The following is a 72,089-nucleotide window of genomic DNA, read 5'->3' as shown; positions in this document are numbered from 1 at the left end:
AAGCCCAGTGGCAATGCCTGTATGGGAAGCTGGACCTTGCCGATGACAATTTTCCTATGCTTATAGCAGCGTGCTGTACGCTCCATAATATTTGTGATGGGAAGGGTGAAAGCTTCACTCAGGGCTGGACTGCAGAGTCTCAGTGCCTTGAGGCTGAGTTTGAACAGCCAGAGAGCAGGGCTATTAGAGGGGCACAGTGCAGGGCCATAAGGATCAGGGATGCCTTGAGGCAGCAATTTGAAGCTGAAAGTGACTAATATTTGTTGCTATGCTTGAGATTGCAGTGCTTGTAATGCTAGGAGGTGATTGGTGCACATGATGCAAGAAGGGGCCTTAACATAATTGTATGTTGCTTTGCAGTGCTTCTTTTGCTTTCACTTAATAGAATAAAGATTGCTTTCAAACCACCACAATTCTTTTTATTAAAAGACGACAACTGGAGGAGAGAGTCAAATAAACAAACTCATCAGCAGGGAGGGGAAGAGGGAAGCGAAGGTCTCAAGAGGAGGAGGGGTCCAGGGACAGCTACAGATTTGTTTATGTCCAGGGATCATACCTAACCGTCTCCTTTGGAGTACAGTGCAGCAGGTGCTGTACTTCAGCAGGGTCAAACTGCAGAGGGATGGGTCTTTGACTGCAGTGGGTAGTGGGAGTCTGCAGTGCTGGACTGTGAGGGGGGCAGAGTGGAATGATGCGGGTAGAGTCTGGAGCCAAGAGGTTGATACGAGTGTGTTGGCAGTGTGTGTATGTGGGGGGGCACATGGGAAAGAGTTTTTTGCTTTGTTTGAAGAGCTAGTATCTCCTGGAGCGTGTCCACTTGGCATTCCATAATGTTTAAGAGCCGCTCTGTGACTTCTTTCTGGTGTGCCACACTCTCCTTTTGGTCCCTCTTCTCATTGTCCCGCCACTCCTTCAGTTGCTGTTTCTCGGCAGCAGAGTGCATCATAACCTCACAGAGAAAGTCCTCCTTAGTTCTCCTTGGCCGCTTTCTAATTCTCCGCAGCTGTTCCGCCACCGCTAGCAAAGAGGGAGGCTGGGCTCCCAAGGTCGTCTCTGTGAAGTTTAAATGCAACATTTTATAGGAGCAGTATTGTTTGCAACACAGACAACGCTGATTCAGTGCTTTAAAACACAGCCAGTACTCACACACCTGTCACTAATTGGCTAACCCCAGGCAAGCACACATGAGCCACAAGACCCCCAAAATGGTGAGTAGCTGCAGGGTCAGGGTAAATCATTCTTCCCAGACCCTGCTGTGCACTGGGCACACGGCTTTTGGGGAGAGCCATCACTGTAGGGGGGGGCCTGATAATCATTCCTGTCCCCACACTTTCTACAGGATGTGATCATTATGGAAGATCTCACTGCAGAGGGTGAACAGGGAATCAAGGGAGGGTCTTCTCCAAGCCAGCGGCCTCCTCCCCAGCCCCTATGCAGCTCGCCTGTGTGCAGCAATGGTCTCCCCCTCCATGATAGCAAAGTGGCGTGGGAAAGTTACCATTAATGGGACAAGTAACAAAGCAGCTCTGCTGAGGAACCTGCAGAAGCAGATTGCCCAGTATCTCCGCGAGAGTTTCCTGGAGATCTCTGAGGGAGATTCATGTGAAGTAAGGGAGTCTATCAACAGCCTCTTCTGTCGCTTAGACTAGGCATGTGGTGGGAGACAAGCCTGCTTTCTGCAACCCTCCTGCCCCCAACAACTTGCTTCAGCAATTCCCAAAATCAGATCCACTTATCAGGAGCAGGCCACCCGCAGCTCCCATTGGCCGGGAATGGAGAATCGCAGCCACTGGGAGCTGCGGGCGGCCGTGCCTGTGGACAGTCAATGTAAACAAACTGTCTCGTGGCTTGCCAGCAGATTACCCTGACAGGCCGCTGGTTGCCCACCACTGTTCTAGATGCTGCCAAGGAAAAGAGTCTTTCCAATTTGTTTCTGAAGTGTCAATTGCAGTCTTGTTGTTTGGAGCATTAACTGCAGCTTGTGAGATTTCCTTTTCTTGTTTGGAAATAATTTTGCCTCACTAAAGGATGAGCATGAGCAATCAATTCAATGAAAGTAAGAGAAAACTAATTCTCCTGTCATACAAAAGTGACTTCAAAACTGGACCTAGAAATCTTTGAAGAAGAATTCAGATATTGTTATCCAAGAAGACTTCAAGTTTCTATGAACAATCTTTACATAACAGCAATTTCATGTTAAGAGCTATACTTTTGTATTTCTGAATGTTTGAATGCTTGTATAGGTTTATACTGAATGATCACAAATGTGTAACTTATTTTTCCTGATTTCACAACTATAAAGTTTTTAAAGAGGCTTCTGGCTGAGACTGTTTTTCACTAACTATATGAACTTCTGAAGGCAAGCACAACTGCCTCTCTTGTCATGCAGTCTAACCCATCCGTCCTGCCCCCATGTTGATGTCCTAGCTACAGGGCTTTCAGCAATATCTTTTAAAGGTTGCAATCCAAGAATATGCATTAGGGCAGAAAATATGAATTAGTAATCATCATTCATTTTATTCAGATCTACTGAGAAAGTGTGATTATTTTGACACATTCACAATTTGAGCTACACTGGCCTGTTAACCCTTTTAGACACTTTGTTAAGGTGCAGAAACAGAAGCCGAAAACTAATTATATTCATATACTGCAAAGTAGTTTTTTTCAGTATTTTTGTTTCCCACCAGATTTATTATTCATGTAGCCATAAGCACACAGGGTAGTCATTAATACTTATTCTGCAATACCTACATATCCTGCTTACTCAGAGATGTTCAGAATCAACCTGTCTCACTATGAAGAAATATCTAAAAAGCAGAATGTCCTTTTCAGCTTCCCTTTGTCATAAACACTTGCATTTACAGATCTGAAAGTCCTGGATTCTGGACTCCAATTTTCATGTTACAGAAAGACTGTTTGCCTACCTCCCCATTCTTATGGTAGATTTCATGACAATACTTGCGTAGCTTCTTTAGGTGGTCTCATATGTGATCTCAGAAACAAATCTTCCATCCAGTCATTCTTGCTCTCTTTCACTACTTTCAGAGACTGCCTCAACCTCGTTAAACATATTCCTAAAAGCCAGTGAGATCAAACCATGCTGGTCTGTCTACCTCTTTTTGCCACACTTTATCACATTTTTTTTCATTGGATCTTGCACAACCTGCCACAATTAAGTTCAAAAGCATTCAAAATGACCTTGAGAAGCCTGTCTGGTAACCCACCCAGCAGGTCTATATAGTTGTGCAGAAAATCTAGCTAGTCATCTTCTCCTTTCCCAGAGCAATAAAAGGTGGAAAAGAACACACTGTGTGGCCCAGCAGCAATCAATTGAGCTAATTAAGAAATAGGCTTCCTCTTTCCCTGGCTCCTCTCTTGGTTTTATATGAAGTAACAGAAGGAAGTTGACAGGAAGGTGGCCAGGAAGTAAGAGACAAGGATTGCCACTTTTTATAAGTTACCTGTTCTATGTTGATCCTCTCCAGATTGCTGAACTTCACTCGAAAACAACTGACAAGAGGCCCACTCCCAAAGAATCCATCCACAATTTACACTAGCCACATTGTATGTTGAAACAGGATCTTGTAAACTTAGTTTGCACTATAGATTCCAGTGCAGTATAGACATGTTCAATGAAGCTGATATTTAAATATGAAGACATGACTGAATGCAGCAACTAAAATTCTCGATAATCTGTACCCTTTATTGGAAACAAAAACTATAGAACCTGTATCTTACCTAATTAAAATTAGGGTAAAGTGAGCAATAACAAAAAATCAACCAGAAACTTTTTTTTTCCCCAAGTGTAACAGGAACAGGTTGTAAAACAAAACCAGCACTAGGACAGAACACAGACAACAAGAGCAAAGCTTATGCCAGGTACTATACATTGATTTGACCTTATTTCCTCTCCTTCTACAGCATAGGAGTTAGAGTAGCTTTTTCTTCCAAGTGCAAGGAACATGAAAATTGAGGGTGCCACATACAAACCACTCAAATGTGGGTGCTCTTCATTCAAACAGTGTGAGAAGTGTGGCTGGACACCATGATTCTTCAAACACCATTTTGTAAAGTGGAAACTGCAGGGAACTTTTTCACATCACTTCTAAAAAAGATCTCTTCAGCATAGCAACAAACAAACAAAAAACCCTAAACCCCGAAGACACTCTACTTTGAGCAGTCACCAAACCACAACCTCGCAAATGTTTTCTGCACGATTCCAACTCTATCCTTGGGCCAGCATTAGCTAGTATGATTAGTTAAACTTATCTTTAATGATGACATAAAATGAACCCTGCCACAAGGGCATGCTATTCTTGTATCTTTTGTATACTACTGCATACAGTGGTGGATTAATGATTTTGCCGCTCCTAAGCCCTGAAATAATTGCCGCTCCCAGCAGCTCCCCGCCTCAGCTCACCTCCACTTCGCCTCCGCCTCCTCCCCTGAGTGCGCCTCCGGATCCTGCTTCTCCCTGCTCCCTGCCAGTGCTTGTGCACGAAACAGCTTCGCAAAGGAGAGGGGAAGTGGGGGAATGCAGTGCGCTCAGGAGAGGAGGAGGGGCCAGAGCAGGGATTTGGGGAAGGGGACCAATAGGGGCAGGGAGGAGGCAGGGAATGGGGGAGGGGAAGAGGTGGAGTGGGGCGGGGCCGGGGGCAGAGGGCACAAACCTGCACCAGGGGAAGCAGCCTAAATTTGCTGCCCCTGCACATTTGTTGGCCTAGGCATTAATACACCACTGACTACATACAGTAGAACCTCAGAGCGGTGAACACCTTGGGAATGGAGGTTGTTCATAACTCTGAAATGTTGATAACTCAGAACACAACGTTATGGTTGTTCTTTCTAAAGTTTAGAGCTGAACATTGACTTAATACAGCTTTGAAACTTTACTATGCAGAAGAAAAATGCTGCCTTTAACCATCTTAATTTTAATTAAACAAAACACAGAAACAATTTCCTTACCTTGTCAATTTTTTTAAAAAAACTTTCCCTTTATTTTTTCAATAGTTTTTGTTTAACACAATACTGTACTGTATTTGCCTTTTTGTTTGTTTCTACTGCTGCCTGATTGCATACTTCCGGTTCCAAATAAGGTGTGTGGTTGACCAGTCAGTTCATAAATCTGGTTCGTAAATCATAACTCTGAGGTTCTACTGTGTTCAAGACATTGCCCAATACAGGAAACAGAAACTATGACAGAACAAAAGCACCTCTCAAAGACATCAAACCTAATAAATATGAACTTTGACCATGATATTGTCTGTGGAAGATATTTCAGCAAGAATGAAAAAATGTGGTATACCATTATACTGAACTAGAATGTCTAGCAGCTTCCTGTGAATCTGTGGATGTCCATTTGTAGAAATTGTTGCCTGCCAGCCACCTTAGAAAATGGAATATATGAAACTCCCTTAATCCCACTTGTTATATTCTTACATATAACTGATATAAGCAAGTATAGCAGGTATACAGGCTCAACAGAATAGAGTTAAATAAAGCCAGTAATGAGACTGCCCTAGTCATTCATGCACAGCCCTTTAGCCTCGCTCACCAGTATCAAAACAAGCATTCGTAAGGTAATAACTGAAGAGGTCTATCATCATACATTAGTAGAGCCCTACCAAATTCATAGTATATTTTGGTCAATATCACAGTCATAGGATTTTAAAAATCATAAATTTCATGATTTCAGATATTAAAATCTGAAATTTCACAGTGTTGTAATTGTAGGGGTCCTGACCCAAAAAGGGGTTGGGGGAGGTTGCAAGGTTATTGTAGGGGGGGTTGCGGTACGGCTACTCTTATTTCTATCCTGTTGCTGGCGGCAGCGCTGCCTTCAGAGCTGGGCAGCTGGAAAGCAGCGGCTGCTGGCCGGGAGCCCAGCTCTGAAGGCAGAGCTGCCACCAGCAGCAGCGCAGAAGTAGGGATGACATGGCATGGTATGGCCACTTTCACTTCTGTGCTGCTGCCTTCTGAGCTTGACCCTCGGTGGCATGGTATGGTATTGCCATGCTTACTTTGGCACTGCTGCTGGCGGGGTGCTGCCTTCAGATCTGGGTGCTTGGCAGAGAGTGGCGGCTGTTGGCTGGCTACCCAGCTCTGAAGGCAGTACAGAAGTAAGGGTGGCAATACTGTGACCCCCCAAAATAACCTTGCAACCCCCCTGCAAATCCTTTTTGGGTCAGGACCCCCAATTTGAAAAACTCTGATTGCCCCTGTAGAATCTGTATAGAATAGGGTAAAAGCACAGAAAAGACCATATTTCATGGGAGGAGACCAGATTTCACTGTCCGTGACGTATTTTTTATGGCCGTGAATTTGGTAGGGCTCTGTATATTACTAATATCCACAATTGCCTGGACAATCCACCATGACAATAACAAGAGAGACACATGTAGAATCATGAGAGATAGTAGATGGGATCTGCTCTGGGATGGACAACGCCAGGATTTTTCATTTTTAAAAAAGTGTTTTTTTTAATTACTTAAACAGCCTGCCTGCAAGCTTTCAGTTAGGTGGAGCCTAAGTTGAGACCACTACCAGGAGCTGAGTCTCAATTTCCAATAAAGCAGAAAGTCAGGGGAGGAGACTTTGGCTCTGCAGCCCGAGCATGCATCAACTCTTCTCCCTCTGCATCAAATCTGTTGTCATTTTTGGAGCCTCCACACTTGGAGACCCGCTTACCTCCATCACCTGATGATAGAGTCCCTCTGCTGCAGGACTCGTTGTGGTACAAATCTCCACCAGCATTAAACGAGTTATACCCTACGAAAACCATCCCCCAGTCCCAATTAAGCACACAGCTTGTCCTCAGAGAAGTCCTAGCTTGGCAAGAAGAGAAAGCGGCTAGCCAGAGAGAAGACTGAGAGACACCCACCACAGTTTCATAAGCCTACAGGTAAGTAAAATGGGGTGGGGCTTGACTAGATTAATGCAAGATTTCAGCCCTCGATTATGTTAGATTAAAGACTTTTCAAAGCACCAAGAGCACTTTCAAATAAGATGAATAGTAACTCCTGTCTTTCTCTGCTTCGTTTTAAAAGAGAAACTCATGCTCTACGCTTTTGAGTTGAAGAAAGAGGAAACCACAAGGAAGAAGTGCAAACAGCTGGTGAGAATGGTCACATCTGAGTAACAGGTTAGCATTTTCAGGTGAAAATTAAAAAAACAAATTCCATCTTCAATGGCAGCTCTAATACTGGACTGCACACACATTGCTTCAGTTTCTCTTCCCCCCACACAGCAAAATCAACGAGAGAGTCCCATAAGTCCCGCAGAGCAAGGAATTGATCCTGCAAGTTCCTGAGTACCCTTGATTCCTATTGAAGTCAATGGAAGCTAAGGGTACTTAGCACCTTTCAAGATTGGGCCACAGATACACAAAGTAGTTGAAAATATTAAAGGGAAATTTTGGCAGGCATGCAAACTACTTTAATTATATTAGAGGTTTCTAAGGAAGCCTTGCAAAAGATGGTTATTGCTTTAAAAACAAACTGGTGCTAGCTACTTTAAAAAAAGAGAGAGAGGGGGAGAAAAATCATACCGCCCCTCCCATTTAGTTTAACTAGTAGGAACGCCCAGAAACTCTGAGCAATACATAGAATATAAACACCAGATAAATCTGTATCTGTGACAAATCAGTTCAGCTGCACATAGTTTGACGAATACACACATTTTGCTTTTGTTTTGTTAGGTTTTTTTTTTTTTGCGAAATTGTACTTTTTATTGCTCCGTGTATTTTCTTGTGCTGTGCTGTTCTTCAGAGAAGCATAGACATGGATTTCAGGACAGGTGCTAACAAGACAAGTAAGTTCAAAGATGACATTAAATAATCTCTTCGCTGAATGGCTGAGTATGAAATTATATATACATATAAATTTAAAAAATCAGAATAAAGTTTGTTTAGGTAACCAATTTAAAAAGTGAGTCAGTCTTTGATATGACTTTAGCTATACACAGGGAAATGGAACTATCACTGCATAGCCTTCTCTGGGAAAGAATACAAATATGGATCTGTTTCATACCCCTTAGAGGTCAATGGAAAGACTCCAGCTGACTTCAGTGAGTTTAGAATCATGCCTTTAATTGTCTGATTTATAGCTGTCTGATGTGATACAATGAAATGATGAGGAAGAAGAGAATGTAGAAGAGGGATGACTACATTTCCATGACAGAGTTTGATATATTATTTGTTCATGCCAAAAAGGCGGTGGGAGGGGGAAGCTGGTAACTAGCAGTGTTTTTGTGTCTGAAGAAAGGATAGTAAAAATTAGAGGTGTTTTTTGTAAAGCTATTACATGCTTGATATGTTGAGGCAAAACCAAACAATTTCTACCCCTCTTTCCCAAAGTAGTGTTCAGTTCATTAGGATGTTAAACTTTACTGCTTATAGAAGAGAACAAATAAGCATTAAGTCTCTACTTATACTCTGCATCTTTGCTTTCTCTCCTGACATTCATTCTCTTTAGTTGTCTAGTGGTTAATCATATTTAAAAGAAAAAATCAGGAGTGTTTCAGAAGATAATGCCGTACAGCAGCCCATTCCACACTAACGATCACATTCAAAATATGTACTGAGAAAATATCCCGTAAACTCGGAGGCATAGTTTCTGTGGCTGATTCTGGTGGCATTTGCACCAGTGCAAATTGGGAGTAGCTTCTGTGAACTCAATGTAGTTGCACTGGTATAAAATGGGTATAAGAAGAAAGCTATCTTCTCAAAATACATCTAGAGTATATAGAGCTTAATCCTCTATTACCAAAACAAAAAGATAGTCCTTGCCCCAATATTGGTGTAAATGATGGAGAGATAACACAGAAAAGCAAATGGGTCAGACTTTTGAACTGCTTTGCTTTGACTTGTATCAAAAGGACAGTCCTAGTTTAAGCGAATGGAATCCCATTAATATTTTCTTATTCATTAGAGAGAACAGTTAAGTTCTGTGGAGGATTCAGTAGCAGAACACAGTGATCTTTTATCATTTTACATTAGCATAAAGAAAAACAAGAGGGTGTTTTATTATTTAATTAAGTTACAATGAAGATTTGATTTTACCTGTGTTGAAACAGTTATTCCGACTGAAAGTACGCATGCTATTTTCTCATTATGTCTAATATTTGCTTTTTAAACACTGCAAATTCTGCAATTATTGGAGTCCTGGTATCACCTAAAATACTGTATGTATAGGAATTATCAAGGGAATACTACAGATATTGAAGTTATATAAATTGCTAATACTTATTTTAGTTAACTAGAACAATTGGTGCATTTCCATCATCAGTAAAATTGGCACGTTGTTAGACACCCACTGGAAAATATGTTATCTTTGTAGTTATTGGTAAGAAAAGGTGGGTGAAGTAATATCTGTCATTGGACCAGATTTTGTTGGTGAGAGAGAGAGCTTACACAGAGCTCTTCTTCAGGTCTTGGAAACTGAGGCTATGTCTACATTAGCACTTTTGTTGGTAAAATATTTATCAGTCAGGGATGTGAAAAAACCACACCCCTGACTGACATAAGCTTCACCAACAGAAGTGCTGGCATGGAAAGTGCTATGTTGGTGGAAGACGCTCTCTCGCTGATATAGCTACCACTGCTTGTTGGGGGTGGTTAGTTGTGCCAACTTCACCTTGAAATGTGCTAATTACTTACGCTAAACTATCTTTTCCAGCTTGTATTGAGCTGTGGCACTCTGAGTAAGTTTTCCAGACCTGAAGAGCTCTGTGTAAGCTGGAAAGCTTGTGTCTCTCACCAACAGAACTTGGTCCAATAAAAGATATTACCTCACCCACCTTGTCTCTCTAATATCCTGGGATCGACGGTGGCTAGAACACTGCATAGTTACTGAGCAGTCAATTGTACAAGTAAAATTATGTCTGCTACTTTTAGTCTTTAGGCTGTGGTTTAAGTGAAAAAATATTTGACAAAATACAGATAGGTTTATATTTTATGAGTCTTCACTCAGGTGAGCCTTATGAGCCTTTCACATCATAAGACATTGGTAGTAACGGAGTAAGGAGTACAGTACTGGGCACAACCTTAATAGAGGCCTCATCCCAGCCTTCAGTTTTGCAGGTGCATTTTGAACACTTAAATTGTTAGCTGTTTACCTGGTAATGTCTAATTTTAGGCACAATAGTGCAGTTAGACATGTGACTGTTGTTTGTGCATGCAAAACAGCACTGCAAAATTAGAAGTTGTTCAAATATCAAGTCTTATAACTGTATTTGATGTAAGTACATTTTTTTGTTTAAATACGAAACATGGAATTAAAATAGTAACGAGAGTCTGCTTCTGAACTGAAAAGGAAAAACAAGAATTAAAAATTCCTTCCAGCATGACTGTAAATTACTGTCTGATGATTGTCCAGTCAGTGACTGTGTGCAGTCCAGCTCATATTAATTTGTTCCCTGTAGTCCCAATGACTAGTATGTATTGCCTTTGAGTGGAGGAAATTCCCATATCCATTTTAGGGACACTGTGTGTATGGGTCTCCACGGACTTCACCTGTTGACCTCTTTTTGCATGTAAACAACAGCATTTCAAAGTTGTATTTCTTGCCTTGGTTTTGCTGTTCTGGTTAAGCAAATGTCTGATTATTATTATTAATGTTGTCGTTTGAAACACATAACCAGAGAACACTGAGAGCAAAGGCGATCCAACATGTGTGAGCAAGAGCTGTGGTGCCCATTATGCCTATACCATACTGCACTAGGGCAATGAGAGAAAAGTGGTGTATTTGCTTCAATTATTTGTATCTTTAAAAAAAAAACCAAACATGGATCCTTGTATTTTATGCTCCCCTCAATTATTAACCCCAAATCACATCAAAGAAAATTAATTTAATAAAAGCCTAGGTAAATCAGTCATTTCATTCCAACAACCAAAATAAGAAAGCATCTCTGTCATAAATATAAAGGGAAGGGTAAACACCTTTAAATCCTTTCTGGGCAGAGAAAAAACCCTTTCACCTGTAAAGGGTTAAGAAGCTAAGATAACCTCGCTGGTACCTGACCAAAATAACCAATGAGGAGACAAGGTACTTTCAAAGCTGGAGTGGGGGCAGGGGGAACAAAGGGTTCTCTCTGTCTGTGTGATGCTTTTGCCGGGACCAGAGCAGGAATGCAAGTCAGAACTCCTGTAAAGAGTTAGTTAGCAATCTAGTTAGATATGCGTTAGATTCTGTTTTGTTTAAATGGCTGATAAAATAAGTTGTGCTGAATGGAATGTATATTCCTGTTTTGGTGTCTTTTTGTAACGTAAGGTTTAGCTTAGAGGGATTCTCTATGTTTTGAATCTGATTACCCTGGAAGGTATTTACCATCCTGATTTTACAGAGGTGATTCTTTTATTTTTTCTTTAATTAAAATTCTTCTTTTAAGAACCTAATTGCTTTTTCATTGTTCTTAAGATTTAAGGGTTTGGGTCTGTGTTCACCTATGCAAATTGGTGAGGATTTTTATCAAGCCTTCCCCAGAAAAGGGGGTGTAGGGTTTGGGAGGATTTTGAGGGGAAAGATGTTTCCAAGTGGGTTCTTTCCCTGTTATTTTTCTTAGATGCTTGGTGGTGGCAGCAATAAGGTCCAGGGACAAAAGGTAAAATAGTTTGTACCTTGGGGAAGTTTTTAACCTAAGCTGGTAAATATAAGCTTAGGGGGTTTTTCATGCAGGTCCCCCCATCTGTACCCTAGAGTTCAGAGTGGGGAAGGAACCTTGATAACCTCCTTTTATTAAACTAAACAGATGGCTATTTGATTAATATAAGGTTTGTTCTAATTTAATTGCCTCTCTGGATCGCTGTTTTAAGCATTAGCTCAGTCTGATAATTAAACACAGTCTAGGACTTAGCTTTTGTACTTTAAAAAGAATTAAATAAGTGCCTTAGCGCAGTGACAATTGTTAATTATGCTACAGCCAAAGTTGCTAAGCTATGGTGGCAGTTTACCTAAGTAAGATGTTAAATGTCAAATTAACTCCTGTGACACACCACATTGGCAATCAGAGATTTTTAAAATCCATCTCCAAGTCCAGATTCTTTCCAGAGTGTGTGCAGACAGAAGTCAAAAGAAAAGTTAGCTTTATAGTCAGATAAGTTAAATCATGTGGGCCTCCCTCCTTTTTTTCCCCCGGGCAAATTCCTTCATAAGTCAACTATTTTGTTTGGCTTGCACTGGCAAACTTTTGACATGAATCTTACCCTTGGGATGCACCATAAGGATTTAGATACTTTGGAAATGCTTTTTAGAGGTTCTGTTAGGAAAACCTCAGGAATAGGGGAAATGTGCTAGGTAAGCATCTGTCAGAATTTGAAATTAGGGTGACCAGAAGTAATAGCTTGAAGGGCTGTATGAAGCATTTGTCAAAGGAAGTTAAATGTTTGTTAAATGTTTAAAAAAATAGTAGGTGAATAGCTAGAGGCCACATTTTGATCGTTTCTCACGTTGATTAGCACATTATCCCACAAGTCATCCCCTTGTATCAAAGTCGGCCCCAAAAGATAAGCTGCCAGGATGATTTGGAAGGGTGTCCACCTCTATTCTATGTGTATTAGAAAGAGTAAATCTCTATGTTAATGTGCCATCCTTGACAGTAGTTAGGCAGAACAATATATTCATAGGGGGACAGATAAATCACACAGAAAGAGGGATTTAAAGAGACTTGTAAAGGGATCCATGGAACTCCTTGTCACCAGATATTATTGAACCCAACCCAAGTGGGGTTCAGAAAAGGATTAGATGTTTATAAGGATAATGAGAAAATCCAGTTTTATTAGATAGCATAAAATATAATGGATAAATGTTTCAGAGAATAATCCAGCCACTATATGATGGAGATTATTGTAGGAGGAAATTTCCTCTGGGCTTCTTGTACTTTCCTCTGATGCACCTGCTTATGACTGTGCCAGATACTGCAAGCCAATACAAGTTTATGAATGGTTTATATATCATTGTGGGCCAAGCATTTTATGTAACTCAGGTGGGGAAGGGTTATCACAACTCCTGCAGGAACCAAAAATAGTGTGTGGCGGTGAGGGAATTAAGGTGAATCACTCAATTTGCTAATACTTCAAAGTACCACCCCTCTGGGGAGGCTTGTGTATACTTGTTCAAACTGGGTTTTCCAGAGATCAACAGAGAAGGGTTTATGATACAAAAAGGCTGCATTTAAATTTACTTAGGGTCTTCTTTCTGATCCAGTAAATAGACAGGATATTCTGTCAAATGGAGGCCCTACGCCTTGCAGAAGACTTGGGCCTACTAGGGCCCCTACTGGGCTATGATGACTGACTGGACACTCCTTGGGTGGACCTTGGAGTGGGGATACAGGTGCAGTTACTCTGAAACCCTGACTCTGGCATCTGTCACAGACTGAATACTAGACTAGTGGATGGACTATGGTCTGATCTGGTCTGGCAATTCCTATATTGCAAATAATCCTTTAAAGCCATTTTCTTTTTTAAATCTGATGTCATTTTCCCAGATGAACAGGTCCATCTTGAACCTTCTCAGCTGAGAGAGAAACATATCTCTAGCTTTCAGGAAGAAGGCAAAGAGAAGGAAAAGGACACTAAATCTGAGAGACTTGTGGATAATTTTTCAAATATCTATGCATCAGGTAAGTATAATATGAAAAACCAAAACAACAGAACAACCAACCCTTTCAATAATTGTTCCTTTTGCTGGCAACAAATCCTGTCTGGTGTTTCTCTTGGGGCAATTCCCTGTTTCTAAACAGCCTGTTGTGGAGATGTGTCACATTTCAGCTTGATGACCACATTTTATATGACAAGTGGGGAAAGGTGGAGGACAATGAAGATGAAGTGTCTTCTCTTTTCTGTTCCCAGTCTCTCCCTCTCTACTCCTCATTCTCTCTAATCTTCATAAATCTGGTAACATATCTCCTAAATAAAGCCAGCAGGCAAAACTGATAGTAGAAGTTCCCCCCCTTTTTTCCTCCCTCCACCAGATTGAAAGGCCAAGAACCAGCAATTCCCCCCCACCCACGGGTTGCCAACTTCCTAATTGCACAAAACTGAACACCCTAGCCCCACCCCTTCCCTGAGGCCCCCCACCTTTCCCCTAGGGCCCGCCCCCCACTTCCTCCCCCTCCCTGATGGCTTGCTCTCCCCCACCCTCACTCACTTTCACTGTGCTGGGGCAAGGGGTTGGAGTGTGGGAGGGGGTGAGGGCTCTAACTAGGGGTGCAGGCTCTGGGGTGGGGCCAGAAATGAGGGGTTCAGGGTGCGGGAGGGGGCTCCAGGCTGGGGCAGGGGGTTGGGGTTCAGGAGGGGCTATGTGCTCTGGGCTGCAGGTGCAGGCTCTGTGGTGGAGCCAGGGATGAGGGGTTGGGGGTGCAGGAGGGGGCTTTGAGTTTGGGGGGTGCTCAGGGCTGTGGCGGGTGGTGGGTGGACTTGGGGTTAGGGCACGGGTTTACTTCGGAAAGCTCCCAGTCAGCAGCACAGCAGGGCTAAGGCAGGTTCCCTGCCTATCCTGACTCCACGCTGGGCCCTGGAAGTGGCCAGCAGGTCTGGCTTCTAGGCGGTGGAGCCAGGACGCTCTGCACGCTGCTCTCACCCACAGGCTCTGCCCCCTCAGCCGGTGCTCGGGCCAGGGGCAGCGCGTGGTGCTAGAACACTTAGGAACTAGCCTGCCTTAGACCTGCAGCACCAGCAACTGGAGTTTTAACAGCCTGATCGGTGGTGCTGACCGGAGCTGCCAGGGTCCCTTTGTGACCAGGTGTTCCTGTTGAAAACTAGATGCCTGGCAACCCTACCACACACACATGCACCCTGAGGAGGAACCAAGGGTTCCTGTAGCCCCCACCCATAGATCAAAGGAGGGGTAGCTAAGCCACTAGGATTTTTGCCCATGCTCAATGAATCATAGAATATCAGGGTTGGAAGGGACCTCAGGAGGTCAGCTAGTCCAACCCCCTGCTCAAAGCAGGACCAATCCCCAATTTTTGCCCCATATCCCTAAATGGCCCCCTCAAGGATTGAACTCACAACCCTGGGTTTAGCAGGCCAAAGCTCAAACCACTGGGCTATCCCTCCCATGAAGACCCAGGAGTTTCTCTCTTCCTGCTTCACAGGCCACTGAGTACAAGGGAATGGGTTCAAGGGGTATTTTCATCATGGTGGTGAGGCAGAGACCCAAGGATTTATGGATGATCTTGCCCCTGCTTTCCAGGGGGAAGAGAATGAGGGAAATGTTGATCCTATCAGTTGCATTGTCACTAGCAGACTGTGAGGGAGTTGTGGTCTTCTGGATCTGAGAATGAAACTGAAAACAGTAACATAGTAAATCTCCTTTCTGTACCAGTAGGAAATCATCCCTGCCCTTCTAGCCTCTTCCAATCCAAATTGGCCCTTCAAGGTCTTGTTAGAGAGCTGGGTCACTGAGCAAAATGTCTGTTTTCCCACTATCTGCATCTATGTGCTGAGCTCCACACACGAAAGGTGCTATAGAAGTGCAACATACCGTGAATGCTACAAAAGGGTTAATGTGCTAAGCTCTTATATGATAATAGTAGGGATATGTAATATGGTAATGGGTATGTGCATTTAAGGGCTGAGCTTCCTAGAAAAAAAAGTCTGGGTGGGGCGCTCCCTAGAAGTTCATGTTGTTGTTGTTATGCACAGTCAGTTGGAAATGGTCACTGAATAAAGCAGAACTTTCCCAAGCACCTTATGCACTTAAGCTCACATCCTCAAAGGTATTTAAGAGCTTAACTTCTACTGATTTTCCAGTGCGGTGAGGATTCACTTCCTCAAAACAAACAATTAAGACTTCTGTAATTTCAGTGGCAATTAATTTCTTAAATACCTTGGAGGATCTGGGTCTGAATGCTCACTGAACACCACAACGTGTTACAACGATGGAAGCAACTAGATCTGAGCATGTTCAGTGGGAACTGGATATTCCCAGAAGCCTATGCAGGGTGAGGCTGAACAGAGCATTTGTGAAGTCAATAAAAGCAGTGTCTCCAACCAACCTGACTCCTGAGTACTTGTTAACATTACACTGATGTTCCCTTGATTTCTTCCTAGACTTGTTGCCTGCTAGGAATGGTGAGGAATTGACAGATCAGTTCCTGCTTGAAGTGGTAGAAATTCTCCTGAATTATATTAAAAAAACCTATGATGGGAACAGTAAAGTTCTGGACTTTCATCACCCTCATCAGCTTCTGGAAGGCTTGGAAGGGTTCAGCTTGGAGCTGCGTGATCAGCCAGAGCCTTTGGAACAGATACTTGTTGACTGTAGGGATGCCTTAAAATACGGAGTTAAAACAGGTAACATAGTGTCCCCCACAGCAAAAATGTATCTGTCTCATATCTTTACAGGCATATAAAGCATTGTTTAGGGATCTGATATTTCTCCATACTGGAATCTATTTGTCCAGGACTCTTAGTTTTGCCGGATTCGTATAACTCCTTAAATATTTTTTTCCTTACCCTGCATTTCCAGTGGGGGGTGGGAGGGTGCGTATTGTTCTGTTCTCAACTTGTTTTGATACAGTAAGAAACAAGGGGAGGGGGTTAACTTCCTCAAGAGAACCAGTTAACACTTTCATGAATTATTCACTAATGTAATTCTTTATTTAAATAATTTAATGTAATTATTCATTAAAGAGGGTTATGTACAGGAACTGACAACATTTTAGACAGGGCTGAATATTTTTGTTTGTTTTTCTGTTCTCTTTCCCCTTTGCAGTGCATGACACTAGGGAGGTTTCTAAAATATTTAGACAATTTTTCCAACCGTGTACATTTATTTTTAACACTTTTTTAGATGTGAATTGACTTGGCATGTACAGAGGTTTAAGGGATAGCACATTGAGTTCAAAAATATCCTCAGATTTAGAGACAGTTGGTTCAGAATAGTAAAAGGGTTTTGATCACAAATGGAAAAATGCTCTAAAGCACATAAATCTTATTGACCTACATGCTTTTGAAAATGTTACCCACATCCCAATATAAGGGACCAGTTGTCTTGAATTATTTGAATTCTGGTGTTAGTAGAAAGTAAGCTACTTAACTGGGAAATGTAGTTTGTTTAATTTGCTCAATAAAGACTTGAATGTCCTATGTTTAACTTCAGACCCATTTTTAAGGAAGGCTTCTTTCCCCAACATTAACATAAAGAGACACTCTTATTCTCCATACTGATTTCACTATTCTTGTCAGCACAAGTTAACTGGGGACTGAGCTGAAGAACAATGTATTTCTGTCTCTTACACAAATTCTGGTTTATTTTTATTTCATTTTAGGACATCCTCGCTACTTCAACCAGCTCTCCAGTGGCCTTGACATTGTTGGACTAGCTGGTGAATGGCTGTCAGCTACTGCAAATACAAACATGTATGTACTGTAAATCCCAGTCTTTGGTTACAAGTTAATTACTAACAAAAGCCAGCCACTTTTTTACTACTTTTCTGGAATGCAAAGTACCTATTTGAAAACAAACAAGCACAAACTGCCCATTTTTGAAACAAGTGAGTGAACACCTGAATAAATAGTGTTGGCTATGTATCAGAGATCTATGCACTACAGACAACTGAGGTAGATATACCATGTTGCACAGCAAAGTGACAATGCCTGCACTGGATGTAAACTCACTGGTTGTTTTCAAGCAGAGCATACTGCAGACACCAGTCTTAAAACTATCAGCCAATTAATTTAACTTAAGAGCCCCTAATAATTATCCAGGCTTATTTTGGGATAAAACATCCACAGATGTACTGAGTAGAGGGAATAATATTGTTCACTTGCAAATGCAACTCCCCGGTTGCAAAACACATTAGCATTGAACAATGGGAACTCAAAATCATTAAATCCCTGTTAATGTTACAGAACTAGATTCAGTCCCAGGTTACAGCCACGTGACCAACGGTGCAAGGCCTCTGGTGTTGGAAAATTTCCGGAGCAGGACTTTAGGACACAGTCTGGACACATCCCCTGCTCCACTAGGGAGCTCATAGCTGACCAATATAGCCCCAAAATGACTGTTGAGGAGAGAACATGGCTAGGTCAACCAAAGGATGCACTGATTCTCTGCCACAGCCTCTACCAGAGGGGTTCCCAGGAAATCCCAACCGCAACTTAAAGCTGATTGATTCTATTAGAATTAAACAAAATATAACAAAATTTCAGAGCTGTCAGATTCTCACTAGAAGAATTTCTGAAATAAAACACAATGAAATTAAGTATATGCAGAATGTTCAGCATAACCATAACACAGCAAAATCTTCCTTTTTTTTTGTGAAACTTGTTCATTTTGGCCATTCAGTCCTTCATTTTGGCACATGCTGCCATATTTTCAAAGGGACCTCAAACCAGACTTCTGGATTGGCATGTACAATTCTGTTCCCTCAAATATTTTTGGCACACCCAAGACATCTTAGTGAACACAAAACCTTAAATTGGCACTTGCATAATGGGTAATTAGATGCTCAACTCCCTGGTTTATAAATGTAAATACATGGATTGAGCATGCTAAATGTTGGGAGTGGAAAGCATGGACAAAGCTTTTAGTGCATCAAGTTGCAACTGCACACTAAGAAGTGGTTTTTGGAAAATTTGATTCATATACTTCCAAGATTTTCAACCTGGACATTTGGCCATGTTTTCCAATAAAATAAGACTTTGTAACAATTATAGTGAACTTTTAAAACTCTAATTTGTTTTATTTTTGTTGTATCATTTAATAATCCTAGTAAGAATTTTGTATATTACTCTGCAAGGAGTGTAAATGATTAAGGGTGAGTGTTTGAGATAAAGGAAGGTAGAGAGAGAGAGAGAAACTTGGCTTAGAAAATGAATTTGAGAACTGGATACTTCCTGGAAGAGATAAAGGATCTAGTGGAGTTGACTGAAATATATATCTATTTGCCACAGTGAATTCTGAAAAATTCTACCCCCTACCCCCACCATCACAAATTTTCTGTGGGTGGAGGAAGGGGGGGAAGTTTAGGTTTTTTTTCAACAAAAAATCAATACCCCCAAATAAAAATCTGTTAAAAAATGGTTTTGGTTTTAAAAAGCAACACCAGTTTTCAGCATATATATAAAAAAATCAGTTTCTATTTTTTTTACAATAATTTGGACCAAAATGAAAATTAATTTAGTTTGAAAAATCATTTTCGTGTAAAAAAAAAAAAGTTTTGACAAAAAAGTTTTGTTCAGCTTTGGGACCTAGGGGACAGTTTTTGAGAATGAGAGGTGGAAGCAGAGGCCTTCAGGGGATTATTGAAGATGATTTATCTGTGGAGAATATGTGGAGTAGATTGTGTGGTCTTGATAGACAGGAGAGGTTGAAAAGCACTAGGTTTAAGCCATAAAGTGCATGTACTTACTGAAAAGACATCACAAAGCCAAAGGGGGAGCACCTCATGGAGACTGACTGTAGGGAGGTTAGAAAGGAAGAATGGAGGTGGTAGAGTTAGCCAATGTACCTTTCATGTGCCTAAAACCAAATGTCCTACACTCATACATTCTAAGGGATGCAGCTCAGTGCAGTTCATAATGTAATGAGGGAAAATAATCAAACTTTTATTTTCTGAAAGGACAACATTATTAAAGACACTGGAACAGAGACTAGTGTCCACAGAGATGAACAATGCACCTAAACAGCTTTCAGTCACACTGTATTTCTGTCTCTATTTCCCAAATAAAATGTCCTAGCAGATTTTTACTATCCACAAGAACATTGGAACACATCTCTGTGGAGAAATTTCAGAAGAACATGCATTGTATAACTCCTTAGGAAAGATTAGCTGGAGACAGTGTGCAGAATGACAGTTTTCAGAGTAACAGCTGTGTTAGTCTGTATTCGCAAAAAGAAAAGGAGTACTTGTGGCACCTTAGAGACTAACCCATTTATTTGAGCATGAGCTTTCGTGAGCTACAGCTCACTTCATCGGATGCATACCGTGGAAACTGCAGAAGACATTATATACTCACAGAGACCATGAAACAATACCTCCTCCCGCCCCACTGTCCTGCTGGTAATAGCTTATCTAAAGTGATCATCAAGTTGGGCCATTTCCAGCACAAACCCTGGATTTGTGTACTTCAGTCAGACTTGTTCGTGCATGGAGCATTGCACATGTTAAAAGTAGGCACGTAGAACTCTGACTGCAGTTTTAGTTTTGTTTGGTTTTTTTGGAAAGTGTAAACCCAGTTTTCTTTCACTCAAAGTAAATTCCTGCTGTTGTTTTCTATTACAACAAAGCTGGAGTGTTTATGGAGATGCTTGAGTGGAAACTGCATAGACAGCTGTGAGTAGTTTGGTAAAATTATCCTGGCTGGTTACTGCAGATGATAGTCTTTCCCTTGGACATTTTGAACTAAATTTAAGAGCTGTCAAAATTGGTTCAGTCAAAATTGTTTCTGTTTTAGCTGGAGGTCTAATAGGTCTATAGTGAATAGTGGAGCTACACCACCAGATTTTTTTTTTTTTTTTGTATTTTTTGTTTAAGCTTGTTAGGTAATTCAGTTTTTCCAGATAAAAATTGTGCCACTCCAAAATTAAGTCAGTTATAGCTTTTCCTCCCTTCCTTTGTATTTTTAAGAGTCATATAAATGCTCACATGAGTGACTAGGAAGTTTTGGGAATGCACTTCTTTTAAATTGGTTTGAAGTCATATATAAATTGTGCATTTGGGTGAGAGTGCATGAGTAATAAGCGGCCTTTGTGTCTCTCTCTAGTCCTTTGTCTGCTCTTGTAGCACTGGCTTCCTGACTGTCTGCACACAATCTGGTCGCTTTGGTTTGAGAGCCTTCTCCGACTCCATCTACAAATATTTTCCTTTAGCTCTCCACCACAGCAGCTCCCCAGTATCTAACAGGGCCATGATTTGGCTCTACATCTATACATGGTTCTGGGGAATCTTCTAAATGCTTTGTCTCACTCTGTGCTCAGGACATGACATTAGAAAGCACCCCTGAGATGTGCTGTAATAATAAACAGACAGTGTAACATAGTCTCATGTTATAGTTTCAAGCAAAATTCACTTGAGGAATGACCCTGAAATGTTAGAATATTTTAATCAGCTGAGCTGTGATTTTTTGGGCCATCCCAGTGCAAACAACAGATAAATCCCATGAAGTCAACAGTTACAGAAATGTAAGTGAGACAGAATCTAGAACACTGTTTCTAGATTCAGTGGGCACAATTAAAGACTCTACTTTCACCACCTCAGGTATCTACAGTAATCACAGTATCCTTCTGTGTTTGGCTTAGCAGGAAAACACAATTGCTGCAGAATGGCACATGCTGAGTGTTTAGTAACAGCCACTACATATTGCTTTCTAGAATTTGGGAACAACTTTAAATATGGCATTCCCCACTGATTTAAGGCAAATGTAGAAAAGATGGGTGTGTAAAATTATAGGTATTTCAGTTTCACACCACAGTAACATGCAGAATAACTTTATGAGAGACTTGAGGAGAACTGGCTCATATATTTACTTTTTAAATATAATCTCAGGGTAGATAAAATCTATCCTCTCTGAACATTTTCACATCCTAAATGTATAGTCAGATAATGGGTATTATGTGGGATGAGAAAGAAGAAGGTAATGGGGAAGAAAAAAGGAAAGGAGGCCGCTAGTCTAATCTCACCCCTTAGATCATTCCTAAATCAAGTTGTTGTCTCATTTCCTTTTGTGCCTCTTTTGTGTAATAGAAATACATTTCTGAAAACAGCCTGTTGCTATTTTTTTTAAAACATATTTTAGGTTTACATATGAAATAGCTCCAGTGTTCGTTGTCATGGAGGAGATCCTTCTCAAGAAAATGCATGAAATGGTTGGATGGGGAGAAATGGAAACAGATGGTATATTTTCTCCTGGTAAGTAGACAGGAAAATACCCTTGCCATGGGCCTGATCTGAAGTCCAAGCAAATCAGTGAGAGTCTTTCCATTAAGTTCACTCACTTTTGGATCAGGCTCCATATGAAAACTGCATTAGGTTTGTTTTAGGGATGAGCAAAGTAGCTCAGATAAAATAGGCAGCAACTTGAACCTTCCCTTTAATCTAAAAGCAAACTTGAACTGAACTTTTTTGCAGTTTGTAATAATATGGTTAAATTATTTAAAACACTATTTATAATTTCAAAATATTGTTAATAGCAATCATGTAAATAAAAAAATGACAGGATAAAGAAGAAGAAGGTTACTGCAATGTTATAGGACAGTGAAAACTTTCTCAGAATAAAAATCCACAAAGCTTCTCCGAATTCAATTTTACATCAAGCTAATTCTCAGAAAGCACCCTCTGGTACAGTGATGCAATAAGAATAGAGAAAGAAATGAACCTCTCAGAAATGAGAATTTGGACAATTCTGAATCAAGCTCCTTAATTCGATGAAGTGAGCTGTAGCTCACAAAAGCTTATGCTCAAATAAATTGGTTAGTCTCTAAGGTGCCACAAGTACTCCTTTTCTTTTTAATACCCTCTGTTTCTGTTCGGGACTAGGACACGGTGGGTTGGGGGAAAGAAAAGGAGACTTGCAATCAAATTTGCCTGACAAGCATGAATCTGAAAAGGTCCATCACACTGGGACGCCTAATGGTGAATCTCATCAAATCTGTGGAAGCCTGGAGAAGTGCACAAGGGATTAAATGGTGGGGAGAAAATTCTGTGGCCAAGATTTGACTGGTATTCTATACACATATCCTGCAGTCAAAATGGGCAGTCAGCTGGTGAATTGCAAATTGCTGGGTCATTAAGGAATCAAAATTAAGCCAATGGAGGTATGCTAATTCATACCAGTTGAGTATCTGGCCCTATGATGCAATGATGTAAAATTTAAATTCCCAGGAGGAATAAGCTATTCAATCCAAAGCAGAAATATTTGTTTCCTTTTCATGCTGTTAGGTGGGACCATATCAAACCTCTACAGTGTTCTTGTGGCTCGTTATAAGCGGTTTCCTGAGATTAAAACCAAAGGCATGGCAGCACTTCCACACATTGCACTGTTTGTTTCTGAACATGTAAGTACAGAATTATAGTATGTCTATGTAAAATAGCTTGGCTGTGCTAGATTCAGTACTGAATCTTGAAAATCAGTATTTAAATATTCAGACTACTGAAATATATGAGCTGGAAATGAAATGAAATACTTCTGGAGGAAGTTTGAGTGAGATTTTCAAAAGTGCCTACGTGATTTAGGAGCACCTGTCCCATTGCAAGTCATTAGTGCTTGTTTTTACATTCTAAGTCACACAGGCTCTTTTGAAAATCCCCTCTTGTGACTTTAGGCACAGCTCTGAGGAAGTGGTGTGGTGTAAGCTGCACCAGGACTAGCCCTGGAAATCACTGGGTTTGTCTACACAGCAATTAAAAAGCTCATATGTGGTGGAAGGGTCCCAGAGTTCGAGCTGCAACTCAAGCCCAAATTTAAAAATGTTGTTAAGATGATGTTTTTAAAAAAAAAGTGAATGGTACAGAGTTTAAGCGTAGAAGTTTCTGGTTGTCAGGGAATAATGTACACATTATCAAGGGGTACTGTCAAGGTTCCTTCCCCACTCTGAAATCTAGGGTACAGATGTGGGGACCTGCATGAAAAACCCCCTAAGCTTATTTTTACCAGCTTAGGTTAAAACTTGCGCAAGGTACAAACTGTTTTACCTTTTGTCCCTGGACCTTATTGCTGCCACCACCAAGCGTCTAACAAAAATAACAGGGAAAGAACTCCCTTGGAAACGTCTTTCCCCCCAAAATACCCCCAAGCCCTACACCCCCTTTCCTGGGGAAGGTTTGATAAAAATCCTCACCAATTGGCATAGGTGAACACAGACCCAAACCCTTGGATCTTAAGAACAATATAAAAACAATCAGGTTCTTAAAAGAAGAATTTTAATTAAAGAAAAAATAAAAGAATCACCTCTGTAAAATCAGGATGGTAAATACCTTCCAGGGTAATCAGATTCAAAACATAGAGAATCCCTCTAGGCAAAACCTTAAGTTACAAAAAGACACCAAAACAGGAATATACCTTCCATTCAGCACAACTTATTTTATCATCCGTTTAAACAAAACAGAATCTAACGCATATCTAACTAGATTGCTTACTAACTCTTTACAGGAATTCTGACCTGCATTCCTACTCTGGTTCCGGCAAAAGCAACACACAGACAGAGAGAACCCTTTGTTCCCCCCCTTCCAGCTTTGAAAGTATCTTGTCTCCTCATTGGTCATTTTGGTCAGGTGCCAGCGAGGTTATCTTAGCTTCTTAACCCTTTACAGGTGAAAAGATTTTTCCTCTGGCCAGGAGGAATTTAAAGGTGTTTACCCTTCCATTTATATTTATGACAGGTACGAAGTTCGGTTTAAGATCAGATGGCATAAGGAATACATGATCTGCAGTATCCCAGATTGGGGGTAAAAGGTTAACAGGTCAAAGTATAGACATTGAGATATGAGGGTATGTTGTTCATATAATGGCTATGTTCAGGTGTGGAGTATAATGAGTGGATATGATGATGAGGATGGATTGACCATCATTTGGTGAGATTTAACGTTCAGTGAGTTTCTGGTTCCAGTTCATATAGTCCAACCGAAAAAGTCTCTCGGTCCCTTTCTCGTAGTCGATGCACAATGTCGCTCTGGCTCACGCCTCCTGGTACTGTCTGTGGCCGATGATGTGTTCGACGTAAATGTCCCTGGACCATCAGATGGTGTCTGAGACCATGAGGCGCTGCATGAGCCGTGCGTAGCATCAACTGATCCCACAGGTCCGCAGCACACGCTCGTTGCAGGGGTCCCAGGCGCCCAGGGCTCTGACGATCAGGGCGCCCATCTGCACCTCGTAGCCCTTCGCTCTCAGGGTATCAGTCAGGGGAGCATACTTTTCCAACTTACGAGCTCGGGCTTCACAAAAGGCCAGGGTCCTGTTCTCAAAGGAGACCGTGATGTCGATGAGGATGATCTTTTTCTGGGCCTCGTTGGTGACAATGATGTCAGATCGCAGCTGGCTGTCGGTACCAGGGATGGCGCAGTTCATGGCGACCTCCCCCAGGCGTGGTTCGATGGCTTTCACCAGGCAGTTCTGGATGGCGTTGTGGCACACTACAATTAAACAGCCCTTCAAGCCCTAGTCATTTGGTATGGGCCAGCTGGGGGTGTCTAAGTGCAGTGTGGACATAGACATTGTGACTCAGAAATGTATCTCTCAGTCACAGTTCCTCCCCTGTTATCCTCTAGCTTTAGAAGAAGGGATAGTAATTTCCTGCTGACCTGCACCAGCAGTAATTTATCACGCTCCCTGCACTGGTACTTTGGGGTGATGGAGCCACGGCCTTACCTATTCCAACCCACTGCTTTTGGTGTGAGGATGGGCAAGTAACAGGACGAACACCACCCATTCACTGCTATGTGCATACACAAAGTTCAGATTTCACACCCAGGTGGTATCTGGAAGAAGTTCACTCCTTCCTACTCCCTTATGCAGGTGCATTGTACAAGTCACAATCTGGTCCTTGGAATTTTTTCCTCCATGTGTATAACTCAAAAACTGGCACTTTTCCAAGTGAAACTTTCTAGGGGTCTGATGATTGATATCAATGGAAGTGTTTCCATGGACCTCAGTGGGCTTTGGATTAGGCCTCGGGTGCCTACTCTTCCCTGATTAGTCTGCAGACAAATGTGCATATATACAATTTAAAAAGAAGAGTTTGAATATTGTCATTGTACATGCACAGTATGAAACTTCAGCTACATTTATATTTACACTATGGTTATGGAATTGAGGCATAATGTAAATGCAGAATATTGATGTTGGTTACTCAGGTGTGGCTTTGTGTTATTGAATTTGGAGTGTTCCACAGTTGCAAAAGTTGTTCACTCTGCTACTGTGGCAGTACAGAGTGAAATCAGTAGAGCTCTCAGTGCTTTTTAAAATCTCCTTCATTTTTCTCATAAAAATAATCTGTTACATGGATGTTAACAGAGGACAGTCTAGATTATTTTTAAACCTTTATTTAACAATGCAGAAATATTATGCAAAAAATGGGACATGTGAAATTCCAAATGCTATTTACCATTGTAGCTGTATGTTGGTTCAGATTTGTGTTTCCTATTTAATAGGAAACTTGAGGTCAGGCAGCAAAATAGTACAAAAATAACTCACTATTTACCCTGTAATTAAATATATTTACCATGCAGCCCATAACTTAAATAATCAATGATCATATAAGCACATGATTCTCCTAATGATTAACATAACTGCCATAAATCTAATAAATAATCTCAAGCATATTGTACACATTCCTAAAGCTTTGTTTGCCAGAAGCTGGGAATGAGCGACAGGGGATGGATCACTTGATGATTACCTGTTCTGTTCATTCCCTCTGGGGCACCTGGCATTGACCACTGTCAGAAGACAGGATACTGGGCTAGATGGACCTTTGGTCTGACCTAGTAGGGCCATTCTTCTGTCTAACAGAGAATAGTTGCTTAGTAAATTACTGAATATCATGTCTAATGACACTAGCTAGGATTTAAAAAAATGTACAGACTATCAGCAGTCAGGGCAAGTAATTATCTCCACTCGGATCAGGAAGTAAACTCCCTATACAGCATAGCACAGTTAGGAGCATGATGGGAGGATTAGACAGGATTTGATGGACTCTTGGTAAATTTCAGCATGCCCATTCTTATACTCTTAAGTGTCATCACAACACCTGAGCCATAACATACTTTATATTTCCCTAGGGCAGAAAAAATAATGGTGCCACCCATAAATTGTATGTACTTCGTATACACAGGTTTCGGAGTAGCAGCCGTGTTAGTCTGTATTCTCAAAAAGAAAAGGAGTACTTGTGGCACCTTAGAGAGTTACAGATTTATTAGAGCATAAGCTTTCGTGAGCTACAGCTCACTTCATCGGATCCATTCAGTGGAAAATACAGTGGGGAGATTTATATACACAGAGAACATGAAACAATGGGTGTTACCATTCACACTGTAAGGAGAGTGATCACTTAAGGTGAGCTATAACCAGCAGGAGAGCTGGGGGGGAGGAGGGGGCTTTTGTAGTGATAATCAAGGTGGGCCATTTCCAGTAGTTGACAAGAACGTCTGAGGAACGGTGGAAGGGGGGGAATAAACATGGGGAAATAGTTTTACTTTGTGTAATGACCCATCCACTCCCAGTCTCTATTCAAGCCTAAGTTAATTGTGTCCAGTTTGCAAATTAATTCCAATTCAGCAGTCTCTTGTTGGAGTCTGTTTTTGAAGTTTTTTTGTTGGAGAATTGCAACTTTTAGGTCTGTAATCGAGTGACCAAAGAGATTGAAGTGTTCTCCGACTGGTTTATGAATGTTATAATTCTTGACGTCTGATTTGTGTCCATTTATTCTTTTACGTAGAGACTGTCCAGTTTGACCAATGTACATGGCAGAGGGGCATTGCTGGCACATGATGGCATATATCACATTGGTAGATGTGCAGGTGAACGAGCCTCTGATAGTGTGGCTGATGTTATTAGGCCCTGTGATGGTGTCCCCTGAATACATATGTGGACACAGTTGGCAACGGGCTTTGTTGCAAGGATAGGTTCCTGGGTTAGTGGTTCTGTTGTGTGGTGTGTGGTTGCTGGTGAGTATTTGCTTCAGGTTGGGGGGGCTGTCTGTAAGCAAGGACTGGCCTGTCTCCCAAGATCTGTGAGAGTGATGGGTCGTCCTTCAGGATAGGTTGTAGATCCTTGATGATGCGTTGGAGAGGTTTTAGTTGGGGGCTGAATGTGATGGCTAGTGGCGTTCTGTTATTTTCTTTGTTGGGCCTGTCCTGTAGTAGGTGACTTCTGGCTCTGTCAATCTGTTTCTTCACTTCAGCAGGTGGGTATTGTAGTTGTAAGAATGTTTGATAGAGATCTTGTAGGTGTTTGTCTCTGTCTGAGGGGTTGGAGCAAATGCGGTTGTATCGTAGAGCTTGTCTGTAGACAATGGATCGTGTGGTGTGGTCTGGATGAAAGCTGGAGGCATGTAGGTAGGAATAACGGTCTGCTGGTAATAGCTCACCTCAGACGTTCTTGTCAACTGCTGGAAATGGCCCACCTTGATTATCACTCCAAAAGGTTTTTTTCCTCCCCGCTCTCCTGCTGGTAATAGCTCACCTTAAGCGATCACTCCGGTTACAGTGTGTATGGTAACACTCATTGTTTCATGTTCTTTATGTATATACATCTCCCCACTGTATTTTCCACTGAATGCATCCGATGAAGTGAGCTGTAGCTTACAAAAGCTTATGCTCAAATAAATTTGTTAGTCTCTAAGGTGCCACAAGTCCTCCTTTTCTTTTTGTGTACACAGTATCCAACAAAACTCCCTTATAAACTTTTTCTTTTTTCTTTTTTAAGAGCCATTATTCAGTTAAGAAAGCTGCAGCAGTCCTTGGAATTGGGACAGATAATGTAATTGCAGTAAAGTGTGATGAAAGGTAAGCCCCTTAATGTCTTCCAGTAAATGTTTTTTTCTGAATTTAACCTTCTCTTGTGCCAATTGCTCTTGTGTCTATTGCTTAAGGCGAACTGTACTTTATAAAATGATCTTGAGCTACAGCTAAAGCAGAATTGATTAGATGCAAAATATGGGTCACTTACCTTATTCAGTATTTACTCGGTCTCTATTTAGACAAATAAATTAGGTCAGTGGGAGTTGTGCCTGAGTAACCCAGGGAGTAAAACTAAAGGGCCAGTTCTACAAACTTCATTCCAATAGTAATACTACTTGACTAGTTGCCAAGTAACATACTATTTAACACGGGTAAAGGTGGCTGAAACTGTCTCTAAGTAAAAATTTCAAAATGGGGCCCAGATGTAAGGTTAGACTGAGGTTTTACTACTAACCCTGTTTAAGGAGCAAGACATGCTGAGCCACCACCTTGCAGGGAAGGAAATTGGACCTCAGAGAGGCATAATTCCTTCCCTTATTTTACCTAACTTCATAAAAGTACAGTAATTTGCTACTGGCCCATGCCAGTAACAAATTAATGCCAGCTGAGCTATGCTGGCCAATGTACTGTGGGGTGGAACCAAGTGTCCACACATTCCTGCCTTCTCTGCCCATTTCCCACCTATCTGCTTGGGGGAAGTGGGGTAACAGGCTTTCCCCACATGCTTAGTACCAAGTGCAAGGACTTGTATATAGTGGCAGATAGATCCGACTCCCTTTCATACCTGTGTTGCCTTGACCAACAGTTCTCAACTGGGGGTTCCCCGCCCCCTAGGGGTCCATGATCCCTTTCAAGGTGGCCGCGGGGCCTGCAGTGGGGCTGAAGCCTCAAACCTGGCATCCCCCCACAGCGCTGAATCCTGGAGCCCTGAGCCCTGATGCTCCCTGCGGGGCAGAAGCCCTGAGCCCATGGGCAGAGTTGGGGACATGAAGGGCATTGCCTCCCGCCGGCCAAATTGCAGCGCAAGATCATGGCAGCCCCCCGGCCCCCATCTCCCCTCCCCGGCTCCTGGCCAGGTCAGAGGTGGGAGCCGGAGCCTGGCAGTGCGGGGTAGCTGCTGCTCTGGCTGGTGCCATGGAGCAGTTAGCAGCAGCAGCGTTCCCTCCTCTCCTGCTGGTGCCCCAGATTGAAGCTGCTGCTCAGCCCCATTTGTTCTCGCAGAGGCAGCCAGTAAGAACCCCCCCTCTCCCTGCACCCTGAGCTACCCCCCGGCCTGCACACAGCCCCTAGCTATCCCCTGCCTGCACACAGCTCATAGTAGCCCTCTCCCTGCACCCTGAACTACCTCCCTCCCTACGCACAGCCCCAATACCCCCTCCCTACACCCTGAGCTGCCCCCTGCCTGCACACAGCCACTAGCCACCCCCCTCCATGCACCCTGAGCTGCCCCCTGCCTGGCACATAGCCCCTAGCCACCCACTGCCTGCACCCAGCTACCCCCTCCCTGCACATTGGGCTACCTCCTGTCTGAACACAGCCCCTAGCTATCCCCCTCCCTGCACACTGACCTGTTTTTTAACTTTCTGAGCTAAGCCCCCCACCTTTGAGTTACTATTTTTGGTTGAACACCCCCCTCCCCCCCCGCCCCAACCCAGACAGTCTGGGTGGCCTGTTGAGGTGAGCTGGGATGGAGGTGGCACTCCCTCCCTGGACCCCACCATGCAGACGTGGCTCAAGACCCGCTGGCCCCTATTCCCCCCCCCTCGGGGCAATAGAAGTCAAACTACACCTATGCCAAAGGCCCCACCCCAAGGCCCCTCTTCCCACACTGGGCTCTGGAGCTTTTATAGTATGTCAAGGGGGCCTCAGAGAGAAAAAGGTTGAGAAGCCCTGGCCTAGACCACAACTTGGTCCACCTTTAAACTTATTCTTTCTAATGCCATCATCTCTTCACCTGAATAGCTTTCATTTTATTTGTTTACTTGGGGAGCAAGGCTGTTGAATTTTTTTTTTTTTTTGCTAGTGTTTGGGAAGAGGACTCTGTAGGAGTTTGTAGTTATGTTTCTTTTCCATATTTTGCTCTGGGACTAAATGAAGGCATGTATGAGGGCATTTCTGTAATTCTGTGTCTGATATATTCTTGTTAAGAGGCCTCTGGGCCTCAGGTATTGGTGTTGAGAAATTAAAATTGATTTCTTTATTACTTAGGAGTACTGTAACATTGTAGTATGGTGATGTGGAAGAGAAAACCCATTATCTTTACTGTAATAATGCTGTGTAATAATTGATGTACTATAGTATCAGATTGGTAATGGAGTTTTTAAAAGATATCTGTTACATAATGGATGCAAAGGGAGAGTTAAGTTTAAGCTTCAGTGTTGTGGGGGGGGAGTTGTTGTTGTTTTCATGTTTCTTTTACTGGTTATTGCAATGTCTCCTAAAATCTACAGGCACCCAAACTGTAATCTTTCTTTTTATACAGCGGAAGATTATTCTACATAGTTTAAAGATTGAGAAATTTCAAACAGTAAACAATATACATGTGATAATGAGATGTTAAGTGAGTTCAAAGGAAATGTGTCAAGGCACATAAAAGTGAATGATTATATAATAGCATATCTCTGAAAGTACCTGATTTTCAGAAATCTATATGTTGTTCGTATGAGTCTTTAAAACACACCTGTTTTTGTTGTTGTTGTTACAGGCAATAGGTAACCCATGACAACTCCACAAAAATTACATCACTATCTAAATTGGTTTGATGCCTTTCTCTGAAAATTGTTTGTCTGTTCAGAAAATCTGTAGAAGACCCATTTAGATCTCTGTAGCTTCCTTTCTATGATGCTATAAATCCAGATGGATCCTTAGCTAAAACCACAGTTCCTACTGAAAAAAGAAAAGGAGGACTTGTGGCACCTTAAAGACTAACAAATTTATTTGAGCATAAGCTTTCGTGAGCTACAGCTCACTGAGTTCAGTGTGATTTGCACACGTATATCCGAATACAGACGTAGTCATAATTCAACGACTGTGGCAGATTCAAAAACAGAAAAGTGTTTTTATTTCCCTGAACAAAAAGTATGTAAAGGCCAAGATTCTCAAATCGGGTTGCCTAAAGTTAGGAGTATACACAGAAATGTAAAAGCCTAAATAAAAGTGGGCTGATTTCCAGAGATACTATTTGTGACTACTCCAGCTAAAATCACTGGGAGCTACAGGTCCTCACTACTAGAACCAAATGACATTTTTTTATAGACATTTTTGAAGATATTTTCATGGGATCTGTCCTTTTTCAAGAACATTTTTTCCCTTTCATTTTTGGCAAAAACAAGAAAATTTTGACAAAAATGATTTTTTTTTTGGTTTTAAATTTTTTTTTGGTATGCTTCTCGGGGTATCAAGGACTGTGTGTCACCTTGTTAACCCCCCTCCCCCAGCCCTACTCCCACACCCCTCCAGTGAGAGGGAGACTTGCCTGTTTTCTCTGTCCGCTTCCTGACACCACCAGTCTGTTAGCCACCCAAACAGTCTTCTTTGCACTATGCCAGCCCTTACTGTGCCTTGCAGTTTAACAATAGGTGAGCCCCAGGCTCAAAGCCACTTTGAAGCATCCCCCTTTATAGTTTTTCATTGAACGCTCACAGGAATACCAGGTCTTCTGTTCTCCAGGGAACAGTGTACACTTCTGCTTGAGTATCAGGGGTAGCCGTGTTAGTCTGGATCTGTAAAAGCAGCAAAGAGTCCTGTGGCACCATGTCATCATGCATCGGAAGACGTGGGTATTCACCCACGAATACCCATGGAAGCTTATGCTTATACCCACGAAAGCTTTCACCCACAAAAGCTTATGCTCCAATACATCTGTTAGTCTATAAGGTGCCACAGGACTCTTTGTCGCTTTTACTTCTGCTTGAATGATTCAACTCTGGGTCAGCTCCTTGTATAGTACCATGGCACTTAGATAGATTTGTAGTGAAAACAACCTTTTTATTATCAAAGATTCAAGAGGTTAGGATATCCTCAAGAGAGAGGATAATGGAAACAACAGTATTACACATAAAAGCATAACATGATTTCTAGAGATTAAACATAACTTAACTGGCTAGCCTTCTGTCTAAAGAGGATCATCTCACCCCAAATGTCCTTTGCAGCATTTCAACCAGGGCAGGTTGTGATCCATTGTCATGAATGTAATCGCACTGACCAGTCAATTCCTAGGTGCAGGATAAAGGAGTGTCTTCCTTGCCTTCTCCTTAATATCCCCAAGTACTTTGTTTGTACGCAGAGTCAGGATAACACTCCCTGCCCCTATAGTTTGTTCTCTTGTGGTTTGATGACTTCACATTCCCCACCCTGTTGACTATGTATGAAAATGAGGCTTCCATTGTGTTGGCTTACAATGTTTAATTATATGCTGGCAGAGATACAGGTGAATAAACATCATTCGTCTGACAAAAAACCTGTTTGCCAAGTCTGCCTTGATACAGACTTCAGATAGCTCTTTATGCAATCAATAGTATTAATGTTGTGACCCTAGCTCTTATGTAAAACCTCACATGACAGTCTTTGGTGGACCAGAATGTACATACCCGGGTACGGTTATTCTTGTAACTCCCTTGCCAGTTGGGTCACAATTTTGTAAGGGAAAAATCCCCATTTCGTGACCTGATCTACTCAATACCTCTGCATATTAGGCCACTTTTCTTTAGGAACATAAGTATGCATTTAAGAGCCTAACAGTGGGCACCCAAGTTTGAAAATTGGTCCTAATTCTTTCATGGAGTACTGTGTTACAAGGACTTCCTTCATTTCTGTAGACTTGAAATGCAAAATCTGCAAGAGTAAAAGGAAATATTTTGCAGTACAGGAAGAGAAAAGCTTGCAACAATTCAGGTAGAAAAAGCCAGCATTTCAGTATATTAGTATGCAGTGCAATAAGATGGATACGAAAGAGGATAATACATTAGCAGCACAATAGAAATATCGTTAGTACGTGAGGGGGGAAAACTATTAACAGATTAAAATTGGCATGTATTATGCTCACATACAATATGTGTATTACCAAATTTTTCAAAATGTAATGGGCCAAATCCTGCCATCATACACATGGTGAGAAGTGGGTAGAAACTGCTATTGTCAGTTTTCTTACTCATGGCCCCATATCATAACATAACATTAATCTTCAATGAGTTTGTTTACATTAATGATCGCTTTATTTGGATGTGATAAGGGCCACAAATGCATCAGTTAGAGCATTGGGAGTGATCCACAACTGCCCTGCACCTTATGCTGCCATTTACTTTGTGCAAAGTAGGTCTAAAATGCTGCCATTCTCATTTGCCAAGGCTTTACACCACTTTACACAGACCTTGCAAAGATGCAGGGTAGTGGGAAATAAGGCTCCTTGTCTTTTGGCCACTGTTTTATATAGGCTGAAAATATTTTGCAGCAAAATATAAGTAAACCTCACTGGAGAGAGTCAACTGAACAGTATGGTAAATGTCAAGGAAAGACTCCTCCCCCCAACTGGGCTTTGATCTACTGCATATTCTCAAGAGTAGCAGGACAAATAACTTAAATTTTCCCCTTTTTTTCCCTCCCAACATTCTACAATCATCTAGGGGGAAGATGATTCCATCAGATTTGGAGGCAAAAATACTCAAAGTCAAGAGACAGGTTTGTTTGTTTGTTTGTAGCCTTGTGATATTAATATTGAGCTAAGTCTGGCAGTCCTCACTCATGTGAAATTCCCAAGGAAGTTAATAGTAGGAACCACGTTTTCAAAAGTATTTAGCACCCAGAGCTCCAAATGCAATCTCATTTAAATTAATGGGAGTTTTGGCAGAGTGAGGACTGCAGTATTTGCCTGGATTATAGAGAAGACATCTTTTAAGTTACAAAATTGTCTTACAATTAAAAGTAGAGAGTCATTGTATCATGGACATGTAGGGCTGGAAGGAACCTTGAATGGTCATTAAATCCAGCCCCCTGCACTGAGGTGGAACCAAGTAAACCTAAACTATCCCTGACAGGTGTTTGTCCAACCTGTTCTTAGAGACCTCCAGTGATGGAAATGCCTCAACCTCCCTTGGAAGCCTATTCCAGAGTTTAACCAACCTTAGAGTTAGAAAGCATTTCCTACTATCTAAGCTAAATCTTCCTTGCTTCAGATTAAGCCCATTACTTCTTGCCCTACCTTCTGTGGACACGGAGAACAATGGATCCCTGTCTTCTTTATAACAGCCTTTCACGTATCTGAAGATGGCTATCGGTCTTCTTTTCTTAAGCCTGAACGTGCCCAGTTCTTTTAACCTTTGCTCACAGGTCAGGTTTTCTACACCTTTTATCATTTTTGTTACTCTCCTCTGGACTCTCTCTAATTTATCCACCTCTTTCCTAAAGTACAGTGCTCACAGTTGGACATGATACTCCAGCTGAGGCCTCATCAGTACCAAATAGAACTGGACAATTACTTCCCATGTCTTACATACAACATTCCCATTAATAAACCCCAGAATGACATTAGCCTTTTTCCCCAACTGCATCACATTCATTCATATGCAATTTTTGATCCACTATAACCTACAGATCCTTTCCAACAGTATTTCCACCGAGCCAATTATTACCCCTTTTGTAGTTGTGCATTTGATTTTTTTCCCCAAGTGTAGTATTTTGCACTTGTCTTTATTGAATTTCATTTTGTTGATTTCAGACCAATTCTCTGATTTGTCAAGATTGTTATGAATTCTAATCCTGCCCTCCAAAATGATTGCAACCCTTCCCAACTTAGCGTCATCTACATATTTTATAAGGATGCTCTCCACTCCATTATCCAAGCCATTAATGAAAATATTGAATAGTATCTGACCCAGGACTAGTCTCTGTGGGACCCCACAAATACACTCTCCCAGTTTGACAGTGAATCACTGATAATTACTTTGAGTGTGTTCTTTCAGTCAGTTGTGCACCTGCATTAGAGCAATTTCCTCTAGACCATGTTTCCCTAGTTTGTTTATGAGACTGTCATGTGAAAATGTATCAAAAGACTTACTAAAATCATGACATAGCACATCTACTGCTTCCCCACCATCCATTAGGCCAGTAATCCTGTCAAAGAAAGAAATTAGGTTGGTTTCACATGACGATTTTCTTTTTTTTGACAAATACACACTGGCTATTCCTTACAACCCTAGTATCCTAGGTGCTTACAAACTGATTGTTTAATAATTTGTTCCAGTATCTTTCCAGATATCAAATTTAGGCTGACTGGTTTATAATTCCCTGTGACATCTTTGTTCCCCTTGTTAAAAATAGGTACTGTGTTTGCCCTTTTCCAGTCCTCTGACACCTCACCTGTCCTCCATGAGTTCTCTGAGATCCAGCTAGTTTTCTGAGTACCGTAGGGTGGATTTCATCATGCCCTGCCAACTTGAATACATCTAAGTTTTTTAAATACTCTTGAACCTGTTCTTTCCCTGTTTTGGCTTGGCTTCCTTCCCCCTTATTGTTAATATTAATTGTATTGAATGTCTGGTCACTATTAACTGAAGCAAAATAGGTATTAAACACTTCAGCCTTCTACATGTCATCAGTTATTAGCTCTCCTTCCCTCCTGTGTAGCAGACCTATACTTTCCTTTGTCTTTCTCTTGCTCCTAATATATTTAGAGAACGTCTTCTTATTAACTTTTATGTCCCTTGTGAAGTGTAACTGATTTTGTGTCTTAGCCTTTCTGATTTTGTCCCTACATGCTTAGGCTAGTCCTTTGTGCTTGTGTAACCCACACACCTTCGGGGTGTAGTGTTGTGTCCCATCTAGTGGCACTGAGACCACTGAGTGAGAGAGATAAAATGAGTCTGCTCTATAGCCTTAGCTAACAGCCAGTTAGCTTTTAGCTAATGCGGTAGAGGCTCATGCACTAAGCTCCAGAGGTCCCAGATTCAATCCCACCCACTGATGACCGGGGTCTGTTGGCGTTACACTTGTCCTTAGCAACTTGTTTCCGCTTTTTGTAGGATTCCTTTTTGACTCTCAGGTCATCAGAGAACTCTTGACGGAGCCGTATTGACCTCTTCCTATCTTTCCTTTGCATCGGGATAGCTTGCAGTCGTGCCTTTGATATTGCCTCCTTGAGAAACTTCAAGTACCTCTGAACTCCTTTTTGCCTTTGATTTTCTTCCCATGGACCTTATCTATCAGTTCTCTGAGATTGTTGAAGTCTGCATTTCTTGAAGTCCATTCTCCTTATTCTTCTATTCCCACTCTTTCCTTTTCTTAGACTCATGAAATCTATCATTTCTTGGTCACTTTCACTCAAATTGCCTTCCACTTTCAGATTTGCTATCAATTCCTCCCTATTAGTCAGAATCAGGTTTAAAATGGCTGTTCCCCTGGCTATGTCCTCTACTTTCTGAAACAAGAAGTTGTTCCCATTACGTTCCAAGAACTTATTGGAAATTTTGTGTTTTGCTGCATTACTTTTCCAACAGATGTCTGTGTAGTTAAAGTCCCCCATTACTACCAGCTCTTGTGTTTTGGATATTTCTCTTATATGTTCTAGAAATGCATCCTCCACCTCCTCTTACTGATTTGGTGGTCTATACTAGATCCTTACCATGACATTACCCCTTCTGTTTTATCCGGAGGCTTTCAACTGGTCTGCTTTTCATCTCCTTCGGGACCTCAAAACAAGTATATATAATTTGATGTAGAATGCAACACCTCCTCTCTTTCTGCCCTGCCTGTTCTTCCTGAACAAGATGTACCCCTCTATATCAATATTCCAGTGATAAGATTTATTCCATCAAGTCTCTGTGATGCCAATTAAGTAATAATTTATCTTATGTACTAATACTTTCAGTTCTTCCTGTTTATTCCCCATACTACTTGCATCTGAGTATAGACATGTTGAGCAAATTCCCCCACTGATTTTCCTCTTATTGTTCCTATGAATCTATTATAATTTTCCATGCTGTGCCCCTCCCCCATCCAACATTCCGCCTTCTGTTTAGATCACTTTTTTGATACTTACCTGTGGACTTATGTCACCTGCTCCTTTTGAACCTCGTTCAAATCACTTTTCACTAATTTGATGAGTCAGTGAACAAATATCTCTTCCTAAAGGTACATCTTTTCTGGGTTCATATGAAGATACTGACCAAACTTTCCATAACATTCACCACCTTCAGGCAAAAACTAAACATGAAAAATTTCAGTCTCAGATAGGGATTTGGGGAAAGTTGTTAATGGGAAGAAAAGGGGTGATGATGGAAATGTATTGCAACATTAATTATAGAAATGGTGACTGATATGAGAAGAAAGAAGAACACGTTCTCTGAGTTATCCCTTCCGCTAATATGGCCTGAATTATCTTGTATTATTTTCAGGATCATATCCCACTCTATGTCTGTGCCACAGCTGGTACAACAGTGTATGGAGCCTTTGATCCTCTTGACAACATTGCTGACATCTGCGAGAAGTATGGACTCTGGATGCATGTGGATGTAATGCTTTTCAGAAATATTGCTCACAATTATTTTTTTATAGGATTATAGTCTGGAACGTGTTTCTTTACCACAGAAAAGAGCACCTGTTTTGAAGGGTTCCAGTACAAGTAATGTGTATGAATGGATTGTGATGAATAGACATACTCGAACAAGATACAATCTTGCAGTGAAGGGTGTGCCTGTTTAGAAAGGAAACTAAGTAAATGGCATTTGTTAGCGTTCATTCAAGTCTTGGAATAATACAACAAATACTGCTTCAAAATGCATTCGCTTTATGTCAGACTAGAGCAACTCAAAATACCATAATACACCTCTCTGGCATACAATGAATGATCGTTTTGAAGAATATTTTTCTTTTTATGACTAATCATTTCTTCTGCATATAATACCACCTTAGTAGTACAGAGTCACTGGGATAAGTACAGCTCCTGGCAAGATAAGCCGAATTTAAATCACTAGGCCAAATTCTTCTCTCTGATATAGTTGAATGAATAAGTAGCTAGTCATATTATTTTTTTACTCTGAAGTAAAATGTGTGAATTTTAGCCCAAATTCTCAGTAGCGGTTGCCTAACTTTAGGTTGGCATCTAAGTGCATATTAAATTGGTGGCCTGATTTTTAAATTGATCAGAGCTGTGATTTCTTAGCACTTCCTAAAATCAAACCAGTTCTATCAAGATGCCTAAATATTAATTTAGGCCTGACTTTAGGCAACCTTTGTTGGAAATTTTTGGTTAAAAATAAGTTGAATTTTGCTTTTTCAGTAGGTACAATGCTGTGCCACTATAACCAGGTTAAATATAAATGCAGTTGTTTCAGTATATTGAACCTTACCCATGCAGTCTAATCTCTAGTGAACATAAAGAGGATTTTCATAGAAATTCTTCTTGCAGTTAGTGTGCACCGTGGATCAAGCTAATTGCTGGCTTCAGTTTACTACTCTAAAGAACGAAGATGGTCCAGGCATTTAAAAGAGCATGCAATGAATTAAATGTGATGGATCACAGACCTTGAACCTGAGCCCACAGGTAGTGCTCAGGTCCTGACTGCCACACAGCAGTTCGAATGGACTTCAGCATGACAGAAATTTACCCTTTGTCTTTATTAAATGCTGTGATTATTCTCTTATTCATGCATGAAATCACATTAAAGCCAATGGACTATTTGTTTAATAAGGCACAGTGAATAGGGCTTATTTTTATCCATACTTCTTATTTGCAGAATGCTATATAAAACTACAGCTGCGGCACAGCACTTTACAATACTCTATTATACGCCAACCAATGAGCAGAAAACCTTCTTGAATATATGCACTTTGTTCCTCCATTGTCTGTGTGGTGTGGCTGGGTGTTGCTCTGTTTTTCCCTTTATAGATTAGATTTCTTGTAACATTTAATGCCTGAATTCATTTAACAGCTTGTATCTTTTAGAAGAAAAATATTTTAGTAACTCTCTTATGCAGGATTGAACTTTTCTTCTCTTGTTTTTATTTTATAATGTCATTGTCTCATTTCTTACAGGCAGCATGGGGAGGTGGGCTGCTGATGTCTAGGAAACATTCCTTTAAACTTAATGGCATTGAAAGGTGAGCATAATGCATTCTGTGTTTTTATTCAGAGTAAGTCATTATCCTCCCCTCTCTGTTGTTCTTGCCATGTTACCCCTTACACACCTTGAATCCCTCCATTACCACACAACACACAGTCCCATCTACAAATCCCTAAATAATCTTGCCCCACCACCTCCATTTCTGATCTCCTCTCCTCCTTTACTTTATACACTCCCCATTTCTTTTTTGTCTTCCTCTTCCTGAATCTCCTTTTCTCACTCTGAGCTTCATTCCTTTATCACATGGCTCCCTTCACAAGAAACAGCCTTTCTTTCCTCCCCCCCACACAATCTACCTTCTCTTTCTTCCTCTAAATCTTTCCTTAAAAGCTCTCCTCTCCTTTTTATTAATAATTCCTTCACTTTCCCTACCCTGAACTATTATCTTAAGCCATTGTCCTGTAAGAATGTAAGCTCTTTTGAGCAGCAGAGGTAGACACACATATTATGTCTGGAAAGTGATATGTATGTGTGTGCAGGGGCCTTTGGGGAGACTTATACCTATTACATTTAGCACCTGCCATGTTCCTTACCTTATAGTTTGGTTTATCACCTAGGGCCAATTCTGTCACCTGGAATCCACACAAATTGATGGGCGTTCCACTTCAGTGTTCTGCCTTCCTGGTCTGTGAAAAGGTACCGTAAATGATGTCTTTCATATGTCAAAACAGGCTTTAGGTAATGACTTAAAGTGCTAGCATGAAGGCCAACTGATGTGATTGTAAAAGTTGACAAAGGCAAAGAGCAGAAACCTCAGAGCACAGCAATCCTCAACAGTTGCTGTACCCCTCTTACCTTTGAATTTTCTGATGATCTGAAAATCCTGACTTGCCCTGTATTGTAGGGTCTGTGTTTCCCAGCTACCAGTCAGGTTCTAGGTCACATCCTAAGACCGCAGGACCATGGAACCACCAGAAGAAGAGCTTTTCTATCCTGTTGGTGCTTAGTAAGGAAACAGACTCCCATAAAACCTCTTCAAGATCATATGGCAATATGACTTCCAGGCATATACACTCTAAAGAGGCAAGATGTGGGAAGAAAGTGGCCACACCACCACACCTAAAGGTGTCAGGAGATGGCTAATGGTCATCCGGGCCCAAAGACAGCAGGCGATAGCAAGGACTTTTTTTTTTTAATGATGCCCATTATCTTAAGTATTTATTTGGCTGATAGTCATGTAGGTGCCTTCACAAGTAAGAGAGTGTCTGGGCCAGCTTTGGAGAAGGATTTTCTGGGGTCCAGAAAAGAGCATATAGCCCTTTGGGAAGGGTAAGTCTGGCTGATATCCAGATCTGGATTTATAAATACATAGACACAGATTTTGGAGGCAGAAGGGGACATTCTTACCATCTCATTGGTACTCCTGCATAACATAGGTCATAGCATTTCACTCAGTCATTTCTTTGGTAAGCCCCAAACTTCTTGTTGAGCTAGAGCATAGCTTTTTAGAAAAAAAGTATTGAATTTAAAGACTTCAAGCAATGGAGAACCTATCATATCACGTCCCTTGGTGAGCTGTTCCTCTGAACATCCTCTATCCGGATATTTGAATCAGAATAACAGATAATTCACTCATTCCTGTTTCCCATAAAAATATCTTCTCTGGAGGCAACCCATCTTTTGATATCAAAGGTTATCTGTCACACTAATGACTGACAAGTGGAATTTATCTTTGCAAATAAATAGAATATTAATTACCATTTGTGTTAAATGTATACCCTAATTCAACATACAATACTATGCTATGTGTCTGAGTTGATGTTATTGTGGGAACCTTAACCATTGAATTTTCTTGGTCTCGAGTTTTACCTTTTTGTAATCTTAACATTGTGTTGTTAAGGTTTTTCCATGGTATGTACATTCACAGACACACACTAGAAGCTTTGTAAAAAAGTCAGCATTTACCAACTGGCAGTTAAATTTCCCATTTGCCTTATTTCCCATTCCATGGCAACTTAGGAAACCCCATGATTTCATCAGTAAAATCAAATACATTGAAAAAGTAAATGTTTAACATAGACCACTGTATAATTTACACACAGTTTTCTAAGCATTTATTTAGTTGGTATTTGGTAGGATACCTTCATTCTAAGACCTAAAGGCCCTTATTCTATTTTTCTTCTTTATGTTGTTTCTTTTATCTCCTCACTCTGTAGTAGATTCTCTTTTCATAGCAGAAATAGCTTTCAGCAGCACCATGAGTTGTCTGCCTGCAAATTCAGGTTGAGAACAAAAAGTGTATTGCTTCGTCAGACGCACACAAATCAAATTCTGCCGTGCTTTGTGCAGAGACCTTTACCACAAAGTCTGAAGAAACTGTCAAGTGCTTTAAAAAAAATGGAAAAGGCGTTTTTTGAAGAAAAACAGGTAGAAAATGGGCTTGATGTCTTATGGAGAAATCACTATTATATGGGTGTCTATTACCAAGATGTAAACGGCCTCTCCCCTTCAGATGAACGTAGTACTCTCAATATTCTTGCTCACTCCATAATCTATGAACAATGGTTGTAACCATTGGTAGCTCACACAGTATCCATAAAACACACAAATATTATGACTCTTGCATAATAAAGGAGGCAATTAGATGAAATTTTACATACTCAATTTTTCATTCTGTATTTTTTTGCATATATGCAGGATATGGGGTGCAGTATCATATGCCTGATAAAGGACCTATTTAATAAATTGTATATATCAAGACTAAGAATTTATCTGTACACACAGTGCACGGCAAGCCGGGGTGTCAATCTACCTTGCACTATCCTGCTACACACTAGCTGTCTGTGTGGATCTTGCCACATTACACTAACAGTTCCCTAGGGCACTTTGATCTACCCCACTTTGACACAAGTGTGGATCAAAGTGATTATGAACTTTAGTGCTCAGCAGCAGGGTCCACATGGATGATTAGTGCATGGCAGACTAGAGAGAGAGAGATTTACACTCCCGATTGCTCACTATGTGCTTGTTCATATAGACAAGCCCTAAATGTAACATTATTTTCAGTGGGACTGTGTTTGTATTTCAGTGTAATTATCCTAATATTTGCTCATTTCTAGCCCAAGTTCAGTAGTTGAAGTGGACATTCCAAAATGAATCTTGTTCATAAATATAGCATGCATATTGATGGCTGTATTCCTGCTCTAGAATCTTCTGCAAGCCTGTAATCAGATGCGTGCTGGGTATCTGTTCCAACCAGACAAACAGTATGATACAACTTACGACACAGGGGACAAGACCATTCAGTGTGGCCGGCATGTTGATGTCTTCAAACTTTGGCTAATGTGGAAAGCTAAGGTAGGAAAGGTCTACAGAAATGCAGCTTTAACCAGAAAAATAATAATGTTTTGCAACATCAACAACAAAGCACATAAACAATAGCTGTTCTTGCAAGCAAAGTAAATATTAAATGATAAATAGGAGCATCAGTGCCTAATGCTCAGTCTTTTTTGTGTAGAAGAGACATGAAACCATAGTGTGATGTGATATACAATTCTGATTTTATGATTTATAATTTACAAAAACAAGTTAGAATTGCAACAATAATGGAACAAAGATCAGGTCAAGAAATATAGCCAAATTCTGAAACCTTTGAAACGGTGCTATATTAGCAACTGGAGTAAACCCCATTATTGCCTAAATAGGAAATACGTTACCAATGGCAAGGTAAAGGGGAAAAAGGGCAGGGGGAGCATAATTTATCAACTAAACTGGTCTTAGAGATCTGTCAAAATGCAGTCCCTACCATGCATGCAAAAACTCAGACAAATGAGACTTCATTTGATGTGGTGTTGGTTTAAGCTCAATAGTTATGTAGATTCATACTTCTAAAAGCATACCTTTTTTAGAATGAGGTTCTGTATGTTATATAGAATGAGCATCGATAAGTTCTGTGCCCCAAAACAATAAAATACCATTCCTCAGGACAGTACCCTAGATTCTCCCCTTCAAGCTCATTCCTGTACAATAAAGTTGTTGTTTGTTTTTTCTAAAGCGGCTCAAGCACTCTTGTAGCTCACTTTCTATATGTTTTGCATTGATATTCCACAGGGCACTCGAGGCTTTGAGATTCTTATCAACAAATTCCTTGAACTTGCAGAGTATCTTTACAAGGAACTGAATTCAAGAGAGAACTTTGAGCTTGTATTTGATGCCGAAGTAAGTATAAAAATATCCCTCTGTTCTCTTCCTCAGTATGTATTCCCTTCTAGTTTACATTTAATTTGATGTTCCATATAAAAAGCTAACATATTTTCCTGTTGTCACTTTCCCTGTCGAATTGAAATGGGCACTTCACAGATCAGGTATATTCATATTGTACAGTAGAAATGAGTCTAGCCATGGTAGCCATTTCCTGAATGAACAGAGTATTTTTAAATCCTCTGTGATGTTCATCCAGCCTCTGGGATAACAGACAAAGGTGGCAAACCAAATTTAGGTGATGGTTTTCTTTTGTGACACCATGGACGGTTGTAAGCAATGAACTGGGCAATTAGGGACTTGATTCTGCAAGATGCAGAGTAGAGCTGGGTGTAAAATTTGTGACTCAATTGACTGAACATTTTTTTTCTACTGGAGGTTTTTTTTGGTCTCTCTCTTGAGTATTGCCCTCCCTCTGCCCACCCACAGTGTCCGTGACCAATTAGTGTTGCCTACTCTCCAAAATGTATTGGCTCCAAGAGTTCTCACCCCTACATCTGCCTATTGCCTGCCCAGCAATTGATCTTGTCCCCGATAGGTCCCATCAGCCCCACCTGTCCCATCAGCCTCACATCTGTCTCTCTCTCCCAAGCCTCAGAGGGCTGCAGCAGGGCTCTCCCCCTTTCCAGGATTTGGGTGGGAGATGCAGTTCCAGGAGTTCTTCACCCCTCACCCTCCTTTCCCAGGCCATCTAATGCAGGGGAAAGGGGAAGGAGCAGAGGTCCCATCCTGCTCCGTTGTGCACAGGAGGAAAATTGGGAGGAGGAAGTGGAGCTACAGTGATCTGCTGAGCTTTTTGCTCTGTCCTCTCCCATCCTGTGAAGAAAAGCGATCAGAGGGGGAAACTCTGCTGGCTTAATTTCACGAGGGATCTGGACTTCTCATGTCATCGCGGTATGAGCTCCAGGCCCCCTGAAATCCTGGCACTCACGAAAAATTGTGGGAGTGGCAATACTGCACTTAATCATGGAACTATTCTTGTACTTACTGTTAAGCTCATGAATAAGTGCTCTGCTAGATCAAGGCCAGGGTGCTCAACACCTTGCAGGAGTGAGTCCTAAATTATATTGCGTTAACTGCTGGACAATCATCACAGAGTAACACCTTTTGTGATAATTATCAACCTGGGCCAGTTTTGAATAAGTGACCTAAAAGTAAAAGGTAGGATTTTCAAAAGTGACTTAGAAGCATTGGACTGATGTTCAATGGGCTTATGCCTAGGTCATTTAGATACTATTGGTATTAAACTCGTTGACCTCAGACCCAATAGCAGAATCATGATTATCGTTTACTGAGAAATAAATATCTTTGTTTTAAAGCCTGAACTCACCAATGTGTGTTTCTGGTACATTCCACCAAATCTTAGAAGAATATCAAATGGGCCAGAACGAGAGAAATTACTTCATCAGGTAAGATTTCTAGTATTGACATTCAGAGGGTGTTGTGACTAATAAGGTCTCTGTTGATAGTTCTCAGCCTTCATGTAGTCCATATTTTCATACAACCTTGTTGTTTAATCAGGACTCAAATACTACAGTTTGTGTTCCATCCAAACAAGAAAAAACTTAATGTCATGGACATCTCCTTAGTGTCAGAATTAGAGTACAGCAAGCTCGTAAAATTATGAACATTCATTCAAATAAAAAGAGTCCTTTGAATGTGTTTGAGAAAAGTTTTCTCTGACCATTTGTAGGAGTGACTCACCACTCACAAGAATGAGTACAGACCATTATTCCAAGTGTATCTGCAGCCCCCTTAAATGTTCTCTTTGGGCTTGGAAATCATGCAATCAGGAAACAGAAACAATGACATGAGACTTAAGTGACCAGTCATAGAGCACTAATGTTAAATTATGGAACCTAAATCAATAGTCGTAGTGAATAGTTTTCAAAGAATCCCCAGTCCGAGACATGTCTGCAAAAACCATTCATCAGATCATTTCAAATATGCAAAAATAGAAGGCTGAGATTTTTTTAAAATGACTAATAATCTAGTGGACCTAAATATTTTGGTGCCCAACTTGAGACAGTGTAAAGGGCCTAACTTTTCAGAGGGTGGGTTCTAAAGCACCAAAGTGACTTATCACTCTTCAAAATCTTGGCTCAAGTCCCTCTGTAAGCAGAGAAAAGGGCTACATTAATTGAATAACTTGTTCACTTTATCAGAGGGGTAGCCATGTTAGTCTGTATCCACAAAAACAACGAGGAGTCCGGTGGCCCGTTAAAGACTAACAGGTTTATTTGGGCATAAGCTTTCGAGGGTAAAAAACCACTTCTTCAGATGCATGAAGAAGTGTTCACTTTATATAGTTTACCTAGGTCTAGTCAGTCAGCCCTCCTCTGACTTTTCTTAGCTTACAGAATTCCTGGGAGTTGAGGCACTAGTATAGGGAGCGATTGACCTATTTTATGGTGTTTAATGATAGCAAAGCTAACTTTATTGCACCTAGATACACAGGACAACTTGCCCTAGGTGAACACTTAAAAGGGAAAAATATCTACTGTGCACAATCATTACATGCTTTTAAAATGCTCATATCTTGGTCAAATCAAACAGTCATCCAAAACAAGGTTCTGCACTCTTCCTCAGTAAGGATTATTTTCCTACCAAATTCCAGTTTTCAAATCGCATTCATCTGGGCTGCAGGGCTGTTCAGAAATGTTGTCCAGGTAACAAGCATTTTTAATCCCAATGGGAGAATTCTGTATGTTTGCTTTCAATTCTGTAAATGTACAATCTACCAACAGAAAACCTCTTAATAAAAATGCACAATGTAGCATATACATGTATATTACACACAGCTAAAATAACACCTGGCCTTGTGGCAGCAGCAGGGAGCCATGCAAAACACGATTTGGAGTCAGAATTCCCACTCCCAGAGATCACATGTATTATAATAAGGAGGGGGCATGTTAGCATCCAGAGTTAGTGTGCAGGGCTCATCTTTCCTAGATGATCAGGATTTCCAGGAAGTGCCACTGATAGTGGCCTTGAAAAGTTGTTTTGCCTTCCCAATATTATGGTAGGAGTCCTGCAATGATGGCAAATAGAAGAAAGTTGGAACTCATAAATCAGACAGCCAACTATAATGAAGATGCAGAAAAAAAACCCACCTTGATTTTCTCATCGCAACATATTTAAAAAGTGATGAAAGTTTATAAGGAAAAAAGGAGTAGGAGGCAACTTTAGTAAACTCCACTTAAGGTATAAAAAGTGATGTAGAAGAGCTCACGTGCAAAACTCACTATTTATTGCAAATTGAAACTTTGCTGAATGGGCCTGATTTTCAAAGTAGTCTAACCTCTGATTTTGGGTTCCCACCATTTGGGTGCTGAGAATCTCTGATAACATCCACAAATCAAGCAAGTAACAAGTCAACACTGTGCTACATGTTTGCAAATCAAAATGTTTGTTCATCCATTATCTCAGAGATATTACCAACCAAAATCTACAAGCCCCAGAATAGAAGCACCTAAAATTTTAAGTGCACAAAATTAGGGCTAACAAATGAACGAGCAGGATTGCAATTTTATAAGGATGTTGTCACAGAAATCAATGAGAGTTTTTCCTGTGTAGGGAGTGAGTAAAAGCTGAGTAAGGACTTCAGGATTTGTCCTACTGTATGTAATGTTAACATTCTATCTTATGTTAAAATTAAAAACAAAAGGACAAATCCTGAAATTCTGTCTTATTCAAGCAGAACTCTCACTGATGTCAATGACAACAGTCTTACGAAGTTTTAATCATGCTAGCTTTTTTGTTATACTGTGACTTGCAAAGACTGGCTGTAATGAGAGGGGTGTAAAGTTTCCAAATGTAAAAGGAAAATAATTGTGATGGCTGACTTTTTGTATACAGGTTGCTCCAAAAATAAAAGCACGGATGATAGAAGAAGGAATGACAATGGTTAGCTACCAGCCACATGGGGACAAAGTGAATTTTTTCAGAATGGTCTTTTCTAACCCAGCTACTAGGAAATCAGACGTTGACTTCCTCCTTGAAGAAATTGAACGGCTTGGCAAGGACTTGTGATAACTTGCTGCACTTTGAAATGGGATCAATTTTGTGCTGCCATAGTGGGCACCATTAAAAAATGTTACATTTGCTACTCCATGTTAGTTTAATGTATTATGGCACCTCCTGTCCTAAGGATAGGAAGATACTGCAGTTACTGGAGGTACCTAGATTAATGAAAGCTCAACCTTTTTTTTAATGGAACTCCCTTTAGACAAGAGATCTCATCGTTTCACAGGGCTTGAGAGTCACCGTATGCATCCTTCTTAACTGTATCTTTTTCGTCCTCCTCCCCCCTCTCCCCCCGTTTGTTTTCTAGCAGAGTGGTATTGGGGCTTCATATGCCTTCTGGGCTGCAGCAGAGTGGACTAAGATTAAGGTTTACCTTTGCTTTCATAAGCTCCTTTGATGGGTCTTAGGCCCTATAAATATAGCATTCTTTTGTCATTAGTTAGAGAGCAGAATACAGAGGCAGGAGCTCCAGAAGAGCCTTTGGCGCCAAGCTTTCTTCATCACAGTGTGTGTGAAACTTCGTAGCTACTCGTGGCAGTCAAAAATTATCCTAGAATACAGCTTTTTTTTGTTTTCTGTCAAGCCACATTAGTACTTAGTAGGAAATGTTGTTTGGATGCTTGCACCTTTTATTGGTTTCTATCACTCACTTCGCTTTGGTTTAGTAAACACATCTGTGCAGCTTCCCTTCACTCTCCCCTTTTTACATTGCATTTGACATCTCGAGTTTAGAGTAATAGTGTAATTCATCCTATGTGTCCATGCAGTGGAGTAAAAGAACATGAAGAGCATTACTCTCTGGTACTGGTTACTGTTATAGTTAGACTGTTCTATGGAGCCCTTACTCTTCCTCTGGTGCAAATGGGTAGAGCCTTGGCCTGGACTCCCCCTTCCACCCTCTTGCTCCCCACTGTGCCAGCCAGCACAGCTGAGCTCGTGCAAAGAGGGAAGTATTCTGCACAGTGTGTAGGACTGGCACAGATTACTCCCTGCTCACTGTCTAGAACAGGGGTGAGCAAACTTTTTGGCCTGAGGGCCACATCGGGTTTCAGAAATTGTATGGAGTGCCGGTTAGGGGAGGCTGTGCCGCCCCAAACAGCCAGCCGTGGCCCTATCCAACCCCACCGCCCCCTTCTCGACCCCTGACTGCCTCCGCAGGACCCCTGCTCCATCCACCCCCCATGCTCCCTGACCACCCCGGAACCTCCGCCCCTGACTGCCCCCCGCCTCCCCATCCAACCCCTCCTCTCCTTCCTGACTGCCCCCCTCTGGAACCTCTGCCCCCATTCAACCCCCCTGTTCCCCGTCCTCTGACCGCCCCACCCCCTATCCACACCCCTGGCCCCTGACTATGCCCCAAACTCCCCTGCCCTCTATCCAACCAGCGCCCCCCCCCACACACACACACTCCCTGTCCCTTTACCACACTGCCTGGAGCACTGGTGGCGCGGCTGCACCAGGACAGGCAGCCACACACCACGCAGCACAGAGCACCAGGTCAGGCTGGACTCTGCAGCTGCTCTGCCCCAGGAGCTCACAGCCCCACCGCCCAGACCATTGCACTGGTGGCACAGTGAGCTGAGGCTGCAGGGGAGGGGCCGGGGACTAGCCTCCCAGGCCAGGAGCTCAGGGGGCGGGCAGAATGGTCCCGCAGGCCGGATGTGGCCCGCGGGCTGCAGTTTGCCTACCTCTGGTCTAGAACAAGGGGCAACTAGGGACCAGATAACTACACACTGCTAATAACTCAGGGCTTGTGGCAAAGTCACAGTGTAGCCCTTAGTGATTATGATCTATTCAGCCATAGACTTTGACTCTGGCTCTGTCACAAGTGAATATAAAGGAATGCTATAGATTTATTTAATTCCTCCACTGTATGTATTCCTGAGAACCTTTGGGTGCATGGATCAACAAGTGGATTACTTAGTAATAACTGAACAAGGCTCTCTGGAGAATCTACTGTAGAGAACTGTCCTGCACTGTGTAGAATAAATGACCTAATAGGTTCTTTTTTATTCCTATCTAATTTTTATTCTCATTTTACATTACAGATAACACTAAAGTTAACACAGTGTACGTTGTATTGGTAATAAGTTCAGTTATTTAGACAACTTTTCTAAAAGTTTTGTTATGAAGGATATAGTTTTAAAATTTTCTATTTTAAGGTCTGTGGCATTTGTTTTATATTTATTTACCTTTGTGCTGTATTTTTTGTTTGTTTAGCCCTATGATATTAGGCATTTCAAGTATGCACATGAACAGGGAATCCACTAAACCATGAAACATGATCGGAGATTAGATCTGTAGCTGAAATGTGTATATAATTTTGAGAATTGCTCCCTTTGGTAAGTAGAGAAAAAGGTGGGTTAAAACACTGGCCTGTGCATGTGTGCGAGAAAGGGAGATCTATGCTACATTGTAACAAAGCTACAGCAAAACTGCAACTGTCTAGACTAATGTTGAATAAAGCTCTAATTCACTGCACTTACGTTCAGCCTACTGTGTGAAAGTGTCCTTCATTTCAGTAGAGTCCACAATAGGAACCATACACAGTGCTTCCGTACTTTTAATCATGATATAAGTCTCTTTCTTTTGCTTTTTCAGTTACTAGAATCACAGTTTGCTACTTACTTCTTCAGTACTCTTGGGAACCCCTCCTTCCTGCAGTGTGCCAGACACCTGCCTTCCTTACTTCCAACTCTGTCTCGGAACTCAGGATATCTGCAAAGCCTACAATTGCTGACCTGTGCCATTAAAAATATAGACTTCCTCCCAAAACAAAGAAGATTTCTGATTTCATGCTGGTGTAACCCTACTGAAATAAGTCAGGCCCCCAGTGTTTATATGTCCCCTTAATAAGCTCCTCAGGGCCTAACTAAAAAATGCTCATATCCTGTCACATGGCAGGTCCATCCCACATCTACCTGTGTGGCACAGGAACTGGCAGCTACTTGACTCCCTCTGCTGGTGCCAGCAATGCTGAGGCATATAGGCATTAGTGAAGGACCGAGGAGGTGAGCAGGGGCAATAACAGCCACCTTCTGCCTTTGCTGGGAAGACGCGTGTCTGGTAGGTAGACAGATCGCTGGTGAGGGTGAAAAGGAGTCTGTCTCTGCAGTAGGCACTGAGTTCAGGAAGCTGAGCAGCCGGCTCTCTGTAAAGAAGAATGTGTAAAGGAGAATGGCAGGAGGATATATTTCGCATTGGGGAGGGATGTTGATTTGATTTTTGTTGGGGGGGGATCAGTGTTTAATTCATTATGGGGATTTGATTGGATTATTTCGGGGGGTTAATTGGGAGGAGTCATTAGTGCTTGGTTGCGGGGAATTTGGGAGAGATCATTGTGTTGAGTGGGGCACTAAGAGGCACAGGCAAAGATAGTAAAATCTGGTCCTATTCAGACTGGGGACACTGTAGCAAAGATGTGTGTGAAAGGCAGGTTGAGTCCTGTGCACCTGTGACAGCTGTTGTCACTTCTTGAAACCCTCTGAAAAGACCCCACTGCCTCTCTGCTGCCATCTCACCTCAGGAAATGCTGTGGCAGCAAGTTGGGTATCCCCCAGCAATACTGACACCAACAAGGGGGGGCCGCAGCTGCCCGTTCCCATGACACACAGGTAGATGGGCGTGGTTATATGAGGTGTCAGAGAGAAATCTGTAGTCACCTTTTTAAAAAAATACGTAGAAATAAAGGATGAGGGTTTTTAGTGCCATGCCTCATTGTGTTTTAAATATCAGAAGGGATAGAGCTTCCACTATTTCCCTTGGAAAGCTGTTTCAGAGACAACTAGACCGTCCTTTTAGAAGAAGTATATTTTATAACCTAAACTAGGTGTGTATACGTGCAGTAAATGTGTTTGTTAAATCTTTTGAACGCTGATAATGAATAATAGACATTTGACCTGGAATTATCTGCTCCTGTCCCCAGGGGTTGTATAGCATTGTGTCCTACAGGCATACTTGCCAGTCTGTTTTGAATTTAGCGAATAGATGCATTTAGCAAATTGATGCATTTATATTCCTTCCCCTGGGACACTCTGCTAGCATCTAATAGGTCTCATTTATAGGATATTTCTCCTGATCTTGTTGTGCGATTGCTATGGTACCAAGGTAACTGTAAACTCAATATCCTTAAAACTGCCAGGCACTTTTTTTTTTTTTACTAACCTAGTTATTTGTGTTTGAACAACAAGAGAACAAATTAAATTCACTGAAATTAGCCAGAACAACGAAGTTGTGTTTTAAGGTTAATTACATTTAGTTTTCCAATAGAAAATGCCAGCTGGATAAAGGGAACAGATCACCCACAGCCTGGAGAAAACTGATCAAATCTTTAAAATGTTGAAACATTACAAATGTTGAAACATTACAAACAGCACACGTTCCCTAAACTAGTTTCCCAGGAGTGTTTGGAGGGTTTTTCTGCACTATACTGGCCCTGGGCCCTATCCTGAATTCCTTACTCAGACAAAACTCCCATCAAAATTCTATTGCCTTACAAAGGTGGGCAGGAACTTTACAAGTTTTCTTTGTCCCCAGAAAAAGCACTACCAAGTGAATATGGGTGATTGAATATAGAAAAGAAAATGAAAATATTGTGTTGTAACCTGAGTTAGAGGGGGGTGAGGAAGAGTGATATAGAATTACAAGACAACAGAGAAGAGGCTGCTGAATTCTTTAGCTGCTAATTTCCAAATGTTCCAAATTTTGTTTTTGTTTTGGGAGGTTGTTGGGTTTTTTTGGTTTTGGGTTTTTTTTTTTGGAAAATGTAGATACTTTGTAAAGAAATGTAATATGTTGTGGGAAGGAGGGATATTAGATGCATTTCTTTACAGCATACTTTCAGCCTTCCCTCTTTGTTAAAAAAGTTGTTATTTAAAGAACTTCCCTGTCTTTTGAATGAGCACCAACATTTTAAATCAAGGTGGTGTATACAGTCAACAGTAGGGTGGCCCTGCCCTGACTAATTTTATGAGGCCCACCAACATAGAACTCCCATCCTGAAGCTTTTAGAAATTCATAGCAGGTGTTAGATATGTGGCTTGGTGAATATTGAGGAGGAAAGCAGGGGAGACTTTCATCCACATGGCAAACTTTAAGTGCTTACAATTTAATATTGATAAAATTGTAAATATGTTCAAGTTTTCCCACTTTTTTTATCCCAGCCTGATCTCTGTCAGTACCCCATATTCTACGTCCTTATCTTTCGGGTACCTAGAACCTTCCCCTCCATACACACACCCACATGCTTCCACTGATTTCTTCCATCTTCCACCCATGTCTCTTCGTCCTTGCTGTTCCACCCTCTGTGTCCAACCCTGGTCCCCTGCACAGCTCTTCCCGCACCATCTTCAATGTCCATTAGTTAGAGGGTGCACAGGTCTTCCAGTGCCCCATGCCAGGGAGGTAAGGGGTGGTTAGCTACTCAAATTCAGAGTTTGCTCAGGATGAGTTGTTTGTAGTTATTTATTATTATTTGTATTACAGTGACACTCAGAGGATCCAACAAAGATTGGAGCTCCATTGCAATGTGCAAACACACGATGAATGACTGTCACTGGCCCAATGACTTTACGGTCTATATAAACAAAACAGTCAAAGGACAAGAGCAGAAACAGAGGCACAAAAAGGCAAAGTAACTTAGACAAGACAGACAAATGGTGGGAGAGAAAACGGAGGCACTGAGAGGGGAAGCGACCGATTTAAGGTCAGAAGCCAAGCCAGGAAAACACCCTAATTTCAACTAACTGGACAGCCACACTCAGGATAGAATAGCAAATTATTTGTCTAGAATCCCAGCATTGTGATTCTATTAGTCTGGTTCTTTAATAATCCAACTTGCTAGCCACCCTAATTCTGAGTCTAACTATGTCAGTCAGCAGAATGTGGCATTGTAGCTTGATGTAACGTGTTGAGTGCTGATGGCTGAACTATAAAGAATGAAAAAAATCTTTATTATAATCACAACATCACCTTTAACTCACCCACAGATCCTTGAAATACTATTAAAAAGGTGGGGCAGGAGCCTTTGAAGTTTTTCCATCATTCAGTTCGAGGCAAGATGTAAAGGTCTTTGGAGCCTCTGGCAAATGAAAAGGAATCTGAAAAAAACAAAACAGGTTATTCCCCAGGAAATATTTGGCATGTTGGCAAGTATGAAATATGTATCAATTGCCTCATTAAGAATGTACTAAACATGTCTTTAAATCCCATAAATTCCTCCAGAAATATGATCTCTTCTGTCAGCAACATTGTAATCTCTATTTTTTTAAGTGAATGTTTTTCTTCCCCCGACTACTCACAGCAGATCAGATTGACTTCTAAATTCTAGTTTTTTCTGGTTTTCAAAGATAGGCTCAGCTGTTTGTCTTCTTTTTCTACTTGCCTTCTCTCCTCCTCTTAGGGCTTGTCTACACTTAAAATGCTACAGCAGCACACAGATGCACCACTGCAGCTGTGCTGCTGTAAGGCTTCAGTGTAGACACTACCTACACTGAGGGGAAGGGTCTCCCATTGGTGTAGCTAATCGACCTCCCTGAGTTGCGGTTGCTAGTGTTATCTCCATGGAGACTTAGGTCAGCTTAACTGCACTGCTCAGGGGTGTGGATTTTTCACACACCTGATGGAGGCAGTTAAATCAACCCAATTTTCTAGTGTAGACCAGGCCTTAGGCTATGTCTACACTACACGCCTTTTAGCGACACAGCTGTGCTGCTAAAAAGTGCGCAGTGTAGCTGTTTTTTGTCGGCGGGAGAGAGCTCTCCCACTGACAAAATAAAGCCACCCCCAACAAGAGGCGGTAGCTTTGTCAGCAGGAAAGCTCTTCTGCCGACACAACGTTGTCCACATCAGCGCTTTTCTTCCATAAAACTTTTGTCGTTCAGGGAGGTGGTTTTTTCACACCCCTGAATGACCAAAGTTTTACCGAGGAAAGTGCAGTGTAGACAAGCTCTTAGTCTTCATCTGCAATTTCCTTTTGATCTGGACATCATCTTTCAGCAACTTTATTCACTGCTTCTTGAGGACCTGAAAGGCTCTAAACAGAACTCCCTGTTTAAAAAATAAACTCACCTAATGCACTCATCATTTCCATGGTGCACATATCCTTAAATCACATATCCTTAAATCCTGGAGAAAGGCCGGCAGGCCATTATTTTATTTCTTGAAGTAGCATCAGAGGAGATTTTTTTCTGCTTGAACAGCAATTTGAAGGCAGCAAGTGGCTTCTCTCTTATCTAACCTGTGGCTAGACTCATTAATTTCAGTAGTGTAGTACCAAAAAAGGGCCTGATCTGGGGCGAGCTACATGCTGTTGAAATTGTCTGAAAGGCTTTGTCTACCAGTCAGGAGTTTCAACATAATTCTTTTTTTGTCATTTACATGAGAGGTTACAATGGGGAAATTAATTCTGTTCCTCTGATAGTTAATGTCTCAAACTGAGGGGAGAAAAAATTTGGACTGCTACACTTTTAGTGGTAGCTTGATTTCACAGGAGGCTTCTCTGCTCATCTGATCTGTACCAGAAGGAAAAGTCTCCCAGCTGATTTACAATGAAAATTCTATGGAAACAAAAATGTGACATTGAGCTATTGAACTTTCCATATTCAGAGTCATGGAAATAGAGCCGCTGTCTCATTTAATGTTAGCAGTGGTGATCATTGTACTTACATTATGGTCAACATTTTTAAAAGTAACTTGTGATTTTTGGGTGCCCCAAGCGGAACTTGAGAAACCCTAAGATGGCCTGACTACGAGAGGGTGAGTACTCAGCCCTTTCTGAAAATAAGGCTCCTCTCAGGTGTCTCAGTTTAGGCACCTGGAATCACTAGTCTTTTGAAAATTTATGATTATACTACTAAGTGCAGGGAGCGTGAAACTCTCAGTGTCGGCTCATGGAATTTCCTCCCATTCATTCTATTGGAAGGGAGGAGATGGGTGTTTGCAGCCCAATGACAAGACAGGAATACGCCCCCTAAACCAGCAGATCCACACAAACCTCAGGATATCCATGGAGACCCAATGCATCCTCAAAACTCCCCAGGCCCCTTTTCCCCATACCCAAACATCACTCTCAGGAGCCATGTTGCTACTTACATGGACAGTGGGACCCAGATCCTTAAAGATATATTGGTACCTATGCCCAGATCCATAATGGTATTTAGGCTCCTAACTTACATTGATTGCGTACTAGGGAAGTAAGGATCTAAGTATGTTTATGTATCTGGGGGGCCCTAAATCCTATTGACTTCAAGTGGAAAACCTGAGGCGTTAGATGCCTAAATACCTTTCAGTATCTGGACCAAAGTGCTTGATCCCATTCCAGTCTCTCCACTGACTTCAACAGGCATTGCATCCGTCCCTAATGGCATACCTACTGGGCACTATTGCTGCTTGGGTCCGTATTAATTCTTGTTCAGATATCCAGCAGGACATCTGGGGGGTCTATAGTGGAACAAAAAGAAAAGGAGGACTTGTGGCACCTTAGAGACTAACCAATTTATTTGAGCATGAGCTTTCGTGAGCTACAGCTCACTTCATCAGATGCATTCAGTGGAAAATACAGTGGGGAGATTTATATACATAGAGAACATGAAACAATGGGTATTACCATACACACTGTAATAAGAGTGATCACTTAAGGCGAGCTATTACCAGCGGGGGGGTGTGGGGGTGGGAAACCTTTTGTAGCGATACTCAAGGTGGGCCATTTTCAGTAGTTGACAAGAACGTCTGAGGAATGGTGGAGGGGGGGGGGAATAAACATGGGGAAATAGTTTTACTTTGTGTAATGACCCATCCACTCCCAGTCTCTATTCAAGCCTAAGTTAATTGCATCCAGTTTGCAAATTAATTCCAATTCAGCAATTGGAGTCTGTTTTTGAAGTTCGAGTCTGTTTTTGAATTCTTTTTGTTGGAGAATTGCAACTTTTAGGTCTGTAATCGAGTGACCAGAGAGACTGAAGTGTTCTCCAACTGGTTTTTGAATGTTATAATTCTTGACGTCTGATTTGTGTCCATTTATTCTTTTATGTAGAGACTGTCCAGTTTGACCAATGTACATGGCAGAGGGGCATTGCTGGCACATGATGGCATATATCACATTGGTAGATGTGCAGGTGAACGAGCCTCTGATAGTGTGGCTGATGTGATTAGGTCCTATGATGGTGCCCCCTGAATAGATATGTGGACACAGTTGGCAACGGGCTTTGTTGCAAGGATAGGTTCCTGGGTTAGTGGTTCTGTTGTGTGGTTGCTGGTGAGTATTTGCTTCAGGTTGGGGGGCTGTCTGTAAGCAAGGACTGGCCTGTCTCCCAAGATCTGTGAGAGTGATGGGTCGTCCTTCAGGATAGGTTGTAGATCCTTGATGATGCATTGGAGAGGTTTTAGTTGGGGGCTGAAGGTGATGGCTAGTGCCGTTCTGTTTTCTTTGTTGGGCCTGTCCTGTAGTAGGTGACTTCTGGGTACTCTTCTGGCTCTGTCAATCTGTTTCTTCACTTCAGCAGGTGGGTATTGTAGTTGTAGGAATGCTTGATAGAGAGCTTGTAGGTGTTTGTCTCAGTCTGAGGGGTTGGAGCAAATGCGGTTGTATTGTAGAGCTTGGCTGTAGACAATTGATCTTGTGGTGTGGTCTGGATGAAAGCTGGAGGCATGTAGGTAGGAATAGCGGTCAGGAGGTTTCCGGTATAGGGGGTGTTTATACGACCATCGCTTATTAGCACGGTAGTGTCCAAGAAGTGGATCTCTTGTGTGGACTGGTCCAGGCTGCGGTTGATGGTGGGCTGGAAATTGTTGAAATCATGGTGGAATTCCTCAAGGGCTTCTTTTCCATGATGATGAAGATGTCATCAATGTAGCACAAGTAGAGTAGGGGCATTAGGGGATGAGAGATGAGGAAGCATTCTTCTAAGTCAGCCATGAAAATGTTGGCATACTATGGGGCCATGTGGGTACCCATAGCAGTGCTGCTGATTTGAAGGTATACATTGTCCCCAAATGTGAAATAGTTATGGGTGAGGACAAAGTCACAAAGTTCAGCCACCAGGTTTGCCGTGACATAATCGGGGATACTGTTCTTGATGGCTTGTAGTCCATCTTTGTGTGGAATGTTGGTGTAGAGGGCTTCTACATCCATAGTGACCAGAATGGTGTTTTCAGGAAGATCACGGATGGATTGTAGTTTCCTCAGGAAGTCAGTGGTGTCTCGAAGATAACTGGGAGCGCTGGTAGCGTAGGGCCTGAGGAGGGAGTCTACATAGCCAGACAATCCTGCTGTCAGGATGCCAATGCCTGAGATGATGGGGCATCCAGGATTTCCAGGTTTATGGATCTTGGGTAGCAGACAGAATACCTGATTTACCCTGCAGCCTTCCATAATATCCACAGGGCGCTGAGTCACCTTGTTCACATTCCTCACCTTAAGAAGCTTCTGCTAGGCATCAGGGAAGAAGTCAGAAATTGTGTGAATTTTGTGTTTTGTATCTGTTTAGAGGTACTGGCCCATGCAATTGTTGAATATGTGGGAGGAAACATGAAGAAAAGCTAAACATGGATATTTTTGCTTGTGCTGATAACTGATCGCCTTTAACCAAGTGAAGTTTATATTTCTGTAGGTCCCATTGACTTCAATAGGAATGGCTGGATACTTCCAAAAATCAGGCCATTGGTGAAAAATTATATCAAATAAAATTACGTTGGAGTATAACAGTGATGGAAAGATGGCCAAGGAAATCAATAAGGGAATCAGTCTCTTCCCTTCTATGTCATTGGTTCCATACTGGCCTAGAACAATAATAACAGCCCATGGTCTGTGTGAAGGGATCTGCTGGTCTTGGTCTTTTTCTTTCTGAAAAGTTGCAACTGTTGGAAAACTTGTTTGCAGTTCTTTCCCTTCACCTGTGCTGAAATAGTTAGGGATATTGTAGCAGGTCTTTTCTCACCTAAAGATGGTCTCTTTCATGGTTCACGATCAGAGCTGAGGCACAGAACTGTGGAGAAGTTTGAACTGACATTACATCCTCCAGATGAATAGAAGACTTTCGTTTCTAGAACTGTGCGTTAACACCTTTCATGAGCACCAAAGCCCAACTTGAGATGAATGGGGCCCGACCTTTAATCTTTTAGAAATAATCAGTTCCTGTAGCTCCCACTGACTTTACAAGAAGAAGTTGCAAGTCTTCAGCACTTCTGGAAATCAAGCCCTGTGTGGCTCAAGTTTGTCACTCAAAATCAGTGGCCGCATGTGGAAAATGAGGCCCAAATGTTTTTAGAGAAAATTTTCAAAATGGCCTACGTTACTTAGAAGCCTAAATCCCACTGAAATGCTCGGGGACTTAGGCTCCTAAGTCACCTAGGTGTACAGAAATTTTACCCATCCCTGATGAAAAAGTAATAAAATTTAATAGAGCGTAATAAACTTTCCCTAATTTTTTTAAATCAGCATTTAGAATGCTAAGGCTATAATGCTCAGTTAATTTCCATAGGTTTTCAAGAGTGATTTCTAGAGAGCTATATTTAATTTCTGTAGTTAGCTGCAGTTTGTTCATGAGCAATAAAGTCTGATGCAGTCATACTATTCTGGTGTAATGTGATGTAAACATTTGACAATTATTAAAATACTTTAGAAAGCATAGCCTGTATAGTGCCAGAGTATGGCACTCAAGCTTAAATAATGTAACTGTAAAGCAGTAAATATTATTGAAACATTAATGGAGACAGAAAGCTCCTCCTGTTCAAGTCACTAGTTTTGTATATGCATCCTACCAGCTGGGAAGGGGACCTAAAAGTGGAGTTATTTAGTAAGATTTTTTTATTTCCGTGGAGCCTGTTTTCTCAATTGTGATGATTTAAAAAATTTCCATATATTTTGTACTATTTGCAAAACACTATTTACTGAATTTTATCTTTAGTACAATTATTATTTATTAGTTATATTACCCTAGAGTCTAGGAGCCATAGAGCATGACCCCATTGTGCTAGATGCTGTAAAAACAGGGAAAAAAGCCAGGTCACTGTCCTCAAGAGTTTATAATCTAAGTGGAAGAGACACAAAGTGGATCCAGACAGACCAGACACGGAGTACAAAGAAACAATGAGATAATACAATTCTTACTGTAAAATACTCTGTGCACGTGCTTCATTCCATTATCAGTCTCCTTAGCCACATTTCCACTATACCATAAAGTAACTTTATTTGACATAATTTTTTCAACCTCTCTTTCTCTCTGTGTATGTGTGTGTCTATACATATATACACAGTAGAACCCCATTTTTCTGACCCTCCGTTATCCGGCTCTCCATATCAACCAAACAACCAGTGCACACAGGTCCAGAAGCAGGTGATATTCTCATGTGACCACTAGATGGCGATGCAACCTTGCACTTTCCCATTCTCCACCTTATCTAAATTTTTAACTACTGGATCTGGCCCTGGTCCCAACTAGATCAAATAAACAGGGTGTGTGTGTGTGTGTGTGTATATATGTGTGTGTGTGTGTGTGTGTGTGTACACATAATAAACAATGAACTCTCCTCTGCCATCTAGTGATTAATTGGGGAAAAGTCTTCAGGAGCAGTGTGCCTATTTGCAGAGACACACCTATTCTGCCCAGGTGTTCAGCAGACAAAGCTGCATGCCATAGTAATCAAATTTGGCTTTCAGTGTTGAATGCTGGGGTAATGAAATATTGTTTTTCTTATTGTATGAGTAAAGGGCAGCAGAACTGTCCTTAGCTTGCCTTGATTGAGGGGGACACAACTGTAACCTCACTTGCTAAGCAGGGGGTAAGGTGTCAGGAGACTAGGTTGTCAGGGGTCAGGCCTTGTGGTTGGAGTTCAAATGCTAAAGCCAGAGGTCAAGACGGCCAGAACCAGAAAACAGAATCAAAGGTCAGATGTGGAGTCAGAGTCTAAATGCCAGAGCCAAGGGTTGAGACAGAGACAAAGTCAGAGTCAGGAATCAGAACCACATTACCAGAAGTCAGGGAATTTTAGGAGCAGGGCTGGTTCTGAGGCAGGAGCAAGGCTGAGACAAGATGGGAGCAAGGCTGGGTGCAGGGCAGGATCTAGGCTGGCGCTGTGAGGAATAGAGCAGGAGCAGTGTTTGTCAAGAGATATGACAGACTCCATGAGCACATGCATTGAGCAGCCAGTGAGCTACAGCTACTGCTGAGCTTAAGAACTGGCCAGCTAGCTTCTTCAGGAATCAGGCACGGTGGTCTGTCAGGCAGCCTAGCTGGCTCATTAGGGTGCCAGGAGCTTTACTTCTGACATAGTGATACCAAATGCAACTTAAAAGCAGAGGCAGTGTGGGTAAGTGTCCTACCTGGTGGTGGTCACCTGTTTAAAGGGTCCCAGGTGCTATTTGATGCTTTCCTTTAGTGTTTAAAGACTGAGATGGCTAGACTCATTCGAGAGTCCAAGGTTTCGTCAGTGTAGAGTTGAACTGGCTGAGAAGCTGCTCTGAGGAGGCTGAACACTGAACATAGTATGGAAACCGTGTTGCAATGAAAAGACAATGCAGAAGAGGCAGCAGTAGAGGTTCCCCACTATGGAGTGAAATCACTAGATAGCTGACAGCATTGAGACCTGGGCTAAGTGGTAGAACCTCAGAACACAGTGTTGCAGCCAGAAGCAGTCAGCAACAAGCAATGGCAGAGACTGCAGCAACATTGATGAGCAGAGGCATCACTGAACTATCCTCTCCTCTCAGGGGTGTGAGGCAAACCCACCCAAATCTATCCCTGAACTCCCGGGATGTTGCTGACAACAAACTGTGAGCGGGATGCAGTGGAGAGAAAGAGTGGGAAGGTGGTAAACTGAGAAAAAGGACCTTGCCCAATATGCTGTGGGACAGGTGCTTTACTGATTGATTGCATACTTTCAAGTCATTGCTGCAATGTTTCTTCAAATTAATGCTTTGATTACTTCTTTTAATAATGATTTTCTTTGTTATACACAGACTAGGTGCTTGTGAGTGGGGAAGTATTGTCCCTTACAGGAGCCCAAGGCTGCTGTTTAGTTTTCCCAGATTACTGGGTGGGGGTTTGAGATGGTTCTGTTTTGTATTGTTAAGAGGAATCCTAAATATTGAACCTGGCCCTTGTTGCTGCTTACGCCACCTAGTAGAAGGATTACATATACAGGAAAGAAATATACAGATGCAAAGCATTCCCTCTCCTGCAAAGCTTGGAAATATACAAGAAAACAACTACAGGAGCAAGGGGGTTTATGTAACCTGCATACCTTCAGCTGGAAGGTACTTACTGAGCCATAAGGATAATGCTTTCTAAAAGAAGCAGAGACATGGAAGCAGTAAGCATACTCTTTACTGGATGCTGCACCACCGAGTAGCTATGCAGCAAATGAGACAAGGCTGTTTACGAGTTCTGCCCAGTGTACCTATCCAAAGTATATTAGTAAGAGCATACAGTTAGGAGGACTGTTGAGAAGTAAAAACAACATTTTTTCCATGTGCAAATTTGGGAGCCTTTGTGACTGACCAGCCTGGGTGAAATCCTGGCCCCACTGTGGTCTACAATAAAACTTCCATTGACTTCCATGGGGCAAGGATTTTATCCCTCTCTGTACAGGACACATACAACATGATCTCCTGCAAACCCGGTTTTGCTTTTGCAATTCTGATGTGGTGTAGGCAAATATGGGAGATATTTGTAATTTTTGGATTTAGTTTCCTCTTTTCAGAATCACAATTGAAAAAAAACCCACAAGGAAACAGAATAGAAGACCCAACATCAACAGAAACTTAAGGTTGCAAAGTAAAGCATTCCAAAGCCATGTACCCATTTGTTCATAGGCATTGCGTTCCTGACTTTCATCAGAGGCTACTGTTGCTGCAGGACCCTAACCACACTGTTGGTTACATTGAGCCTTTAAGGTTGTTGCTCACCCCAAAGGAGGCGTTGTCTCTCCCTGAAATCCCTAGTTTGGGGGTGGCTTTCAGTGTACTTTACAGGCTAGGGCAGAAGGGAAGCAGGACTACATCCCAACTGTACCTTCCCACCTCCTGTGGAGTGAAGTGCACCCTCCAGGGCACACAGAGGTAGCAGCCCCAGTTCCCAGAACAAAGGGACTGTGCTTGATTAGCCTATTTGCAATATGCATAAGGGGAGGCTCTTCACACACGCAGGCTCCACTGCACATGGGCAGAGGCCAGTCACAATGAGTGTACAGATTGGTCCCTGAACAATGAAAAAGGCAGGGCTCTTTCTATCTCTCTGGGCCAAATTCTCTTTTCACTTTTAACAGCAGAAATGCAGCTTTACCCATCATTCTGAATTTACACTGCTATCATGGAGAAAAAAATGCCTCTTTGTGAGCAGCTTGAATGGTGGGCAGTGAATGAGGCAGGGTGCACTTATTAAGCAGTGAGGATAAAAAAGGGAGACAGAGAGCAATTGTTTTGTGTGTAACCGTTTTTCACTTATTATAGCATCAGCCATTTGTGCGAAGCGTTATACAAACACATAGCAGAGACAGGCCCTGCCTGAAGGAGCTTGCAATCTAAATAGCCAGGACAAAGGGAGGGAGAGGAAAGAGAGGAGGGAATGACTTATTTCGCTAGGAGTGGAACCCAGGTCTCCTGACTCCTAGCCCAGTGCCCTGTCCATTAGACTGCACTGTCCTTCCAAAGTGTCTCTTCTAATAAATTATTTAAAAAGCAGCACTGCACACCCACCTCACTCAGGGACTGATTCTTCTCCTATTGTAGCCAGTGCTAAAACTCCCATTAACTTCAGGGGTGCAGGGTCAGGCCATCACTACACACGGTGGATGTTGTGCTTTGAGGTCTCAATCCTGTATGGCGCTGACTGCACACTGCCAACTGCTCGCAAGTCCCATTGCATTTTTTTTAAAACTCTGTATAAAAGGGGAAAGCTTTAATCTGGAATACTGGCACTTATTTTAATTACAAGCTCTGTGTATATATGGAGCTGATCAGACACCTCGTATACTGAACAGAAAATCCCAGCTAGGAAATAAAGGTCAGTCAGATAAAGATAAGCTACCACATAAAGAGTCAGCTTTAGCGGAAGGTTAACAATATTATTTAAATGTCATCTAGGTTAACTAAGACATAATTATGGCTCAAACGTATTGGTATTCATGCATCTCTCAGCTTTGGGAAAATACATGTAATTCAAGTGGGAAAGAGCCCATTATTTCACTAATAACCATACTAATCATACTGCCAGGCTCTGATTGTTGCCTGGTTGAGGCGGAGTCCCCTAAGCTGTTGCTGTTGTGAGAGCTGGGGACACTGAGTTCTCTCAAGAAGCGCTATCACCCTTCATTTCACTTTTCTTTCACCTCCCCGGGCCTGCATTTACAGCTCCCTTGGGAGCTAGCCAGGGTCAGGCACCACAGGCAAGACTCTTCAATTCTCAATCTCTCTAGAAACCAGCCCCATCAGCAGGGTGGTGACAAAAAATAATTACCATGATAACCACAGGCTTTTGTTCTCCCCCACTCACCCTTGGGAGAAGTGCCAAGAGGGGAGTATTTGCCCCTTCTCAGGGTGGTAAGGAGCGGACAAGAAGGAAGACAAGGCCACAAAGGTGGCTTTTTCTGCCATGCCTACAAGGGCCTACAAGAAGTCGAGCACCAGGGTGTTTTTTTTATTTTACCTGGCTCCCTCATTACGTGGCCTGTTGGCCAGCCAGGCAGAGCCAGAAGCCCTAATTAGTCCCGCTGATCAAAATTGTTCACATTTTTTAATTATGACATTTGACATTTACACAATTTAGTATTTTTTTTATTAGAGCTGGCGGGAGCATTTTTAACTCTCTCCCCACCCCCAATATGCTATTTCCTTGAAACCAGAATGTTTTGTGAAGACATTTTGGTTTCAACAGAGATTTCAACAGGAAGATTTCTGGGGTGACCTTTCTGGTCGCTTCTGACCAGAGACAGCTGAATTGAAAACCTGTCCTTTTCAGTCTGAAAATGGCCATTTTGACACCTCATAAATTGTTGTGAAAAGTAATTGTCATCCTCTGGCCAGCTCTAGTTTTGATGATTTTTTCCCTCCTGTTTTGGTTAAAATATGGACCTGGTGGATGTTTTGAAAACTTTAAATTGGGGGATGGGTGGGGAACCACACAGACTTCTTTTTATCATAAATGTCCACCTTTTCTTCATCCAACTCTTTTCATTAGAACTGCTAGCTTTACTCTGTTGCATATAGCAGCACTCCACAGCTGCTAGTAGCAGACTTACAGCTGGATTAAAAAACTATCCAGCAGCCTAACATTTTCAGAGTGATAGTCAAAAATAGTCAGCAGGCAACTCTAGGGCCAGAATTGTATTCAGCAAATGTGTTACGGTAGTCAGCTGTCCCCAATAATTAGCATTAGAAATGGGCTGAAATCCTGACAGGAAACCTAAGCATACCATGGTTGTAGTTTGTATAGGGGAGGGTGGGTCCGTTCCTTTAGCATGGTGGTTATAAGCCCTATCACCATCTGAACTATTTCTGCCTCTGCTGTACCTCTGACTCAACCTGTTGTTGAACTAGTTTCAAAATGTAAAGCTACAGATAAGTTCCAGCCCTGAGATGGTCAATACCTGTCTGTACCTGGGCAGAGAATGTTTTCTAGCAGCAAAATTGCCTCTTATTAATGCATTTGAGGACTGAATCCTCCCAACTACTCCAAAAAGAGAAGGATCTGGCTCTTTGTGCCATTTGTTTGTAATTTACACAAAATGGATTCGGTGGTGATGCTCAAGATTTGTATGGATGCGACACGGTTGTAAAATGCAGATCTGGATCCAGATGATAAACATCGCAGAGTCCAGGGTACTCGGATTCGGGGATTTGTTTTGGTCCATTGCAAAATCAGCTCTGGGTTTGGATTTCTAATCGTTTTGAAGTTGGAGGTTGAACAGCCATGGTTTCAGTTTGGCCCCATCTCTAAAAATGCGCAGTTTCAAAGGGTTTGTGGACAGTGGGGTAATCATATGTGGGAAGAGTCACTTGCCCTCAACTGATTCCAGCCAACTCTACCTATTAAATCTATCTAATCATATAGGACCACTTCACTGAAATGTCTGAGCACCCACTCTGGCTGATCAAGAGCGTGTGTGGGGGGAGGGGGGACAGGGGGAAATGGGTAGTAGGGGGGATAGTAAGTGCTTATATATGAAATCCTGGCACCTTTGAAGTCAATGGGAATATTGCCCTGACTTTAAAGGGGCCAGTATTTCCCCTTTGGTCTCTTCCCTTTCTCCTTTGCAACTGCTGCAATGAAATCAATAATCATAACATTATTCTCCATTTAAAAATAAAATAAAATCTAGCAACCTCCACAGCCTTTGAAAACTGTGATTGTTGTAAGTTCACAAATTTCTAACTTTGATCACCATGGAATCTATCAGGACCTTTTCCAAATCAGCCCGAAACAAAAACATTGCCATTTCTATGGGAAAAATCTTCTACAAAAGCAGATTTTCCCCTCCCCCCTGAAAAAATTAACAAGCATAACGGGGAAGGCAGACAAAGTTGCAAGACGTTTTGGGGTCTTTTTCACCACACTTGTGAGATTGGGAATTCCCCCTCTCTCCCCAGCTCTAACAGTTGAGGAGATCTCTGTAAATAAAATTTGTACAATGGGTAGATCGAAGAATATTTCCAATAGATCTGGAGAGTAAGATGAGAGCAAACTACCTCTCTAATTAGTGTGTGTGTGCTTGTGTTGTAATTATCCTGGCACGTAGCCAGACTCTCCAAGTGTTTGAACAAGAGCCCATCTCTTTCAAAGTGGAAAAGGATGTTGTGATAGACAATGCTGTAGCATGCAAACACATTCCTGTATTTTTTCCAGGCTACCACAAGATGGCACAGTTAGTTCACAGTAACAAACTTTTTAAAAGGACTGTAGGCAGTAGTAAAACATGACTGGTCAAGGCACTAAAACATCATCATAACTAGATGTGTGATTCAAAGATTGCATAGTGAGCTAAGTCCCAGTCTACAGAGAAGGCAATAGACATTCCAGTTCCTCCATACATAGGAAAAGGCCTTATATTTTAATAACCCCTAGGTTATTAAAAAATGGTTCCTTAAGTCAGTGCTCCTGACTTTAATGGGGCCAGGATTTCACCCCTAATTTTTAACCAATTTAAAATAATAGTTGCTTCCACCCAGTCTTGCCTTCTTGATCTATGTGCATTCATCCCCTCTGCCAGAATAGCCCATCCATCCCTCAAGCAACCAGGAACAGAAGCTTTAGGAACAGAGATTCACACTTCTATAAACAGCCAGGAGAGGGAGAAGAAGAAAGGTTGGGGGGCAAGGGGGAGGAAATTCCTGTTCTTCTAGGAGCCAATGGGGAGAGAAAGAAGAGAAGAATGTATAACGAATGGAGTCTGTGACAGCCCATCAAGGGCCACCAAATAATGAGGATACATCATCCTGACAGTGCTTTGTGTTCACCTTATGATGATTTATCAATAGGAGATGGCACTGTGTCCAACTGCAGCAGTGTCATAGTGTATCCACACTACATCATGAAGCAAGTATCATATGTTATAATGTGCACCATAATTGTTTTGTTTTGTGGGTCTCATTCTGGTGGTTATGCTTGGGAAGGGAGTGGTTGGGTGATGTGTAGTGGCCTGTGATATGCAGGAGGTCAGACTAAATAATCTGGTGGTCCCTCTGGTCTTAAACTGCATGTCTCTCCAAAGTTGCTCTTCAAGGTAAATAGTCCCACTTTTGCAGCTCTAACTTCCTCAGCAACAATATAGAGGGACTGATGTGTAGAAAGATCACTGAGAAAAGAAACTGGATAGGCTAAGATAGTTCTGTTCAGACTGTTGCTTCCTTGTGGCTCAGACCTGGTTTCCTTTTTTCCTCTAAAGTACTTAGTGGCACACTTTGGGCTAGATCAGGGCATTTATGCCACTGACCCCTGTGGTGTATTGAAAACTGTGTAAAAATTACAAGCTGTCAGTTTAAATCCTAAAAGGTTTCACGGTCCTGCGGATTAGGGGGCTCTGCTGGGAAGTGTGCACAGTGCAGTCAGTCAATTTGCAGAAAGCCAGTATGGTGGGGTGAGTTGTGCCTCTGTATCTTTATTTGCTCTTGGGTCTTCTGTGTTATAATTCTGAATTCTAAGAAATAAAGTAGTGTTCTGTTGCAACCTTTCGGCAAGAGTATGTTTGAATCTAACTTCTCTGTTTGTATAGCATCAGTGGGAGCAGAAGGGAGACAGAGTTTGCCTCTAAACCTTCCCCTTCCTCTCTCAGGTACTTACCAATCTCCCTGAAGTTCTTTTTCCTTCAGGAAATAAATCATGGCATTGTAGCCTCATTGTGTGCTAAAGAGAAAGGGCTCTCTGCACCTTCCCTCACCACTTCCTCTGTATACCATGTAAGGAGGAACACAAACTGGTCCTTACATTCTGCTCTGTTACATCAAGAGAGTCACACGAGTCACATGCATCTCAAAGCAAAATTTCTGTATGTATTATTACTTTTTGTTTCCCCTTATTTGATACCTATCTGTCCTTACGCATTCAGCCTTCTTTTCACCACTATAAGCATTAGCTCTCCTGTGTTCTTCATTCTTGCTTTGTGGTTCTCAAGCATGGATAGGAAAACAAGTTTCCATAATATTGATCCTTCTGGAACATTGTGAATTTGAATGCTTGACTCAAAGATCATTGAGTCAATGTTCTACTTAGCAGAGACTGGGAGGAAGAAGGAAAATGGAGGGGAAAGGGAAGGTCAAAAACGTGAGCAAAAAATGGAACAAAGTGGAAAAAGTAGAGACGCTGTGAAAAGAGGGGTAGAGAAAAAAATCCATATTTTGGAGATTCTCTAGTTGATGATATCCTGCATCTAGGGCTATGTCTATACTACACAGCTTTTGGCAATATGGCTGCATCACCACAGCCGTACTGCTAATAGTTGCGCAGTGTAGCCACTGTTCGTCAGCTCTCCTGCTGACAGAAACATTCTACCCCCAACGAGTGGCGTTCACATTGTCGGCAGGAGAGTGCTTCTGCCCACAACGCACTGCTCACACTAGCGCTTGCTGCGGCAAAACTTTTGTCTTTCGGGGGAGGGGTTTAACAAAAGTTTTGTCGTTCAATTGCCATTGTAGAATTGGCCTCAAATAATGAAATCTGCATGTGCTTAATGCATAATGTCTAATTTTACCATATGGCCAACTTCAGCTTTTACTTTATTTCTTGGTGCCAATGAGACTTTATGAGGCACTTGTATATTTGCCAGCTTACTGGGATCTATATCAACATGATGTATTACACCTTTAATGCACCCCAGTCTGTTAAACATCTCATCAAACTGTTAGGGATATATTTTGCATCCTGTTTTGTTGGCAAGTTATACATCCATTTAATTGTTTTGTATATGTTTATTGTGATTAGGTATCTTGACAAATGTGAAGTGTCCACCAGGTCCAGCAGCTACTGTTACCGGATGACACAGATGTTACTGAGGGTGAAATTTGGGCTGCAGAGCTTTCTCACTGGTGATGAAGTGCAACCCAGAAACAACCCAGTTTGATGCATATCTCAGGTTCAGTGACCATGGCTAATAATTTAAGAAAGCATCACTTTTCTAATAATGAGAGCCCATTTTATAAAGAGACATTGGGATTCAGGAAACATGGAACTTCATGGTACAATTTAAACAGTGTAGCTGCATGTTAACATCCATGGTGGTTTAAAATAACATTAGGCAGGTTGGCTTAGTAACACCGTTATTAGACTCAGAGAAGTTAATAAACGGTCACCAGATGACAAAATATTGCATATTTTTGTTATGTCTCAGGCTTGTAATTTCCTCCAGGACAAGGGTACTCCAGATTTGTTGAACTAGCATCCCCCAAGTGGATCCATAGGGAGTTTCCAACCTTCCACAATGGAAAAGTGGGCTGCTACCAGGAGAAACCCAGAGGGGGAGAGCTACCTTTTTTTTGTTTGTTTTGTTAATCTGGAGAGTCATTGTTAACTTGTAGTAAGGAGCTGAAAACATTCAGCTGATGGTTAAGACGTATTTTTAAATATTTGTTTTATCTTCTCCCAGAAGACACTTTTATTCTGTTGTGATCCCACTGTATCCAGTGGGCTAGACTGGTCTTGGACCAAGCATGAGCACATAGGGAGGAAGACAGGGTAAGTGCTCCATCACTGCACTCGGATTTTGAATCTAATGCTAGGACCAGGGAAAACTATAGTCCCTGAGATGTGGTGGGGGACACATTTGTCCCCAGAGGGAGCAGAGGGGAAATGGAACCGTGGCCTATTCCTCCCTCTGCACTGGACTGTCAAGCATAGCAATTGCACTGGGGAGCACAGGACGGACTATCCTAAAGCATTCTATGCAAACTCCTCTCTCTGACTAAAGCCTTCACTATATGACTTCTCTTTCTCTTTCATGTGTGCACAATGAACACAAAGAAACTAAACAAACAGTGAATTGAGCTATTTCTCCCACAGGCTGGGGGAGACATGAGAGATCATTGTCGTTAGTAGTTTTAAATACTTGGAGTGCGCTGATGCTGCATGGATAGCGTCCATATAAATGCATAAAGAGATATAGTTAAGATACATACCCTTATTAATCTCAATACCAATGTAAAATATAATTAACATGGATAAAAGAGAGGGTGAAAACACAGCAGTATAACCCCTAACCAGCAGGGAGTAAAGACAGAGAAAATTAAATCTGATTGAAGCTGGAGCAGCATGAAGTGATATAGCAAGAAGTCATGCTTGACAGGTAAAAGCTTACGGGCTCAAATTTTTGAAATTACTAAAGAGACAGGCTCCTAGGCCAGATTGTTAAAGCTATTCAGGCACCTAAAGATGCAGATAGGCATCTAGTAGGATTTTCGAAAGCACCTTGGCACCTAACTCCCATTGAAATCAACAGTTCAGGACAAGATTTTTAAAGGTATTTTGATGCTTAACTCCCAATGAATCATATAATCATAGAATATTAGGGTAGGAAGAGACCTCAGGAGATCATCTAGTCCAATCCACTTCTCAAAGCAGGACCAACACCAACTAAATCATCCCAGCCAGGGCTTTGTCAAGCTGGGCCTTAAAAACCTCTAAGGATGGAGATTCCACCACCTCCCTAGGTAACCCATTCCAGTGCTTCCCCACCTTCTTAGTGAAATAGCATTTCCTAATATCCAATGGGAGTTAAGTGCCTAAAATCCTTTTCAAAATCTGACCCTACATGCCTAGGCTCCTTTGAAATGCCAACTAGGCACATATCTGCATCTTTAGGTGCCTGAATACCTTTAAGAATCTAGTCCTTAGGAATCTGTCTATAAGCTCACTGTGGTGGGGCAGTGCCCCACCCCCAGGCCAGATTGGGCTACAGCAGACCTGAGAGGCTGTGCAGACAGCCAGCCAATCAGAGAGGGCCTGTGGGCAGCCAATCAGGGCTGAGCTAGAGGCAGCCAATCAGGGCCAGACAAGGCCCATATAAAGGCTGCCCAGGTGAGAGGCAGGTAGTCTGTCCCAGGCCTTCAGAGGGTGAAGGTCCCTCTCCTGTGTGAGGAGACTAGCACCAGGGACAGCGCAGTACTGCACAGGCCGGGGAAGCAGAAGGGAACTCCAGCCTGGTAGCTGGTGCGAAGGGGAAATGGCCCAGGGAGAGAGATGGACAAAGGGAGAGAAGGTAGACAGGAAGGAAGGCAGCCACCAAAGGAAACCTGGGTCCCCCCTTGCACTAACACCTGGCTGTTAGGACTGGCCATCACGGACTGGTGCAGGTGTCACACTTTAGGGGTGTGGTTGGCCACTGGGACGAAGCAGAAGAACTGCTGATAGCATGCACCTGGAAGGAGGTGAGCATGGAGTAGGGGGCACTGCCGGAGGGCAGTGTCCTGAAGAAGATGCTGTGAGAGAAGGGAGCAATGCGGGTCCAGATGCCAACAGAGGGCAAAAGATTGTTGGTGGTTTCCCATCCGAGGGCACTCCACATGGACTGAGCTAACTTCCAGGCATGCCAGTGGGAGGCGTGGTGGTGAGTCCCAATCCTGTCATACTCACTCTTATACATAAATCTGCCTGTTTTGTTGGTTATACCTTATTGTCAAGGATGCATAGAGTATAGGCTAGGTATCGTGTGTGTGGATATGTTGAAAAATTGTTTCTTTTTATTTCATTTTTTAAAATGATGATCTTAAATCAAGAATACGGACTATGCTGCTGGGGAAAAAAAAATCACTCCATATAGTGATGGGGTGTTTTATTATTATTATTTCAGTTATTTGTAAATAGCTTGTGTGTGTTTGTATTTCAGCCTGAAATTGATGAGCAAAAATTTATTAAGCTTTTCAGCCTTTCA

General features: G+C 41.8%; 1 protein-coding gene across 1 annotated transcript; it reads left to right on the top strand.

The window, feature by feature from the left end:
- The first annotated feature begins 17,282 nt into the window (after positions 1 to 17,282).
- LOC140905964 (glutamate decarboxylase 1) lies at positions 17,283 to 48,377 on the top strand. The gene is made up of 12 exons (XM_073329460.2): positions 17,283 to 17,362; positions 21,743 to 21,855; positions 22,885 to 23,000; positions 28,367 to 28,446; positions 34,023 to 34,077; positions 37,788 to 37,904; positions 39,428 to 39,492; positions 40,073 to 40,151; positions 42,663 to 42,812; positions 43,566 to 43,673; positions 45,035 to 45,124; positions 47,574 to 48,377. Coding segments are annotated over exons 1-12 (1,149 nt in total). The 5' UTR covers positions 17,283 to 17,360; the 3' UTR covers positions 47,748 to 48,377.
- Positions 48,378 to 72,089: the final 23,712 nt, after the last annotated feature.

Source organism: Lepidochelys kempii, chromosome 2 (genome assembly GCF_965140285.1).
Source record: "Lepidochelys kempii isolate rLepKem1 chromosome 2, rLepKem1.hap1, whole genome shotgun sequence".
NCBI lineage: Eukaryota > Metazoa > Chordata > Testudines > Cheloniidae > Lepidochelys > Lepidochelys kempii.
This window is presented reverse-complemented; position numbering and strand designations above follow the sequence as displayed.

Excerpts from the sequence above, each read along its gene's own strand:
- LOC140905964 (XM_073329460.2), top strand. Across the intron at positions 28,447-34,022 it reads GCAGTAAAGTGTGATGAAAG|GGGGAAGATGATTCCATCAG; the intron begins GTAAGCCCCTTA and ends ACAATCATCTAG. Across the intron at positions 42,813-43,565 it reads GGCTAATGTGGAAAGCTAAG|GGCACTCGAGGCTTTGAGAT; the intron begins GTAGGAAAGGTC and ends GATATTCCACAG.